The following is a 72,089-nucleotide window of genomic DNA, read 5'->3' as shown; positions in this document are numbered from 1 at the left end:
GCAAGGAGGGAAAAAAGCCCAGCAAGTGAAGAGGAACCAAGCAGGAAGGTGAGGAAGACAAAGAAAAGCTCAGATCCCACCACTTCTGGGGAGGGAACGGCTTTGGGGGCACATAAGAAGTCTTGCAGTTCCTTCGCCAGTGGCAAAAATGGAGGCAGAGGTGCAAAAAAGGCAGCAAAGGGCCCTGCAAACCGGGACGTCAGTCTCACGATGCAGAGTGCTGGGTCTGGAAAAGATCTTGCCCCGAGCAAGGCATCGAAAGCCGCGAAAAAGAAGACGACAACCTCAGTGACAGCAGGGATGGGACCTAAGCAAGTGGCCACTGAGGAGCCCCCTAAGCCACTTCCTAGGAGCCATCTGGCCATGCAGATGACTGAGTCCCTGAACGCCTTCTACCCACTGAGGAAGGGCAAACCCCAGCTGGCGCCAGTGAAGAAACAGCTCCCTCTGGCTCCCTCTGCTCCAGAATACCCATTCCCACTGCCAGAAACATGGGCAAGACCCCTGCCTTCCCTGCCAAGGATCCCCAAAATTTCAGCATCCCACTCAGGCCCTCAGCCACCCTCACAGCCACCATCAAAATCTTTGGCATCCTCCATTCCAATTGTAACCTACAGAGCCTGCCATCTTATCCCACCCATGCAAACCAAAGGCCTCCCCATCCCAGCTATACGAGCCTCCTGGGTGGAGACGGGCAGCCAGCACCTCCATGAAGACCAGCGCTCCCCTTCCTCATCCCCCCATGTCTGGGCAAAGTCACTAGAGGGTGGCCACCAACACCCAGACACCCTTGGTCATTGTGCGACGGCTTTGGGGTCACATAAGAAGCCTTGCAGTTCCCTCGTCAGTGGCAAAAAAGGTGGCGGAGGTGCCACCTTTTTTGATGACATCAGAGGCCAGTCTCAGGAGCCCCAAGCCAAGACAGACGTGCCCATCCCAAGACCCTCCCAAGGGAAACCATCCGAAGCACCTGACAAGCCTAAACTCAATACCAAGGCAAAGAGGGGTAAAAGCCCAGCAAGTGAAGGGAAACCAAGCAGGAAAGTGAGGAAAACAAATAAAAGCTCAGATCCCACCCTTCTGGGGAGGGAACAGCTTTAGGGGCACACACCACCCTTCTGAAAGCCCTTTTGAGGTTTGTTTCTCCCCTTCCCCTCTTTTTAGGATCGATTGACTGGGACCGCGTAGAGTTCTCCATGTATCGTCCCAAAATGTTTTCCCCAAGTAGTGCTTTTACCAATAGCAGGTAGAGCCCTTGGAAATAGGTTTCCTGCATAGTGAGATACAAGAAGATAGGAGCAGGCAGCAACTACCTGGATTTGAAATACGGGACCTGAAAAGGAGAAGCTAAGAGGCAAAATGCGGAAGAAGAAAAAACGCCAAGCCATGGAGTAAAAGCAACTGCAACCGCCGTGAAGAAAAAGCTGAACCACACGTTTTGAAGAAAAAGCTTTGAACAAGGCAAGGCAAAGACGTGCCTCTACGGCAGGCTCCGGAACAACAGGTAGACCTACATTCTAAGTCCGATACTATACGACTTAATTTTAAAAATGCATTGGACTGCAAAGAACTGGGAAACCGCCCGAGGGGAGCAGGAGAAATCAAGTGCCTGTGAGGTGTCACTTTTTGCCTTGGCATTCAGATTGAATGGGAAGAATGATGAATCGTTGTCATGAAAGCAGAAGCAAAACATTGAAGAGCTCCCTGAAAGCCTAGCCTAATGGAGGCAACTCCAACAATGGAAATAGGATCCCTTAAAGAGGACCACCACAATCGGTCATGGCCAGACAAGAGAAAATGTAGCAAAGCTTCCAGACTTCAGCATTCTTCCAAGGCCAGACGCGGCAGTGAGCGTTGGATACTTCTGCAGAAAGATGACTTCACCAACGAAGAGAAATGAGGAAGCGGCCTAAAGCATAGCAAGGTACCTGAAAGGGCACACAGCACATTCCACACTCAGATTGTCAGCAACCGAAGGCCCTAGTCATGTAGGCTCTTCAGAAGCTGACTGAGGAGCAACACCAATAAAGGCAAGTGGAATTCATGGAAGCCTGTTAAACTGTGGAGAAGAAGCTACCTGCTGGACAAAGGGAAAGCAAGAAACAGTGGCATTCCATTCCCCTCACGCAGAATATGTATCTATCAGAAGGCAGATTACTAGAAGATTCAGGCAAAAATGAAACATAAACTATTAAGGTGCTTGAAGACTGTCAGGAATGCCTTGGATTCTCACAAAGAGAAGGAAGAGTGGATGCATGTTTGGAGTGCACTGACAGGAAGCACCATTTCGCAAGTTATCTTAGGTGCTGCCTAGCACTGCCTGCTCTGCTCGCAGTCACTTTGCTAGGCAAAACAGAAAGTCCCACAGGCCCCTCCTCCCAACAACCAATTGAATAACTAACATTATACTGCCCTTTCATGAACCTGGTCCCTGTTGCCAGAGGCAGCGGCCTCACTCGGCTTGATGGTAGGGCTGGCTGTGCTTTGTAGACCTCTTCTTGTGGCCTCTCAGGGAGACTCACCTGGACCAGGTGATGCCTTGGTCTGACTGAATGCTTGTCTCAGCTTGCCAGCACAATGAGGTTATTCCCAGTGATGTCATTCAAGACAAGATTATCCTTGTGGCAACATCTGTGACATCACAATATGTTTGTATTTACCCTAAACCATCCCTGTGCCAATGGGGCAATAAGCCCTGCAGCTAGGCAACCATCAGCCTGACTCTCCTGGAACTGTGATGGTTCATGAAATAAGCTAAATCTGAAAAACCATCTAGAATAATACAAAAACCTGCTTCCAGTATTTAAAAAACAATCACTGCAAACTCCAGATGCTCCTTTGAAAGGTCTAATTTCACATTCATAAAGATCAAACAGGACCATTGAATCCATTGGTCTGAAGACTTCTTTTACTCCTGGCTGCTTGCATCAAGGTCTTTATGTCTCTGATCACACGGACCTCCATCAGTCATAGGTTTTAATTTTCAATGGCAACCTCTTCTATCCATATTCAAGTTTACGGTTTTAGTCTCAATTCCTAGTTGAAATAAATTTGATGATTGTTTGTCCACATTCAGTGTTTTTATTCTGGACTCTTCCCATCCCATTCTTCTGGGTTGTCTCTTTCACTGTCTCCATCCTTTCTAAATTTAGATTCAAAGTTTGCAAAGGCGTAACCTTTATTTCTTATATATATGGTTCCATACAACACTGATGACATATACATTACCAGGTCTGTTAATTTTTCTGTGCCTGGCAGAGGTGAGGAGGACAAACATTCAGAAACTGGTGTGAGGAGTCTCTCTATAGTGAGCTAGCTATAACCATACAAATGTTTATGTCTATCTCTACCATAGCACCAAAACTGGGAAACCTGCTCACCTGAAGAGTGGAGGAGGAGTAAGAATACTTTGGAGCTTGCCACTCAGTCTTAATTTGGTTTTGGAAACCTAGATGTATTAATTTAAGATCTGCCGAGAGACTGCAATACCATCTTCAGTCACTAGTAGGTGGCAGTGTTTCTTAACATTCAGGAGAGAGGAAGCTGCCCCCTGTGCTGCAATATTCATTCCTCAGGGAACCTCTCAGCAGCTTCAAGTGATGCTTCTCTTGCACGTCCCCCAAAAACTTCCTCACTGTGCCTCCCAGAAGAGCCAGCCTATGTGGCCTTGGGCAAGCTGCACAGTCTCAGGATGTCCCCAGAAGAAGGGACATCTGAGTACTCTCTACCTAGGAAACTCTGACAAGGATCACTGTAAATCAGGATTGACTTGACAGCACACAATTATTATTTAAGGATCTTCCTTACAGCACACTGTTTCCTTGTTTTAGTTTGTTTGTTCGTTTGTTTGTTTATTAAAGTATTTATTAAATTTGTACCCCGCCCATTTAGTCAACTGACTACTCTGGGCGGCTAACAACATATAAAATAAACTAATTAAAATATAGAACAAGCAATACAATAATAGACAAGGACTCAAGATGAGAAAACAAAATAAATCAAGAGGTGGCTGGAGGAAAGGCTTTCCTAAATAGCCAGGTTTTCAGTTGGCCTTTGAAAATGCCCAGCAAAGGGGCCATACAAATCTTTGAAGGGAGGCTATTCCAAAGGCGAGGAGCCACTGCTGAGAAGGCCCGGTTTCTTGGTTTTTTTTTCCTTCAGGGCCTCCCTCAGCGTTAGGCTCCTCAGTCTCACCTCCCGGCTAGACCAAGTGATACAAGTAGATTTGGGTCAGAGGAGGCGTTCCATCAGATATCGAGGCCCTAAACCATTTAGGGCATAGGTCGGAGAACAGGGGTAAATTATCCCAAATTGGGTAAAAGTGAAAATCCTGGGGGTAATGAGCAGAGTGCTACCCCCTCCCTCCCACCCACCCCCACCCTCTGGAGCCAAACCTCAAATTGTTAAGCCACCTCTCCCTGTTACTTCCTTGGTTGCAGCAGGGCACTCATAAATCTTCCATTCGTTTAGAGATCGGAAATAAACCTCCTTGATCAGTTACAGCTGTGGATTAGCCCTGGGCAATCAATCAATCCTGGGCTTCTGAATGACTGCTTCCTCCAGAAATGACTGCAAAGAAGCAGCGGGAGGGAAAGGATCAAGGAGCAAGCAAGGGAAGGAGGAAAGAAAGGTGCGAGAGACCGAGGACTTCATCAAGTTTATTTAAATGTACAAAATGGAGGGAGGAAATGGAGGGAGGGAGGGAGGATGGATGGATGGATGGATGGATGTGTGTGTGTGTGAGAGAGAGAGAGAGAGAGGGAGAAAGAGAGTGAGTGAGTGAGTGAGTGAGAGAGACTGACTGACTCAAAACTATGAAAAAGAACGGGCAAGAGAAAGAGAAACCTTGAATTAAGGCGCGGGGGGGGGGAAGGGTGGCTTTTTAAGGTGCTGTTTAGGTTTATCATTGCTTTCCTTCCAAAAGGTTCTTTAAGTCCTCCTCACTTTCTGCCATGCTTTTGCATAGTCAATGAAGCAGAAGTAGATGTTTTTTCTGGAACTCTCTGGCTTTCTCCTTAATCCAGTGCATGTTAGCAATTTGGTCTGTAGTTCCTCTGCCCCTTCGAAATCCAGCTTGTACTTCTGGGAGTTCTCGGTCCTCATACTGCTGAAGCCCAACTTGTAGGATTTTGAGCATAACCTTGCTAGCGTGTGAAATGAGTGCAATTGTTCGGTAGTTGGAGCATTCTTTGGCACTGCCCTTCTTTGGGATTGGGATGTAGACTGATCTTTTCCAGTCCTCTGGCCACTGCTGAGTTTTCCATTGATGATGATAAAAAAAGCACGCTGGTCCTTTGATATTGGGCTGTGGCACCAGGGTGGGTGACATGGCCTTTAGCTTGGTTTGTTCCTTTTTGCACACCACACATAGAATGATTAAAGAGGTAGGGAAACCCCCTCCCCAATTCTGCGTTGGGTGTCTCTAGCAAGCATGTCATTGCCAACACCACTCTGGTAGCCACTGATGATGATTAAATCCTCTGCAAGCTAGCAAAAATTTAATGCAACTTGCTGGGCACATTGGACACCTTACTACTTCCTATACCACACCATGGCTGGAGTGCAATATGTTCCAGCAAAAATAGTGCACATCTTTATCAAAGTTGGTGCATCCTGCTAGTTCGGTACACAGCCTGTGTAGATTCAATAATATTTTTAATTCAAATAATGTATGATTTCCTTCCCTTTGAATCAAGGTGGTAATGTCGGCATATATATATATTTTTTTGGGGGGGGGGGTAAAAGGTAAAAAAGTTCCCTGACCTCTGAAATAGTGCCTTAGCAAGAGTGGAAGTAGCCTTAGTAGAGAATGCTGGAAATAATTCTGACTTCCCTTTTCATTTAAAAAATAGTATTTTCAATGAAGAATCTTTTTACTAATAGGCCTTAGTGAAGAACGCTCCTGCTTTGGTCACCTTAAAATCAAAGCAAAGTGGCTTGATATCCTACAATAACTCACTAGAAGCCTCATGGACAGTGGTTAAACTGCAGTTCGTTTCGTTTAGTCGTTTAGTCGTGCCCGACTCTTCGTGACCCCATGGACCAGAGCAAGCCAGGCCCTTCTATCTTCCACTGCCTCCCGGAGCTGTGTCAGATTCATGTTGGTTGCCTCGATGACACTGTCCAACTGCAGTACTGCATCCAAAACTCTGCTCACAACTTGGGTTCAATTCCAAGTAGCAAGCTCGGGGTACACTCAGCCTTTCATCCTTCCGAGGTTGGTAAATTGAGTACCTAGCCTGCTGGGAGGAAGGGGGAGCAATGTGTAGCCTGCATAATTAAATTGTAAACCATACAGAGAGTGCTTTAAGTGTTATGGGCTGGGATATAACCAGCACACTTTGCTTTTTGCTTTACGATTCCTCAATTCTCCTTGTTTATGAAAAAGCATTAGAAAAGTGTTTTATTGATCTGAAAGCTACTCATTGAGACAGAAAACAAGTTACCAACCCTTAAGCTACCCTGTAGGATACAGTATATTCTAGTATGCAAATTAAACATTTCAGATCTCTGTGTTTCAAAAAGCCTTTGCAGCTTTAGTACTGTCAATGTGTACCAGTTTAGCATTTATCACAGAGATAAGCATCATTAAGTGTTAGAATCAACTCTGTATAAAATATTCATATACATTTTCAGATTTAGGGTAGTCAGTTATAATTTTTATAATGCAAATGTTCTGCAAAACCATTCATTTCCACAATCAAAATCCGCTTCATTAGTTGTAAATGTGCTCTCCAGATGTCCATGAAGGGTTAGTAATGTACATTAAGTTTTGCCCTTTCATTGATTAATGCTCGTGGAAATAACAAAGGGATAGGTTCTAACTGGAAAAGCTTTTTATAAATAAAAGTAGCAGTGTTAGGGTCTTGAGAAGTGTCCAGCACCAATTAATAGTGTAATGTTGCCCCTTTTAGATGTTTCTTTTCCTATTTGAGTAGCATAACATGACATTATTATCTCACTTGGCCCCCTCATGGATGAACATCTTTTTTCCCCTCTTTATTTTGGCTTGGACAATCATGCTAATTTTCTAATGTGGTTGCGTATTCCGTCCATGTTGATTTTAACAGGTACCCTTATACATCTGCAAGAAGTGCGTATGTGTGTACATGAAGGAGTAAGAGTGAAAGAGTATATTCACTGGGAGCGTTCTTCCAAAATCTTATGCATTTCTTAAGAATAGTTTCATCTCTACGAAGAACAATGGAGGACCTGTGATGTATTGACTAGATTGGTCCTATTATACCCCTCTGCATTAGCCCACGAAGGTGAAACTTGAAAGTAAAGGAATCCTCTGGAGAAAAACATTGAAGGCCATCTGCTCTGTTAGTCACTGCATCAAAAATCCCAGAGTACCTCAAAGCAGCTGTTCCTTGGTGCTACTTGGCTGTTTCCTTAGCAGAAGGGAGGCTGCTGAAGAAGAAACTTAAGCATAAAGCCAAAAGAAGTTATAAAGAGAACAAGCTAGTGAGGGGGAGGATCAAAGAATACCCTTGAGAGCATTTAGTGTGCACTGATAAAGACCTTGCAAAACAAATTCTGTATATCATTAAAGTAGTATAATAACTAGAGTTTTGTAATAATTGGATGAAACTTCTTTTTCCAGGAAGGAAAAGATCTTTCTCTTTAGATGCTCAATATCTTATTCGGTTATTTAAGACAAGGAACTCTGCAGTGTGTGTGGTTACTGCCATTATGAGTATTGGTGTTTAAATCTTTCCTGCCCGTAAGATCTTGTGAATTAAAAACTGTTTTAAAGCAACTGGACAAACTTTATTTGCCTTGTAGATAAATGTACCCCGCTCCATAATTCTGGTGATGGCATACTTTTTGAAGGTTATTTTTTGTAGGAATATTTCAATCCTAGAGGAAATAGTTCTGTTCCCCTTCGGTAGCAGCAGCGTTTGAAAGGTTGACCAGCCTGAGGTTAGAGACCTCTGTACTGCTGGTTTTTTTTTTAAAGATTGCTTCTCCTCTGGAAAGAGCCTGTCACTTATCATTAGACAACTCATTAAAGTACAGCTAATTGCATCTTTGCTTTAGCATTTAAAGTTTTAATGTATCAGGTCTTAATTACTTCACTAAAATCCTGTCTTGCACCAAGATATTCATTAACTAATTCTATTACAAGTAAAACTATCACCTTACCAGACTAGGAACCACACAGTCCAGAGGTCAAATGGGCCACTATATTAATGTATCTCAAATGTTCCTGTGTATTTTTGTTTTTGTCATGGAGGAACTGCTGGATAAGCTTTGTGGTTTAGGTTGAGAGTTCAATTCCCCACTGTGCCTTCTTGACAGTGTTTGGTCTCAATTATTCATTGGGTCCTTTCCAGATTAGCAGTTCGAAGAAGAAGAAGAAGAGGAGGAGGAGGAGGAGGAGGAGGAGGAGGAGGAGGAGGAGCTTGGGCACCTCAGATTCACTTAATGGCCAGAATCCTATTGGGTTTGTGCAGTAAAAAAACAACACTGCATAATTGGTGTGCATAATCATTCTGGCTGGCTGTCCCATGCTCAGTCACACTCAGGTCACACACTTGATTGCATACTTGATTGCCTGCCCAGGCATGTGGCAGACAGCCAGAAAAGCATGAAAAACTAGATGGTATTTTGCAATTAGATTCTGGCCAATTGGTAATCACTGGATATATCGTTTTAGTCATCACTGGATGTGATGCTGTGAGGCCCTCATTACTAGTACCGCGATCTTTGTGCTCCACTGTTCCACGGCCAAATCTAGTACTGGGGCTTCCTTGGTCCTGGTTGAATGCCTTGTATTTGTCCAGCAACATTTAATTGCCAGCGCATCTGCATTTGTGCTTCAAGAAAATGAGTAAATTAAGAGAGGGTGCCCGTAGGTTCAATTGCTCAAGCAGCCTCAACGTGTGGGCAGTAGCTGCAGTATTAAAATGAAACACTCGGAATGGCAGACCTCCAATGCAGTTAAGGAAGGTCACAGAAGATGTCTAGTAAAACTGGAACCTTAGTTCCATAAATCTGTCCAATCCATTTCAGTTGAAAGACCACTATATCTTCAGATTTCTTGGCCCCTGATGCGGTCATTGAAAATAATAACAAAGTTGTAAATGTGTTCTTGTATCTCTTGTGTTCTGAATTTTTCTTGACTGTGCCTTTTTTTAACAGGTAGAAAAATGTGTCTTTGAGTGTTTGCACTGGCTGTGAAAGAGATGACATGCAGAGGGTGGGGTGAACAGTGAGGACATGCAAATTCTTCTTGTATCTGGAATATGAGGCTGTGGTCCAACATTCTGGAGAAATCTGCAGAGACCTTAATTTGGCTATTTATGATAGTTTTACTGGAGTTATTCTTTCTCCCTTAGCTGACAGACAAGAACCAACTATATCCCTAGATGATTCTGTGCAATAACAGGGGACTGGTGCTTATCAAAAGCAAAAAGAGAGAGTGTTGAACGGCATATTGCAGTGGTTCCCAACTTTGGGCTGCCAGATGTTCGTAGACTGCAACTGCCAGAAATCTTGTCCAGCACAGCTAATGGTGAAGGCTTCTTGGACTTTAAGGCTTTTTAAATTTAAGAATATCTGGGGACTAAAGGATGGGAACTACTGGTATATTGCAATGTAAAATAGACCACATTAATACATTATGAAGGAGGTTTTTTTGTGTTTAAAATCTAAGCAAAGTTTTTAAAAAATTCCACCCTGTATCATCTGGTGATGTTTGGAACAGTGATGTTTTGATGTGGCTTGATTATCTTCATAGTCATCTCACCATAGTAAATTAAAGGTGAGAAAATGGTGGATTCCTTCCCTCCCTCCACTCATATACTGTTATGTAAGCATTATTTAAACTAGATTAATTATTATAGTGGGGATAATCTCACAATAATATATAGCCATTAATTTTACTTATATGAGTCCCAACATTCTCTCTGTCTTTTCTGATAAATAGAACAGAAACAGCTAACATGCCAATTTCTTGCCGTCATTAAATTATAAAAGCTTTGAAGTTGACAAGACATCTTTGTGTTTTGCCCAAGGTACATGTTTCTGTCTTTCCCCACCGCTTGTGCAAGTGGGAATCTACAGTATTAACCTCTTGCACATGCAGAAGTCCACATTATTTCTCATGTAACTCCAAACCAAGGCAAAAGCAGAGTGCTCCAGCTTTTATGGTCTTCTTTTGCCAACAGGATTCTGGTGACAATGAAGTTATTTACAGATGCAGTCTTCATGCAATTGCACCATAATGACAGTGTCTGGGGGGGAAGTAATTTTGATGAACAGCGCTGCTTGCATGACATTTCTAGGTTTGTATAGATATACTTCTAGTGATACTTCGCCTCAGCACATAAAACTGTACTCTTTTTAGCTCACTGTGTCTATCCTCGCCCTGGTAATTATAATTATTCCCATACTGCTGAGCGCAACAGCTGCAGAAAATTTTGCAGAGGCCATGGAGAATCAGGGTCTTTGAGGCATAGCTCCTTCATATAAACAGTGCAATTATTTTATTTGAGCTAGCTTGGGTGAGTCTTACAGCAATAGCTTTTAGCCCCACCAGAAATCTTTAGTAACAAAGAATTATTAGTTCATGGGAAACATGTGTGCATTGTAACCATACAAAGAATTCTGTCTTGGCCTAAGCCCTGACAGTATACTGTTAGATCCTGATTGATACAAAACATCTATGCTGTTTGGGTATGGGATTTAGAAAGATACTTAAATTAGATTTGTGGGATGAAAGATTTTTTTTTTTTGCATCAATAATAAATTCCCCATGTTCTCTCTCCCGCTTTCCCTAGTGGTGCATACAATCTCCAGTCTTAATCTTCCATGTGTTGAGTAAAAGTTAAGTCATTATTTTCAATCAGATCATGCCCTTGGGTTAAAAGCATAAAACCCACTGTTGTCCTTTTCAGGTTTATGTCTAAATAACCCTTGCAGCAGTGGTTCCCAGTGATCTTGGACCAAAACTCCCAGAAGCCTTCACCACTAGGTGTGCTGTCCAGGATTTCTGGGAATTATAGTCCAAAAACATCTGGAAGCCCAAGATTGGGAACCACTGCCTGATAGGATCCATTCTAATATCTCCTCCTAATTTGAAATGTATTGGAGTTAACGGTTCAAAATATTTAATTATAAATGAGTAGCTTTGAGAATTGTTGTTGAAGTTAAATTGTTCTTGCAACTAGTTTCCTTTACAGAGACACAACATAAGTCAGTTAAGGTCAGTACTGTAACATTGGCACAGACCTTTGCATCCCTTCTTATGATCTATTAGTTTACAGTGATGGCTTGCCAGCTCACTGCACTTTTCTTGATCTTCATCAAGAGTCTTCTACTTAAGTTGCCACCGAGACCTACCATGTCTCTCCCGAGCCCAGTCCACATTATTTGGTAACTTAGGATAACCTTAAAACACCCACTTTTTGCACACATGTCCTCCTGACAGAGAATGTGTGCATTGTGCTTTGTTTGAGAGCCACCTGGTCTTCTGTTGGTGGAATATTCTCTAAGGATTTAAAAACAGATGCTGCTTTGCCTCACTGACTTCCCACAAATCATGTGTTTCGTTACACATAAATACTGTCGGTATTATCTGGGAAATGTTAGCTTGGAGGGGAGCTCCTGTCGTATGAGGAGTCCAATTGTGACTTCCCAGGCTACCTTTTCTGCCTTTCCCAGTCATAATTAACACACATTCTAATATGACCAAATCTGAACCAATTTTTGGCATTTTGTTCTGTTCTGTTCTAACAAGGATTATGTGATTTTACAACATTTGTTTCATATATCCAATACTGAATTTATTCATTATTAAAATCACCTATAGTAATAAACTGCCCTTGGCCAAGATCAATAGTCCTTTTTTTAATTCAGTGATAATAAATCATGTTATTATTATTATAATGAAATTCTGTCTTGCAGGTTCGTTGAAGGACATTGGGGTGCAGAATAATGGCCAGATCAACCAGAAAAATAAGCAGTAGCTGAACATGCCCTAAAACAAGCTGGACATGACATTCTATTTCAAAATACTGAAGTACTGGTGAACACCAGCAAGCATCATGTTAGACTGCACAGAGAAACCATTGAAATCCATAAACACTAGCAGAACTTCAACAAAAAAGAGGAAAGTCTAAAACTTAACAAGGCCTGGCTCCCAGCACTGAAAAAATACAGCCTGCAAAAGGTCAACAAACTCTATCCAGCCACAAGGACCAGGGATCATTGCACAAAAAAGACCAGCTAACAACACCCATCAATCACAGTGACAGATAATCTCTCCCCCTTATCACAACAATACATCCACAACAAAAACACACTGATCACCATCATCACCCTATCTCCTGAAAAGGACAAAAGCTGTTCCCACAGCTATAAATACTCAACTATCCAACGAACAGCAACAGAGCATGGACAGAATTCCTAGTCCAGTCCTCTGAAGATGCTGGCCACAGAGACTGGCGAAACATCAGGAAGAACAACCTTCAGAACATGGCCAAAGAGCCCGAAAAAACCACAACAACCAAAACATTTACTGCTTTACTCTAAAGGGCTTGTCTACGCTCTATGGCCACCATCTAAACTCTAAGGATGTAGAACATTCTGGAGGCTTGTGCAAAATCACTGCTGTCCATCCAGTGGTTTAGGGATGTCTGGTCATATTTTCATGTTTGCTAGGTACTTTGTATAGTGTGTGGCTGTATAAACAATTTAGGTAATAACGTTTCCTTTCAAGCAAAATTCTGACGCACATATTTGCAGTTGCAAACACCCACAAACAAAAATGTTCCACATTCATAATACAGGCACAGCATACATTCTTCTAATATCCTTGGAGTTCACTTCCTTTTGACCTCTTGAAGCTGCATCACAGTTAGACAGCAACTTGAGACCTCAGAACTGCTCTCCTCTATTTTTAAACAGGGTCAAAGAGGAAATTTAGGTCACAGTAAATATAAGCAAAGCCTGTGCAGTATATACTGGTAGCATGTTTGTTCAGTTTTAAAACAGTGTTGCCTCATCCTTACCCCCTCCATGCTGTGCGAACCTTATGAAGCGGGATAGAAGGAGAAATGCAACTGTATACTATTGTTACCCAAGCAGACCCTCTGTGTATGAGCTTTTTTTTTTTTTTTTTTTTTTTTTTTTTTTGAAATTCAGACAAAAGCAAGCAAGGAATGGGGTTGTAGGCCTCCACAGAGCATTTAATAGTACATGACCTAGAGAGAGAGAGAGAGCGCAAGACTATCTGGAAGGGTAGAGTAGTTGACAGTGCTTGTAACTCCAACAGATCCCAAACCCAAAAGTAATTTAAGCATGGGGGGGGTTGTGTATTGAAATCAGTTCCTCATCATCATACAGTGTCTTTCAGAAGGAAGTGAACACATCTGGTTTTTATGAGGGGGGGAAACCAGCAATGGGTTATTATGTATGAAACCTGAACTTTTCCCACTCCTTAGAAGTACTTTCCTAGCTAAACCTGCAGGGTACTGCATCTTGACCACATCCTTCAGTTTTACTTGAGTCTAATGAGTTTGCATCTGGATGTACAAATTATGCCGTGCTAGCTGAAGAGAATAAAAAAAACTGGAGTTTGCTTTAAGCAAGTTTTTTTTAAAAATGTATCCATTAAAGTAGCACAATTCAATTTTTACTCTCTAGACTTGCATTTAAGGTGATTTTTCATATTCAATGGATTTAAGAGCCTCATGGTGCAGTGGTTAAATTGCAGTACTCCAGTCAAGCCTTCATTCACAATCTGAGCTTGATCCCAACAGGCTGGGGTAGCCATCTTAAGGTTGACTCAGCCTTTCTGAGGTCAGTAAATTGAGTACCCAGCTCACTAGAAGGCAAGTTGATGTTTCCATAATTGTAAACCATCCAGAGGTTTACAATTTACAATCCAGCTTTAAGCACTACGGGGCAGTATATAAACAACACACTTCACTTTGCTTTGTACATCTTTTTGGCAAATTGTTACAAGTTAAGAAGCTACAGTAGGCATTTGCTGTGGTATGCCAAATTGCATGATTCAGTATGTAATAACTAAAGCCAATAGTATTTTCCCCCACCCCCAACTTGCATTAATTCATCAGAAAGATCTACACCAATTGCATTGATTTTCATGAACTACCCTAGGATGCAGAAATCTGAACTTGGCTCCTGAGTTCCAGTCCTATCTACACCACTGTTTGTTTATGAATACATAAACTGATAATTGATAAAGGTCAATGTGTGGAAAAATTACTTTTCTGGACTTCAGCCTCTAGCACGCTGCTTTGGAAATTCTGAAAAATGAAGTAAGTCCAAAGGGTCACATTTCCAAGATCTAGCAGAGATAAATCTTAGATGGAGGTGCAAACCTCAGACCCCTAGCGGTAGGCATCCCCATAAACACTTAAAAAGCCTGGACTCAGCACTCTGCCTCTTTCTCTGTATCTGTCTTAAAAAACACAGTCTGTTCTTTCTTCCATTTCACAGCCTTATTGTTGGCTGGGGAAGAGGCGAAATATTATTTTGTCTTTTCCTGTATATAGCAGCATCCAGCTAGTTTGGCAGGGGAGGGGATCTCAAATGATTCTGAATTATAGAGGTGATTTAAAATTATAGTAATAAAGACTCTCTTGAGTCTATTTAGAGAGCTGTTTTGAGTTGAAAGTTTGTTTCAGATACATGGGAAAGTAAAAATAGCAAATGGCAGTTATAATAAACAATTATACTTTGGCATAACACACATACTTGCAGTGTACTTGGTTTATGTCTTGATATTCTTATAACTTTATCTTTTTGGATGCAAAATATATCCATACTCCTGGGTGTATGATTTTTATATTTTAGGTTCTTTCTTCTGTATGCTTCCATGGTTCCGTTCAGTGGTTTCCCATGACTATTATAATTAGTTGTAGTTGTGGTAGTAGTACTACTTGTCATCTTTGTAGTAACAGTGGTAGGAGCAAAAGATGCATCTTGGTGGAATACATGCTTTTCATTTGCAAGCCTCAAAGATTTGCAAAGGAGTGAACATCATCTTGAACCCCAACCATCCACTGCAAACACTGGTAATCTATTGATGAGTTCTGTGATCTTCTGTGGCACCCAACTGGCTGCAACAACACCTGTCTTCACACTGTAAGGGCGGTGAGACCTAACATTTGCACAGTTATTTTGTTCATTTGTTTTCCTGGAATGATAAGAATTGCTTCCAAAGGAGCTGGAATGGGAGTCTTTGGTGCAAACCTTCCAATGGGCTTTAAAATCTTATCTCTTACCAGCTGTCTTTCCTCCTTATTTTAGACTGTATTGAAATTCTGAGGCTTCAGGTAAAGCTTTGGTTCATAAGCACTGACTTCTTTTCATAACTGATACCAATTTGATATATATATATGAGTTTAATATATATAATATATATATGCGTTTATATATATAAAAATATTCAAATATGTGCCTTTTCTATGGAGTATGCTATTTTGTGAGAGTGTGGGCCTGAAAACTGATCAGTCAGTTGTTTCTTCCAATTGGTTTCACAGCTTGTAAGTAACTTATATTTCTTAGGCAACCTGGAAGGGATGTCAGATACTAGGTGTTAGGAGTGCTTTTTTAAAGCAACAATGGCATGTATGGAACACCAAATCTGAACATACTATAATGTATTTATTTTAATGTAATATGTACTTTAATTGGAATTACATGTTCATACGTAGTCAGGGCTTCACTGTGGATAAATCTCTGTTTTAAAGACAATACACCCAATGTGTAGGAGCTCTCATATCACACCATAGTCAGGCAGGCTGGTTTAGATGAATACAGATCATCTGTAGAAAGCATGATAGTTTTTTCATTAAGGTTGAAAATTAGCCTGTCCTTCCCCAAACAATGAGTCAAACTACACTGTCAGATTTTGCTGGCTTAAAAAGCCTTCTGCTTTGCTGCCAAAATTCAGTTGCAAACATGGAAACCACAGTCAAAGCAAGCCAATACTTGCTTTAGTGGGCTTGTAGTGGTGGGCTGACAACATTCAGTGGTTAATTGCTAGTGTGTATTTAAAGCAAGCAAAAAAATTGCTTTAAATTGGCTTTTCCGACTGTTGCCATCACATTTTTTGGTGGGGAGGACAAAATTCCCGTTTTAAAATCTGCAATAACAGTTTGCACTGTTCTTAACAGAAACAGGTGTGTTCTTCGGAAACCCATTGCCCAATATCCTATTCTTTAGCTCCACCAATGCAACAGAAGTGACGTCACCACTAGGAACAAACTGCTGCCAATTAAAGTGTTTCTGCTTTAATTTCAGGTTGCATGTAAGTGAGGAAAAGTCTCACTCACCAAAAATCAAAGCAGGACTTTAGTTAGTTGCAATCTGACATTGTTAGTGATGTCAAAACTTTTGCACCAATGGAGCTATAGGAATAAGATACCGACCATGGAAACACATTTTGGATGTTCAGCTTGGGACAGTTATGCATACGAATGTTAAATTATACTAAACTGAACTGAAATGTTGCTTATACTGGATACTAGGCACTCCACGGGATGTATTGTTTTGATAAAAACCTAACAAGACAAGTGCTCTTGGTTGGTTGTGACCCTGGGAGAGAAGGTCAAAGTTCATTTAATTTCCTGTATGTTTCTTAGACATTTCACATGAGAGCTGGGGAAACATGATATGTGCACATCCTGAATGACTAGCAAGAAATCTTAAAAGAATAAAAGTAAATGTTCTAAACTGAAGCTTAGTGTAAATATTTTCCATCCTCTTAACAATTTTTAAAAGGTCTGTAAATGGAGGATTTGCTATTGTCGCTCTAGTAGATTAGCTTGCTGCCACTCTTACTAGTTTCCAGCTGAAAGATCAGTCAATAATATGCAACAGTGTTTTTAAGAGTCTATCCTGCAATCCTGTATATTCATATATTGTTATTTTATAAAATATTCATATATTCTTGCTCCTTAATCACTTCCTTCTCCCATTCTTTCTGTCTGCATTTTGTTTGTGCAGCTTTAGTTGAAGAGTTCTATTTTTCACCACTGGACACCACTCACCCCAGTCAATAATGTGATTTGTCCACTACACTCATTGTCCTCTCAAAACCAAAAGATCTGGAAACAAACTAAGGACTGCTGCATACTAATAGTCATTTCAGATTAATCTGTTGTCTGTCGTTGCCCTGCCTCATTCACTGAATTTATGGTGACTTCACAAGACATTGTCCACCTTTGTTCTTTTGCTGTTTCCTCCATCTTAATAGGCTTAAGGGGGGAAAGTAACAATAGCTGTACAATGAGCTAAGAAATCCATTCAAAATCAATAGGATTGTATACAGTATGCTCATGTCTCACCAAGCAATGCATTCCTGCCATTGTGACTCAAAGAGTTTTAATCTCTAAGCAGAGATGGAATCCAGTCTGAAATGTGTATTGGATTTAGATTATCTAAATAATGGCTTGAGATTATCTGTGGAGATTACCAGCTACTTTCTTATTGAGCCCAAGAAAAGGATCTCAGTAGCTTGTGGAGAATTCAAGGCACTGAGTCCAGAACAGATCTTGGAAATGAATCTTCCAGCCACCAGCATCAGAGGCCATGCTGGCTGGGCAAGTCTGGAAGTTGTAGTCTAGAAAAGTAACGTGTCCAGGTTTTGGTCCAAGTAGGCTTTATTGAGACAGTCAGGACCACCCCTTATTATTTCTTGGACTCAGCTAGGTATTTGTTTCTCCATTCTTGGCCGGCCGGCCACAGTAAGCCACTTTGACAGTATCCTACTGTGTTAGATTTTCAAATTGCATGAGAGTTCAAAATATTCTTCAGATATTGACTGCTGCCCTAGAGCTACTACCACTTTTTGAACCTTTTCAGGATAGTGTCCCTCTTATCTATCACAACCAGTTGTCCAACAAACATGGGGAGGGGCTGGGATCAGCAATGAAGGTCATTGTTTTGTATCTCACCACCCAATTTAATGGTGTTGTTTTGCAACAGCTGGTTAATGCTGTGAAATTGCTAAAATTCAAAATTTGGAAATGGTTAGGGGATTCTGGAAGATGTTGCCCACTCGCAAAAGGACCATCTCCAAGCTCTGTTGAAACTCCATATTAATCTCCAGGATTGTTTCCTTGTCTCTAATTTCTATCAGAGTAGCAAGACCATAGTGGTACAAAGCAATATTAGAATGTTGTTCTAACACCAGAGAACAGATATGTTTGGCTGCCAAAACATAAAATTGTTCCAGTTCTTTCTTTCTTTCTTTCTTTCTTTCTTTCTTTCTTTCTTTCTTTCTTTCTTTCTTATGTTGTGCAGGCTTTCAAAGAGCCTTCCTGGAACAAGAAAGGAGTAAGAGGGCCTGAATGATCTGGAACAGAGTGTCCTTTTGTTATGCAATACTGGTATTCTCTACTTCTGCAGCTTGGTTACTGTGAAGTACATTTCTTAAGAAACCCTCTCCAACTGTGACTCTAGGATTTGCTGTTGACATGACAACCTGACAGAGAGGCAGTAGGTCAACAGTGAAAAGTGCCATGTGGAATATTGCCCATGGAGAACGCAAAGGCTATAAAATGGGATAAAATATCAGAAATTTTGTCAAAACTGGATGATAAGCAGGTACTAGAGACGTTGCAGCAACAAGGTGAACAATTTCCATATAACAGTCAGCGAAGTATTAGGTGGCTGAGGTAACTATCCCGAGGGACAAAAAGATTGTGTTCCATTCTGGGCTGGCGTCCAGTATTGCTGCCTGCCAATAAAACGTTATATACCCTAAGCAAAAGAACACTTCAGTTGTTAAAAACTGGAGACTGAACTGTTAGAAGATCTTTCCTTTTCAACTAAAGGGATACCTAGGAAAACAAAAGTATTGCCAAAGGCAAGGAAATATTAGCAGTATTTATTCCCATTCTGATTCCCACTTTCCCTGAAATCTCAACATTACCTGCAACATAAGCCTTTTTTAAAAAAATCCAAAAGTCTAATTTTCCAATCTGCAGAATTGTTATATTCTCTTGGCATGAAACTCTCTATCACTTTCAAGAAAACCCCTCCCCCCATTTATAATTCCATGTCCATTTTTGTTCACGTGGATTAGAATCCTTCCATAGAAATAAATGTGGTGGTCTACTGTAGCAATGTAAGATCCTGGAGATCAATAGCAACACAGTATTTATTAAATATTTATTTATTCATTATTGATCGATTGGTCTCCCTCTTACTATAGTCTTCTTCCTGAAAAGCATGTATTGCAGCCTACCCACGACCCTTGGTTCTCTGATGGATGAATATGTCTAGAATCTGCAGTTCCAGGGCAACCATTGGTCAAACAAGCAGCATACAGATAGTGCACCATAAAAGGCTGAAATTGTATTAGCATTCCAGGGATGTGCTTCTCCCCTCCACACCAATTACACTTGCAAATAAAATCCATGTTTACCTTCCAAGAAGCAATCACAAAACATAGCAAGCTAGTTTGCAAACTGCAGGAGGCATGGCTAATTTCTCCTGTGACAATGAACAGTCTTTCAACATTTAAGGAATTCCTTCTTCTAATGAGATACTATCTGTAATGTAGGCTGGCCCTTAATGGAAAATGAGTGTTCCTTCTGGAAGGGAGGAGTAAGACAAGCTCACTGCATCTGCTCCATTTCTCATCAGTGGATGGGGACAAATTGGTTCCTCCAGTTCCTTCCTATAACATTCTTCCTAGAAGGCAGGAGGCAGTCTCCCAGTGGCCATTGGTCTCCTGACCAACTAACTAGGCTACAGTGTATTGTTTTCTAAAGTGGATTGGCAAATCTTAGCTGTGCATGAGACATACTGCTCTTCAGTCACAGATCCTTGGAACTGCCTCTCATTCAACGCAAAGTCCATCAATAGTCCTAGGGATTAAAAAAAAACCCACAAGGGCCTGAATGGAGAAGGACTGGAGAAAAAAGTCAAAAGTTCAACTATTTTGTTTTTAAAAGCAGCAAATGGACCTTGGAATCATCCAAGGACATTAGAACAAGAAGCCGAGATAAATGTACAATGCTTCTCTGTAAGCCTTTATGACGTATTTATCTGATCATATTTGAATCCCACCCTGCCTCTGAGGAGCTCAGGATAATGTTCATGCAGTGATCTCATTGTATCCTTAAAACCACCCAGTGGTGAGGCTGGACAAGGGCTGAGCAGATTCCTATATACAAAACTAATGCTCTTAATACTGTACAGGTTCAGCATCATTCTGCACATGTTCTCCCCACCAGGCTACTTTTAATGGCCCCTGCTCTGCCCTACAGCTGCTCAAATTGTATTGCTGAAAAAGCTAGTGTATGTACAGTCTAGAACAGGTCTGGCTAACTTGTGACTCTCCAGATATTGTTCGACACATGATCTCCAGCCATCTGGACACTGTGGATAGAGGCAAATATTTGGGATGGGGGTAAGAAATGCCCATGTCTTACTATATAACTTACCACTCCAAAAGCAAAGAAAGATGACGAGGGAATAAAAATATTTATTTACACATTTCCATCTTTACAAATTTAGTCTTCACAATCAGTTGTCACAAGAAGAACCTAGATAATACATTTGTTTACTTTGTGCATTAGACTTCACGTGTTTTGGAATATGCAAAAAGTGGCCCAATCTTCTGCCGGTAACTATATCACATTCTTATTAAATATTATTTTATTTTGACAAAGCAAAATAAGAACAGTGTTAGGTTAATGTTGGCTAATACAGAAGTACACACACACATACACACACCTCATGTAGGTATTGTTCACTTTGCCCCAAACCAGATCTGCAGGAGATTTTTGATCTGTCACACTTTTTGTGTGGGACTGTAAGGAAGATTAAGCATATTTTAACTGCTTGTTCTCATGTGTTTTTCCTGCTATAAATCCTTGTATATCTATGCCTCTCCACTATTCTCTTTCACACACACTCTTCCTATTACCACTAGCACTTCAAACATATTAGTTTTGTGTAGCACTGCTGGTGGCAGTTACTGTTGTGGCAACTTAAATGCTTCCATGTTTTCTTTGGCAGAAGGTTTTGTGGACTGCAACTCACATTCATACAAAGTGTGGCTCTCAGATTCAATGTCTTCCTCCCATTAACTTAAAAGTTTGGTTAGTGAAAGTTTTATACAGAAGAGAAAATGTAGGTGAAGAAAGGTCTCCCTCTTAGACTCTGTTGGATTTCACAGAACCTCCAAGAATAGCTTTTAATAAAAACAAAACTGCAGAAGAAATTAAAAAAAACTGCAGATGATCTTTGTTATGGATCTCTGATATAACATGATTTTGCCCTGAGAATAAACACTACTTTTCAGTTAAAAGAAACTGGCTCGTTGTTGAAGTACACAGGCCCAGCTGATGCTAGGTATCTACAGATATTCTGAAGATAAGATGGGTTAGATAGGACAAAGAAGAGACCAAAGCCGGAACAAAGAATAGAATTTAAGTCAGGACAAAAGTAAATACAGAATATGTCAAACCAAACGCACAGTGCAATAGTGTAAGAATGCCAAAGTATGACAAGACCAGAACAATATGAATCCTGGATTTTTGAGCAGGAACATAAAATAAGGATTAGAGAATTGAACAATGTATATGGTTCACCTAAATAGCCAGCACCAACTATTTTATCAGAATCACTATGTACTGCTCAAGATGCATTGCTGGCTGGAATCTAGTGCATTTCCATTGCTCAATCAGGCTTGTGTCCAGGCATGAAACCAAGACATACCCCAGCACCTTGTCAATTGGTCACAATTAGCTACGGGAAGTTACACAAACCTTTAGTGAACACCAATAGGCTTCTAGCCAAGGATCAGTGATGCTAGCCTATGCTGCAAACATTCACAGAAGATTCCCCAATATTTATAATGTATTATTATGTGTTATAACAACAACGATGGCACCAGTTTGGCCATTAAAAAAAAGGCAATTACCTATATCAGGGGTTCCAAAATATCTTTTAAATTCTGACACATATTGTACAGATACCTAACCATGGTCCACATGTAAAGAACGGCCTCCACTGGAAGGCTCTGTGGCCTAGCTGAACCTTTGCGGCTCCCTTTCAGAGAGAAAGCTTCATCTACTAGCACTGGGGCAGAAACAGGAAGCTTTGGTTGAACCGAGGCCTAGCTCAGCAATGCCTTCCAGCTGAGGTCTTTCATCTATAGATGAGTGACATTTGGGAGGCTCTCAGGTAGAATGCCAAGAATGAATAATTATGGGGTGTGTAGTCCAAAAAAATCCAAAAATTCTATACTTATTTTCTATAGACTTTTTATCAGGCTAGAAACAGTAAAACAAACAACACAAAGGCTAAGAGATTAGTATGTGTTTTACTTAAATCAGAAATCTCATTGATTTCTATGTAACTTTCAGCTGAATCGGTGTACTTTGCACTGTAACCTTGAAGGTATAAAAGTGGTTGATCAATGTCATTTTAAAAGGATGAAATGATAACTCGGTTTCGATTGTTGTACAAGCAAGTGACCTTATAAGGATTTCAGGCTTTTGAATTAATTGCATGATAGTTATGGAAAAAAGTATGTAATCGTGTTTTATAGCTTGGTGCCCGCCTTAGCTCTGCAGTTAATTTCTCTTGCCTAGATTCTGAAATAATATATGTGATTTGCACTCTGGCCATTTATGGGTATATAGCTATTATATGGTACAGAAAGTATACATATATCTCAGCTCCAGCATTCCAGAGAAAGGAAATGCTTATACTATAAAAAGCTGCACAGCTGGTTTGGCACAACCTGTGTATGCACTGACCATTTAGTTGATGTTACAGATGGTAGTACACAAACAGAAAAACAGATTAACAGAAATGACAGTGAAAGATCGCTGATGAGACTGTAATAATCTTACATTTTGCCATTATAGACTTGCAATTCAATTAAAAATATGAACACATTGTGTGTATTTCCCATGAGACGGTAGAGCTAAATCAGTTAATTTTTGTCAGACCTTTGTTTTTCTCTGATTTGCATCCTAAATGGAATTCTATTCTTGTCTGCAACCTGGTAAATATGAACTGTTTGTTGCCTCTGAAATCTGGTGAAAGGGTGTATGAAGTGTCATAACTGACAGTGACCCACAGGCAGATCCAGTCTTGCGTATGTGCAACAGATGAAGATGCACAATTGTGTTTCTTTACAGCTGTACTGTGGTTTTCAGCAGGGTCCCTGTGGGTGTCTTTTGATGCATCTGAGAGTGCATCTTCCATGAAGAATGATAGTTACTGGTGGAGTTTAGAAAAGTCCCTGTATGGACTACAACAGCAAGGATCTCCATCTCTTAAGTCTAGTCATCATGCTGGCTGGGGGTTTCAGGAAACTGCTGCCCATGAAAGAACATTTCCAAATTCCCATTGAATTGAAGCCAAATTCAAGTACATGCAACTAGGCTGGCATATTTGATCCTCCTTCAGAAATAAAACGTGGAAGATTAGGGGACCTGGCTGAAAAGAAAAGCTTTGGTACAGGGTAGGCATCTCATCTACCTAATTTTCAAGGATTCCCATGTTTCTGCTCAACCCTCCAGAACCAGAGCCTACTCCATTCTGTTCACTCCTGCAAAATCCTGTTTAATGCTTCAGGGATATATGACAGGTGCCCTGGAAGTGAGGGGGTAATATTCGGACTAAGCAATAAGAACAATACAGTATGGGGCTTCCCCAAGTAATCTACTTGCCCTCTCAAAAAGGGATTTTCTTAGACATGCACACTAGAATCATAGAATTGAATTGGAAGGGGCCTATAAGGTCATGAGATCCAACCCCCTGCTCAATGCAAAAATACTTCAGCAACCAACCTTGCAAATTAAGCTCATGTTTGTTGTTGATATTGTTCTTCTTTCGCCTTTCTTAATATTGTCAGTTGTTGGAGGGTCAAGTCTAAACACATTAATAGCCAAGTCCTAAACATTTGACGATGAGAATCATTGATTTTTAGATTTCAGGAAGCAAATGAGCATCTATTGGCAATTGTTTAAATTGGTACCCAAAGATTTGAGAACAACTCTGGTTGCTGAAATTAGTATTGGGAGGAGGGTGACTTGATTTTGCTTCCATATTCTTTTACTGCCTTGCCTGAATGCTTGATATTTTGCAATTTTTGTACTGTACTCTCTATACTTTTGAAGTTGCTTGTTGAAGGAACTCCAGTTTCTGTAAGGTATTATTTTATTACTTGTACAGAAGTATATCTGGCTTATTAAAACCAATTGTTTCATCTCTTATAACATGCTTGTCCCAGTGTAGTATTGTAGTTTCATTTAATGAAACTGGAAGTGGCTGGAATTTATAAGAAGACTCAGACAATGGCTGAAAAATTATCTTTGCAACTCAGTTATTCCTGCATATATAATCCAGTGATGCCATCTTAAGGCAACGAGCTATGGCATGATGCATTGTTTCTTTAGATTCATGACAGAGTCTAAATATATCACAACTTGCTTGATAATTATTTTATGATAGTATCTACTGCAAATAACTTGGACTGCACATATGAACCCCTCAGTTTCAGACTGAAAGTTTAAGCCACAGATTCAGTTCTTGCTCATTGTCATTATCATCCAGAAGGTAACTGAGATACTCTTCAGAGACGCAGGGCTCGAATGGGCTGAGGCCTGGCTGGATTGTACCTCAGCCGGAGAAAGGCCGATGCTCGGCGACATGCTACCAGTAGAAACTAGAGCTTGTGCTGGCATTAGAGATGTTTCCTCTCTCCCCGACGTGGACACTGGGACGTCTCTAGATGATTCTTCCAGGATTGGGGATGGAAGAGTCACTTGTGATGGGTCAATCCGGGTTGATTTAGTAGTCTTTTCAGTCTTTTTTGATAATGTTTTGTCCTTTTTAGAAGATTCTGGATGTCGAGTCGTAGATTTCAGTGTCAATCCCGACTTCGACACTGACTTCAACTTCTCCTTGGTGTGTGGAGGAGTCATTGGAGTAGGAGCAGGCACAGGTGGAACTTGCCACTCAACTTCAGGGTCCCATGAGCGTGTAACCTCCATGGGAGCCGGATGGAGTAACTTCTCCCAAAGGTATGATCTAAGTCTTTGGAGGTAAAGCTTTAAGGCAGGTTTTGTCAGCTTCTTACACACGTCAAAGGAATGAGTTGGGTGTTGCTCTCCAAAACAAAAAAGGCATCAATCGTGCCCATTGGTTAGTGGAATTTTATTTGAGCAAACCACGGACCATTTGAACGGGCCTGGGGTGGCCATAAAGATCAGGTAGAATAGGCGGGAAAAATGGTTGAGAAGGGAAAGAAGGCAGAGGAAGACAAAACGTGGGTAGAAAAAACTGGAGAAGATTTACAGGGGAACACTGATGAAAGGAATAATAATAATAATCAAGAACAAAATAGGTTGCTTCAAATATGATTAGAATGCTACAATCTGAAATTGTTCTCTCTATCCGAAACAGGTCAGAATGACATGGCGGAACCTGCAGCGCCACCACGTCTCTACGTGGATTGTGTAGTAAATGTCTAAAGTTAACAAGACCAAAATGGCAGCTGGGGCTTTCCACATCTTGTACTAAGTTATTTACTGCTAAATGCTACCTTGGTACATTTTTGTAGTCTAGAATTCCCTTAGGAAAAGGTACAGATAGTTGCTAAACATCTGGTAGCCTCGCCTGGCATTGAACATTTACTGTGGGTCAGGGAGCCACACTTTCATCCTGAAGAAGAGCTGGAAGTATCAAGTGACATTCCATTCTTAAATGAAAGCAAATGATCTGAGCAGAAAATACCTTATCTGCAATGTTATTCAACCAACACAAATTACAGATGACACATACATTACTTCTATAACTAAGTAATAAACCTAAGCAATGGGAATTTGTGGGACATGTTCGGCATTGCAATAAAGGATTCCAATTAAAAAACTTAATTTTATCAGTCTTATTAGCACTGGCACCACTACTATGCTTATCAGCCAAAAATATGATTGTTCTTCCCCCAGTGATTTATAGTTTCAAACAAATTATGTTGTGTTCAGCTGAGTTTATTCCTTAATATTTCAGCCTTAGTTTTTATTTTTGAAATGCTGGACACACTAGCTTGTCAGACAAACATATACTTTGCTTACAACTCTTTATGGCATCTTAGTGGATTTGAAACGCAAAGGTCTCCTGAAAAGCTGACAGATGTTAAGCAGATGACTTCACTTTTGCTCTTACCATGATTTTGTAAGCTGCCCTGGGAAAGTATTTTACATTGAAGTGCAGGGCGTACGTAAATAAAAAATATAATTATATTCTGCATCACATGCGCAATAGCAACATCCAATGAATAATAATGGTATCATCATGTAGCTCAGTAGTGTGCAAAAACCCTCCAGTTATTGCTTTATTGCAAATCTCAGTATTCTTCATCACTGAGTATGCTTGCTTGGGCTACTGTGAGTTGTAGTCCAATAACTTGTTTTAGTAAAGTTTTTATCTAACATTTTAATATGTTTAATCAATTCTTTTTAAATATTTGTATAGTTTACTGTTTTCAGATTCCAAATATTTTTAATGATAAAAGTTGCCATGGGCTCTTTTTAAGGAGAAAGGCAGGGTAAAATATTTAAATATATAAACTTCACAAAATCATAGAACTGCAGAGCTGGAAGTGTCATTAAGTCCAGCCCCAAGGGAAGCAGAAGCTAAAGGATCCTTGACAGGCAGCCATTTAACCTCTTTAAAATCTTCCAATGAAGGTTTTTAACCTGACGTGGTAGCACTGCGGGTTAAACTGCAGAAGCCTCTGTGCTGTAAGGTCAGAAGACCAGCAGTCGTAAGATCGAATCCATGCAACGGAGTGAGCTCCCGTTGCTTTCCCAGCTCCTGCCAACCTAGCAGTTCAAAAGCATGTCAAAATGCAAGTAGATAAATAGGTACTACCACGGTGGAAGGTAATGGCGTTCCATGCCTAGTCGCGCTGGCCACATGACCATGGAAACTGTTTTCGGACAAACGCTGGCTCTATGGCTTGAAAACGGGGATGAGCACCGTGCCCTAGAGTCAGACACGACTAGACTAAATGTCAAGGGGAACCTTTACCTTTTTATGGAGCACCACTCTTTGCCCATCCCTGGTACAGCCTAATAGCCACTACCCAACTAGAGGTTAAATGGTGTAAAAGGGGGCATTTAGAAAGAAGGTGCATGTGAGAGAGAGAATGAAACAGAAACTGAGAAAGCTACAAGTGAGAAAAGTGAGTTAGAATGTATAAATAAAATAGAAGATATGTTGTGGAACTATAAACGACATATTCATATTGAGAAGCAAATGTTGTTGAATTTAATTATTACTCACTCCCAGGTGTGTATTTATGTATTCACCTCACTGATATTTTTATATCATGCCTTTTGTCTACTGAGTTCAAGGTAGTGCACCTGGCTCTTCTCTTGCAGACTTTCAGCGCCAGGTCACTCAATGGATATTGTGGCTCAGGGAGGACTCTTAATGCTCCATTCTAACCGCCACACCACTCTGGAACTCCACTGGTACAGGACTGCAACCTTCCCATATGGACAAGATCCAAACAAAATCTCCGTTTAACTGTGATTTTTAGTAAATCATGTCCCTCAATGCCAATACACAACAGGAAAACACTGAGCTCTCTGATATGGCTATTTGTGAGGACTACTGAGAGAGCAACTCTTGTAAAGGGAGTTGTACTTGAAATATGTTGCATAAGTGCTAACATTTTGCTACTGAACAACGTGCCCAATCTTTGGAGTGCTTTTAGAAATCATGTGGAAATAATCACTCCTCTACAAATCTGCCAAAAAATTGCAGGATCTTGTTGTAACCCAGCTCTTGTTTGCTGGGTAAGGAATAAAAAGCAATGGATAATGGTGGAATCAACCCTTCTAGTTTCTATCGTCTTCACCATGGACACTCCTAATTCTTTGCTAGAAGACAGAATTCCTTAAACTGGGGCGGGAATTCAGCATTTCAATCACAGGTGTCACGGTGGACAAGGAAAGACAGACAGACCCTTGCTATGTCACCATGTCCACCGCCCACCCGCAGACAATCAATGCCCTCCTTCCCCTTTCTTGACGGCATCTCAGGAGGAAGGCCGATGACAGGTTTCCAACCCCACTGTTAATACAGTACTGGGTTTACTTCTGCCTTCAGGAACCGCCCGAGAGATCCCTTTTCACGACTTCACCCGACCGAGGTGGCATAAGGACAGACCTCCCCGCCCTTCGATGTCCCCGCAGCAGGGTCTGCCTTCTGTTCGCCCTTGGTGTCAACCCAGGGCCCTAATTTGCGGCAAACCGTGACTGTGACTTTTGGCACGCGAGGGCGGCACATCCACCCATATAGCCAAGGCGCGGGAAAAGCGCGGGAAGGCGTTGGCGGGCTTCCTTCCCTCCTAGCCAACCACCCCAAGTGAAACCAGCCCGAGGCCCTTCGCCGCCGCCCGCGTGGGTCCGTCTCTGTGTCCCCCTTTCCTGGCTTCGTTCACCCCACCGTCCTCCTCTGCCCAGACGGCCAAGCAGTTCCTCGCGCGACCTCCCCACTTCGCAGCCCCACGGCGCGGCCTGCAACTGAGCCGTGCCAAGGCAGCCCCGACCTCCCCTCCCTTCGGAGCACCCCCTCCTCTCCCGACCAGTCCACCTCCTGCGCCGCCCTGGTCCGGCGCTCTCCTTCCAATCCGCACCGGCTGTCCCTTCGCCTTCCCTCCTTCTCTCTCCCTCTCTCCCCCCTCCACCCCCGCCCCACATCTCCACTTCCATCTGATCTTCCAGCGTCCCCGGGGGCAAAGTGTGGGAAGTGCGAGTTTCCGCTCGGTTCGTCTGTCCCCGGCCGCCGCCTCGCCCCCACCCCACCCCCATCTTCGCACTGCAAAACCCAGAGAGAAGCCCGGGCTGTGTGCGTTTGTGTGAGAGACACAGAGAGGCAGGAGGAGGGTCGCAATGAGCGAGAGCTGATCCGAGCGGAGGAAGGGGCTGCATTTCCCTTACTGCGGCGGCGAGGGCTGCAGGAGGGGCACGGGGGAGCACCGGGTCCGCGGTGCCAGCCTGCACCCACCCACCCGCCGGTTGCAGCGTCGCCCGCAGCGCCACAGGCTTTCGCCCTCCAGCAGTTTCCCTTTCGCTGGTTCGCGGCGGGGGCTCAGCGCCTGGTTCGCTCGAGAAACTGGGCGCCCGAGCCGGACGAGGAAAGCCGGTCTCGCTGCCGCCGAGTCGGGCAAGGGGATGCAGGAGAGACGGCGAGGGAGCCGGGGAAGCAGCCGGCAGCAGCTCGCCGGAGTGGGATGGAGAAGCCGCCGCCGCTGCAGCAGCTGCTCCCACGGCGGGGTCCGCGCAAAGTCCGCCTGATGCCGCTGCGCCTCCTGTGCTGCTTCTTGGCTCTGCTCCCGGCGGCGGCGGCGGCGGCGGAGCCCATTTGCCCGGAGCCATGTGACTGCCAGCAGCAGCAGCACCTCCTCTGCACCAACCGAGGGCTGCGGGCCGTGCCCAAGGCTCCGGAGCCGCAGGGGATCCTCACCTACAGCTTGGGCGGGAACTTCATCGCCAACATCTCCGCTTTCGACTTTCACCGCTTGGTGGCGCTGCAGCGCTTGGACTTGCAGTACAACCGGATCCGGATGCTTCACCCCAAGGCCTTCGAGCGCCTGGAGCGCCTGGAGGAACTGTACCTGGGCAACAATCTCCTGGCCACCTTGGCCCCCGGCACCCTCCGCCCCTTGGCCAAGCTGCGCATCCTCTATGTGAACGCCAATGAAATCGCTTCCCTGAATGCCGCTTCCTTGGCTGGGCTGGGCAGCCTGGTCAAGCTGCGGCTGGATGGGAACACGTTGGGCTCGCTGGGCGACGCCACTTTCTCAGGGCTGACCAATTTGCTCTACTTGCACCTGGAGGGCAACCGCATCCACTGGCTGAGCCGCGGCGCCTTCGCTGGCCTGGGGAAGCTCCGCTTCCTGGACCTCTCCGGGAACCAGCAGAGCTTGCTGCGCCATGCAGAGACCTTCCGGCCGATGCGCTTGCTCAGCACCCTTCTTCTTTCGGGCAATAACCTGCAACAGCTGGGCAAAGGCCTCTTCCAGCACCTCTCCAACCTGGCCAAGTTGTCCTTGAGTGGCAACCGCCTGGCATGGTTGGCCTCGGAAGCCTTTGTGGGTCTCGGGGCCCTCAAAGAATTGCGGTTGGAAGGAAATCTCCTGAGCCAACTACCCGCCAACCTGCTGCAGCCACTGCGGAACCTGGAAGTCTTGGACCTGAGTCACAATTTGCTCACGGCCCTCTCGATGGGTGCTTTTGGTCACTTGCACAAGCTGCGAGAGCTCAGCTTACAGGAAAACGTGCTGGCCACGGTCTCTGGAGACCTCTTTGCTTCGAGCCCAGGTCTTTATCGTCTGGAACTCGATGGGAATCCCTGGAGCTGTGATTGCCGCCTGCGAGGCTTGAAGCACTGGCTGGGCTCTTGGCATGCTCAGGGAAGGCTCCTCACGGTGTTTGTGCAGTGCCGCCAGCCCCCTGCCTTGGCTGGGAAATACCTTGATTATTTGGAGGATGCACAACTTCTTCCTCTTCCTAATGGGTCTTCTTGTGTGGAAGTCCTGGCCTCTCCTTCCCCCTCCTTTGGAGGCAACAGCAGCTTCAGCACACCAAGCCTAGAGCCTGAGGAACGGAGCTCCCTGCCTTCTGCCTCCACCATGGAGTTGGGGAGCTCACAGAAGATACTGGCACCAGCGCCCAAAATGGGCGGTCAGGGGGCTGACACAGGTTATATCACCTCAACGCCCAGCATGCGTGTCAGTGCTAGGCCATATTCTTTCCCTGCGGTGGCTTGGCCTAGGAGGGCAGGGAAACACCACCTGGTCTCTTCAGCGTCTGGCAGCCCTCCTCTGGTCACAGACCCTTGTGATTTTAACAAGTTGTTTCTGTACAACTTGTCGGTGGAAGCGGTGAGTGCTGATGCCGTGACTGTGCGCTGGGGAGTCCGACCACATCGTAGCCCTCGCTTGCTGGGCCCCGTGCGTTTCCGGATCCTTTTCGATCGCTTCGGAGCGGCCGTAAAGTTCCAGCGTTTTGTTTATCTCCCTGAATGGAGTGAGCCAGTAGCCACCTTGCAGGAGCTGCATCCTGATACCCCTTACCTGGTTTGTGTGGAGGGAATGATCGGGGGCCGCATCTGCCCCGTTGCACCACGGGACCATTGTGTAGGGCTGGTCACCTTGCCTGAGAAGAGTGCAGGTGGGGCTGCGGCTGTGGCAGGTGGGACCCAAAGCATGGACCAACAGCTTCTTACCCTGGTGCTGCTGGCAGTCAATGTGCTGCTCCTCTTCTTGGCTCTGGCGGCCTGGGCCTCCCGCCTGGTGCGGAAGAAGGTTCTAGGGTGCCGGCGACGGAAGGCAGCATCACCGGTACACGTGAGGCAGATGTATTCAACCCGCCGACCCCTGCGCTCCATGGGCACGGGCGTCTCAGCTGATTTTTCCGGCTTCCAGTCCCACCGGCCTCTCCGAAGCCCTGTCTGTGCCTTCAGCGAGGCTGACCTCATTGAGTTCCCTTGTGAACGCTTTGTGGACAGTGGCGCGGGAGGGAGCAGCAGTGCTCGCCGGGGAGAGGATCATTTGTTGCAGCGGTTTCCAGACTAGAGACGTAGCCTACATAACACTACGAGCTGAGGCGTTCCCTTATGTTGGAAGTCAGCAGGTGCGGGGGGGGGTATCATGATGGAGCAAGGCCTTCTGGGAAGAGTAGCTGCTGCTGGCTTTGTTCAGGACATTCACTGTGCAAAAATTGAAGCTCGTCAGGCAAGTGGGTGATGTCTCTAGAACAGAGGTGTGTTTTTTTAAACTCAAACAAAAATAAGACTTCCTTGAAATTACTGAAGGCTGTTTTAACTCCTGCCTTCTGCTCTGGGGACCAAACCAATTTACCGTGGGATTCTAATTTCTCTTCTCTCAAAGCACCCTTAGTCAAAACACTACTATTGTTTACTGTCACTGGGTGAGCAATGGTCCCTATCCAGGAAAATCTACCAGTAGTAGGAAGGTCTTTGTGGGCTGAGTTTTATAACTGCCCTGTCATCATCTGCTCCACTGATGTAATCTAGTAAAAAAAAATCTACTTTTAATAATCACTAGCCTGTGGATCTAATTCTAGCTAAGCTAATCATCCTCAGGAAATGAATTTACATAATGAGAATGAGACAATGACAACATTTAAGGAGCCCTGTATAAAAGTTCTCAACTAAACTGGTTTCTGTGCCTTTCAGGTTGCCTTTAACTCTGGTCTTGCACTGTTTATGTGCCATACAAATGAATAAATTAAAGATCATTCAGTTGGCCTTTACAGGGCTGCAGTGTGATGTAGCTGTTACTCCATGTGAACAGTTGTCCACACCAGCTTTTCATGGAGAACCAGTACCATAAGCCTTGCTTATTTGGTATGCCACCGTCTTAATAAATGGAGGCTATTCATGCCATTGCTGTGTCCACCAGGGATATACAGGCATTTTTGTGCTTTTACTGTTTATCTTTGGAATGATGGATAGAACAGGAGTCATGGCAACATGCTTCTTTGTGGAATACAACCACAGCAATACGCTGTGAAAGTCACTAGGCATGGGATTTTGTTTCACTAGAACTACCAGAACTGAACAAGAATTTTCCAGGCTAGAACACTGGTAGTTTTAGCTGAAATATCCAGGTTCTCAGAGGAGTTTCAGGATCCTCACCTGTTCCTTGCAAAGACTCTCTGTTCAGATGGCCATTAAAGCGTGGGTGTGGGTGAAGCATTCTAAGCTTCATGGGAACAGCAAAGCATTAGGGGACTGTAGTCTCTCTGTTCATTAAGCTCCTCCTCCTAAGGTTTGCTTCGCTGACCAAAGCTAAGTGCTGCTAATTGCTGAAAGTTCCAGGGTACATCTCAGACATCTGCCTGCCAGTTGCACACTTGAGATCCTCTCTGGCCACCTGTTAATTAGCTCCAAGTAGATGCGGCAAGTTATGCAAACCTCAGTGTGAACACCAATAGAATTCTGGCCACTGACCTTAATCATAATTTAATGAAGCCTTTATTTAGGATGAGCCAGGCTTGCCACTCTTTTGACAAGAATGTGAACACATATTACTACTCTGGCAGTGTAACTGTTCTTACATTTCTAATATCAAATGCTGACTTTGAAAACTCATCAATTCTTTTGAATGCTAGTTCTTGACTGAATTTTTTTTCTCCAAGAAGTGCCTTGAAAATGAATGTTAGGATGTAAGTGAATAGAAGATGATAGAATGGTGCTTTTTGTACTGATGAGGGTTTTGGAAAAATGAGATGCATGTGAGAAATGTGTGTTTAAGTATGCAAACAATGAGTACAACTCATGTTAGTTTTGCAACACTAAATTACTGATACCACTAAGAAAAAAAACCCTTTGTCCTAACCTATGTTTGTTATAACTTGTTTAGAATGAATCGTTTTTATAGTGATCTTGAATAAATACTTTTTGGTACTTTTAAAGCTTAATAATGCATGTTTTTCATATTTTCTTTCTTCCTTTATCGTGTCCTGCATATTTGGTTGGAAAGCAAACTGGTTAAGTTCATAATGAAGAGTGACTATAAAGAAGTCTGGTTAATGTGTAATGTTGATACATGGTTTTTGACATCCTAAAAATAACATTTAGAAAATAGTTTACCATTAAAAGCTATTTCATGCTGAGTCAATATCTTTTAGCTGGACCCAACCGTAACTCAACAACAACTAGAACTAGAAGATGTAAATCTTCATCGTACATAAAAAGAGGTTGAGTGTGTAATTTTAAAAAAATTATTTTATTCAGGAAATGTGTAAAATGCTTTTTAGACTATACAATATTCTCTCAAGGCAACACACAAGAATTATCAATTCAGTTTAAATTAAGACTCAATATTAAAACATACACTACAGTTCAATAAACAAAGAAGCATGGCCTTACATTTATTTATTTATTTATTTATTTATTTATTTATTTATTTATTTATTTATTTATTTATTTATTTATTTATTTATTTATTTATTTATTTATTTATTTATTTAAACTATTTTACCCTGCCTTTCTCCTTCAAAGAACCCAAGACCAGTTACATCATTAAGAAGACAATATTTGGATGCTAAAAACAGTAAATATACCAATATTAAAAAAGAATTAAACAAGTACAGTATTATATTGAAAATGGTAATTAAAATCAAGATTAAAAAAACATTTTTAAGCAACGGAGCAAAACAGTCCATTCAAAAACCCCTCCTCCAGACAGCTAGTTACTAAGGTAAAGCCTGCCTGAAGAGAAAGGTCTTTGCTTGCTTGTGGAAGGACAGCAAAGATGGGGGCAGCCTGGCTTCCGACTGGAGAGAGTTTCAGAGTCTGGGAACTACAACAGAGAAGGTCTTCTCCTATGTCCCTACCAAGTGTACCTGTGAAGGTGGTGGGGCGGAGAGAAAGGCCTCCCCTGATTATCTTAATTCCTAGGCAGACTCAAAGAGGGAGATCTGGTCTTTACATGTACAGTACATGTAATAGGGGCATTTAATATGTACATTTGTCAAAATCTCAACCACTACGTTTTGCATCAGCTAAAACCTCTGACCTGTCTTCAAAGGCAGCCCCATTAAAGCAATCTAGTCTGTAGCAATGCATGATTGAGACAAGATTTGCTGTACTCAAATACACTGTGCTTCAATGTATTTGTACTTCTAATTTGACTCTCAGAGGTCACACACATGCACTGTATTAAGCCAACATTTCTCATTGGTTCTTTTTATTTCTCATTGGCAAATAAATGGTATCATCAAATGATATTGCTATCATATAATTAGCTTGTAATTAGGGACATAATCCACTGAGAAGTTTTCTAAATGCAGATATAAATGGATAATGTAGAATTTTGTACCCGTGTTCCTCTCCCATTCATTTTAGTGGGACTTGATTTGCAAACCTCATGGATTTTGTGGGCACAGGCTCATGACACATGCATATGTATGTATAAAGAATGTAAGCTGGCTTTGAATCATACTTTTGGTTGCCATTCATAGATCTTGATTTTCAGGCATAAGAACTGTACCCAGAAATAATCCATTTTTGAGTAGCCTGGAAATAACTGATTAGTTGTCTTCCCATTAAGAATTTAATACACAAGAGTTCTGCATTCTTCAATAGGTCATGCTCTTCACATAGGTCCTACTTGCTCTGCCAAATGATTCTTGGCTTGAGCCTTGTGCTCAAGGATGGAACATAAAGAGAAGAGTTGCGTGCAACCTTTGCTGCCCCGTGCATGTCCTGTTTTTGTATCTAGCTTGTTTATTGCAAAGATCTTACAGTGGATCTCCATGCAACACTAACATGCCCATTTGAATCTCTTTTGCACTGTTAATGCTAAGTCTGAACACAGCACAATAGAGCGCAGAAAATAATTGAAGGTCACAATCCTATGTGTGCTTTGGTAGGCATAGGTTCCATTTAAAAGAGTGGAATTTAACGGTGTAAACAGTTATAGACTTATATATAACACATTGGGGAAAATGTGTTTTATCCCAATGGACAGAAGATCAGAAGATCTAATGGTAAGATTTCAGGTAGTTGGAGGTTTCTGTGAAGTCTGTTTGTTTAAAAAGAACTACAGTAAACTGCCTTTACACAACAATTTCTAAATTAAGCTGCTGAAATTAAGAAAGCCTGGGAGAGGAAGAAGGAGAAGGAGGGAGGTACTTTTATGTAAAAGGCCTGGAGTTCAGTTCAGATGCTAAAAAAAAATTCTTGAGCTGTTGGTAGCCCAACCAGGGTAGACTGAGTGAATCAGTGCTGAACAGCTCGTCAACACTTCTGTTAATCTCATTTGTCCATTGGATCTAGTCTGGTTTGCTGGCAGGATGCTGGCCTTGGATTAAGCTAGATGTTCGCAGGCACACTATTCTGCTAAGTGCATGTTGAGCTGTGTTTCAAGTTTGACTCCAGTTGGTGGACTTTGATTTTCTCATGCAAAACAAAGTAGATTGCAGAAGCCTGAATTTTACCCACCCCAATGTCGGGTTTTCCTTTATGTATTGGCTGATTGCAGTATAATGGATTTAATAAGTTCCTATGTGAAAAGGCTCTCTTGTTACTAAGGTCAACTGATCAAGACACTAAAGTGCCTGGTATATTTTTTTCCCCAGATACATCTATTAAGCAATTAGGATTTTTCAACCAACAGACACCCACCCACCCCGCCCCCGCACACTGATTGGCAATTTCGGAACTATAAGTGCTCTTGACAATAAAGCACGCCCATGTCTGGATGGCATTTGAATCCTTGATAGCAGATGCTGCCACTGCTCCAGATCAACAAAGGGAGGCGGGAGAGGCAGAAGTGGTGGGTGGGTGGGATGAGAGGAGAAAGAAAAGGAATGTCAGCGTAACAGGATGCAGTTCTCTCAAACATGGGAAAAGTTTTCTTCCCCTCCCATGAGCATAGCAACAAGCTGAGTCTCACAACAGATGCGTACAACATGCAAAATTCCATTCTATCTGTGTAACTTGGGAAGCAGACACTGCTGCCATAATTTTCACAATATTTCAAAGAGTATATTCGTGATGGCCAGGGCAAGAGCATTGCTTATTATATGATATACAGTTGTAGTATTGAATGGCACAAGGTTCTTGAGGCATACTAATTAAACAGACAAGAGTGTTGTTTCCTTTTATTTCTGCTTTACAGAGCTGAGTGTTTGTCCCATAGTCAAAACAGTGCCATGCACACTGAAGAAGAAAGGAAGTAACAGGCAATTCTGAGTAATCCCAAATTTGTAGGGATAGTTAATATCTTAGAAAAATAATAACTAAGGACTTGAGAAAGCATGTTCAGTGGTTTACGAAATTCTCAGTGTTCGCAAGGGAAAACCAGGAAATAAGGCCAATGATGGGGGAATGGAATGGTGTATTTTGAAATCTGGCTGGCAGATGCATAAAATATTCCAAAGGCAGCTCGTGGACTGAGTGGGGATTGCATTGCCCCAAAATTTCAGTGGAAGCATGCCTCATTCTGGTCAAGAGCTGCATGGTAGGTAGGGAGGAAAGAAGGAAAGAAGGAAGGAAAATCTTCATAATATCATCATTACGATAGCTCTTAATTTGATACACTGAAGCCTTCAAGCAAAATTACTCCACTGGATACTCATAGGGCACACTGGCAAGCTACTGACACAATGATCTGGTTAATCCATGATTATAAGTGGGAGCTGCCCTGCAGCAGCAGAAGGGAGCAGATCTACTCTCTTCGGACTTCAGAATTTATCACAAAGTTGTAAACTGCTTAGGGATGTCTACCTCCTAGTGACTGAAGATGGTACTGCAGATTTCAAACATAGGATCACATTTAGTTACATTAATTAATTTAAAAAGAATGCTTTTTAAATGCCAACCAATCCTGAACTGTACATCTCTAGGAACTCCTTAGTGTGCCACGCCCAATTTCAGGTGTGCAGATCATGTGGCTTTGAAAGCCAGACATGGGTCTTTTATTATCAATATATGCGAAGAAAACATGGGTCTTTTATTATCAATATATGCGAAGAAAACTACTCCTGAGTATTGAACCCAAACGGATCTTTATGCACATACATGCACGCATTTTGCCTCTTTGTTTCACACAGTGCAAATTCTATGAGCATTTACAAAAGAGAAGTGTTCACCTAACAGCAATGACATTGATACCGTCCCCTGCTCTTGGAAGCTGTTTCTTCAGTGCTTCCTAGCTCCTTGCTAACCCAGGATACATCAGAACAAGGGCAGGAAGCACTGCTTCCTGATTATGCACTTACATTGAGATCACATGATGACTGCTATGCCATAATGCTTCCTATTCTCACTCTGACATCCTCAGCACAGGAAAGACTGTTGGAGAACCTTGGAAGCAGCTGGAACCATGTCTACACAACCAGCTTGGGGGAACATAGGAATAGACAGCAGCAGGCATGGAGCATGAAATGTTTCATTAAGTATCCCCCACCGCAACCCTACAGAAATCCCCCTGGTTCTCCAAAAAAATAAGTAAACAGATCCTTGATATTTTTTGTTCAGATCTCAACTGTTATGCATATTTTAAGAAAAGCAACTGAGATTAACAGCAGCTTAATCAGGATGGGTGGGGGTAATTTTAGGCTTGATCTGAGCGGGTGCCACCATTAAATCAGGGATGGGCAAGGTGTGGCCTTTGGATGTCACTTGCCTTCCCAGATTCTTTTTGTGGCTCAGGGCCTTCTCCCAAATCCCTCTTTCTGTCCAGAGAGCAAGAGAGGAATTATAGTAGGACTCCGCTATTTGCGAGAACAATATCCACTGATTCACTGGTCCGTTACCTTAAAATACTAAAAAAAACCCCTCAGAAGTACACATTTGTATATATTTCCAGGATGTATTTACCAGAATGAACCACGAGAGGGAACCAGAAACTATACAGTGTATCGAGTTTGATGCTTCCACGTTTTTCAGCATCCGCAGGAGGGTTTGGAACCGATCTGCCACGAATATGTACTGTGATCCTACTGTATAGCATTACAACTCCTGGGAGCTGTGATTCGCCTTATAGTAGGGCACAATTTCAATTGCCAGTTCCATTTTTAAAATTGTTGCATTTATCTGTGGTCTGTGGGTCCCCAGAGGGCCATCAGGAAAAGGAAAACGAGGTCCAAGAGCTAGCAAAGTTACCCATTCCTGCATTAAACAAAGCAGGGCAACTACCTCAGGCAGCAGATTTGCAGTGTCATGCACAGACAAGAAATGGTTGATTATTTAATTTATTATTCTATTTTTATTGCCAGGGGAATTGCTTGTGACATTTGCTGTGTCAGATGCCAAAATAATATCTGGTCTGGGGTACTATGTGCCTTTACTGTAAGATGGAGGTAGCACATGCTTTTATGGAGTAGACAAGTGACGGCGAACCTATGGCACGTGTGCCACAGCTGGCATGCAGAGCCCTCTCTGTGGGCATGTGAGCCATAAGTCGCTGGATCACTACCCCCCGCAGCCAAACTTGAGGAGGAGGCTGCAGCCACAGTGCTATCGCTCCGACAGGTGGCGGGCCAGGATCAGGTGGAGCTGGTGGTGGTGGGCCGGCCGAGCTATAGGTAGTGGCGGGGTCAGGCATGACTGGAGGCGGATCCGGAGTGGGGTCTGGTGGCACCTCCATGCCTGGGATTCCCACTTCCACTGCCACTTCCGCTGCCGCTGCTGCCCGCCGCCCGCTGGGTTGTTGGTGTTTTTGTTTTGTTTGTTTGCAGTTGGGGCACTCGGGCTCAAAAAGGTTCGCCATCACTGGACTAGAGAATGGTGTAACGAGTTCGGCTAAAAGTGGGACAGCAAAATTATCCTGAGCTGGCCCTGGGTTTGGATTTGTCAGCCCTCTCTCTTAGAGAGGTGTGGATTCGTATTTCTGGACCAATTTCCAAAAACATTAATCTGTACCCTTGATACTCTGCTGTGCTATGTGTTTGACACTTCCATAAGTGTGGAAGCAATGTGGAGAAGGAGCATGATGATTCTGCTCTCCAGAGAGACAGGCATCTGCTGTGTACAAGGGTGTGATTCCATATATTGTGTATAAACTGAAAACTCAGTGGGATTTCCTGGCTCCATGTGCAGATCATTTCATTCGGCGTCTTGCTAAGTTGTTGTTGCCAGAGCTGACTTGCCTCCCTGATTCATAAGGTTACGCTTCTTCTGGAGTAAAATTCTTGGCTGGTGACACAGGGCACATGAACTTTCAGCAGCGTTTCCCCAGACAAGATGAATCCAGGCTGTTTGGTGAGCAATGTGCTATCCTTGCTTGTAAACACACTGAGGAATGAGTAAAACAGACTGTTTTGGAGAAGGACCAGCTGTAGCTTTCACTTAATGTTTATTAGACATTTATCAAGCAAATTAGACTAATGAAGGCACAGCTGTTTTGTCTTTCAAATTAAACTTTTGCATTTCAAGTAGCCATTAAAAACACAAACTGGGCCAAATTAACCCCTGATGTGAAATCTAGGTTCCCATTTCAGACCACTTTCCCTGGTTTGACTAAAAGCCACCATCTAATTTCTGTCTATTTTTAGAGGGCTCCATATTGACTTTTAGTCAAAGTCACCTCGTATGTATCATCATTGTGCCATTCTCCTGTGAGGGTCTTTATGGATGAGCAGGAGTATACATATTAGGGCCAAAAAAAATTCACAGCAATATTATGATGTATACACAATAGTTTCATTAGTTAACCAATAAATTAGTTCAAAGCAATTCTTTGTATGATGGATTAGAATAAAAACAGATAAAAACACTTGAAACTATTTTTTGAAACATTTACAAATAGATGAAAGACATTTAGAAAACATTAAAGCATTTTAAAACAGAACACAAACATTGTCTAAAATTCAGTTTTAAAAGTAATCCAAGTCTTTTCAATGGTACAATTTTAATTGCTCTTTGGAAGCTCAGCAGAAATTAAGGTTCTATTGCTTCACTTGTGAGGGTTTTTCTCAACCAGGGTGCTGTTACTGAAGTCCTGTCTCATGTACCCACCAAAGTAGCCTTTTGATCAAGATCGCACACCCTGGGAACACAAAGAAGGAAGCAGTCTTTCATATATTTTGGACCCAATCCATTTAGGATTTTATAGATGAAAAACAATTGCTCGTCCTGAGCTTGCAATCAAACTGGAAACCAATGCAGTTGGTTCAAGACTGGTGATATATGATATCTAAAGCATATGTCAGATAACAGTCTGAACACTTTTCAAGGGTAGTCCCAAATAGAGCTAAAAAGCAAACCAACCCAGGACAACATCAAAATGATACATGATGTATTTGGAAGTAGAGATGCCAAAACCTGAGGCCGGAGGCAGGTCACTGAGATGGCACAGGGGAGGGTCCCTGTAATGTTGTAGTGCTGGGTCCTTGTCATGTCCCAAACTGGAGCCAGCGTAAGCAAGGACTGGGGCAGTAGCAAGCACAGCGTGGCCTTTGTGCTGAGGCAGTGGGTGCCAGCTTGAAATGGAGGCCTTTAAGACATGTCACAGACAAAAAATCTTTTTGTGTACTACTAATAGCCATGGATTTGTCTCCCTGGTTAAAAACCTCAAATATAGACCCGCACAGAAGCCTAGACATTCCTTGAGACTCCACTTGATGCAGAGATCTGGTGAATTGGAACCTCTGTTGTTAAAGACCTAGAGAACCTGGAGGATACTTTCATATAGTCTGTATATGAATAGACCAGAACACAATACTGTACACTTTACGGCCTAAAAACAAATTTCATGTCTACATTTTAATACACGAATAATATTTGGATAATATCTTTTTTATATTTTATAACAGGCTCAAAGGATACCCTTGGGAGTCTGTTTATGGGTAACTAGACAGGGGCATCTATTAGGGACTAAAATCAAATTCTACCTCAGACTTCTTCTGTGCTAATACTACCTCAGGATTGGGAAACTGTTGGGCCAAATGCTACCAGGTGGTGAGTCCCATCCACTGAAAACTCTTTCCCCTGATGCCATCAAGCAGAAGAGCAAGTCCCATTGAAGGCAGTGGGCCTTGCTTTGGAGTAAATGATCAGATCCAGGACAAATGTACACAGATCCGATATCCATAATGTCAATAATGCCACACGGTTCTCTAGAGATAGAGAGATGGGACGGGGGGAAAAGCATTTGCCTGGTCTAGGTTGATTAGTAGTTTCAGGAGAGTTTCGGCAGGTTGTCTGTAGAAATGGGCACAAATATGAAAAATGGAGTTTCGTGATGGTTTGTGGTTAGCTATAAATCATGAACCACTATGTTTTTGTTTTCTTGGTTCATGCCTCGGGAGACACTGTACTTGCTCCTGTTGTGCCAACAGTGCTGTCATACTGCCACTATTGCACACCTGCTGCCACCACCTCACACTTTGCTTTGCTTTGGTAAAATAGGACCCCTGAACTGGGTTGCAAACTGAACCACAAACCAGCCTGATTCTTCAGTTTTTCTGGTTCTTAGTTTGGTTTGTGCCCATCTCTAGCTGTCTGCCTAATTTTAGGCCCAAATGCTAGATTTCAATAGCAGTGCAATTTATGCAGTGCCCGTGAGGGAACATGATAGTCATTGTAAGGTGAAAGCTCTGTCACTGGCTTTAGCTAGGCTAAAACGGCATGAAATGGATTTATTCCAGTCAGAAGCAGGAGTAACGTTAACATACAGAAGAACGACAGCAAAGCACCAGACTTGTTGAACCAAACATATGACTAAGCAAAATGGTTATTTTTTGCATCGCAGAGGATATGACCTCATTATTATTGGTGATACTGTTTGAGAATTAATTAGTCTCTGGAAAGAATTCATATCTGATTGGGCTAAATTTATTTTACTTTGGATGTATCACATGGAAATGAGGTTAACAAAAGGAAACATCTGCCTTTTGTCTCTGTGTACAAACATTCGTGCAGTTAAAAAGCACATAAGCTTTGAATCACTGCTTATTATGAATTGGACTTGATTCTTTGAGGTAGGGCTGAGATCCATATAGAGGGAAAGCATTTGGTGATAATATTCCATTTAGTCAGTTCCAGTTTTTCCTCTGGACGATTCTGTCGCAGCTTGGGGGCGGGGGGTTATAGAAGCAGAAGAACAACATAATCGAAACCAGCTTGAAATTGAAGATAAGTGTTAGGAAGAGGGAACCACATATGTGAAACTTTAATTTATGCCTTTTGTGGTGGGGGTTGGTCATTCTAACTACATAGCTATCCTTCTGGAAGAATACTTAAAACTGAGTGGGAGAATAATCTGTATTTCATCCCTATTTTGGCATCCTCAAGAGTCTCCACAAGGACATCTACTCCAAAAGAGAGCTTGGAAGTAACCAGATATGAGTAACTCGTTGCTTATAAATAATCCCTTTTCTAGTACAGTAACAGTGGCATAATTGACATTATGATTATAACTGAATTAGGTATAAATAATGTATCTTCTTCCAATGTGTAATTGTAGCTTTTAGCTCCTTTCATAGCTACGGGACTGGCCTCACGAAGTGGTTAAAACAGCAACACCACTTTCGTGCTGGCTTCTGCTCTCCCTTACGTTGCTTCCTCATCTACTGTTGTGGGAGCTGAGACAGTGGCAAGGCAGACAGGAAGAGACTGTGTTATCTTGTAGCCAGCAATTTTAGATTTGTTTTTCCCCCAGAAATAAAAATTAACTATCTTAGTTATTTTTGACAAATGATGAAGCAAGGAGATACCCTTTAAAATATAACTACAACTACTTATGAAGCTTTGAAATAATTGTAAGCAATAACATTTAAGAGCAGCTTTCCAAGTATTGTTTCATCAGCTCTGTACGTGTGTGTTTGCAGATGTACTCTTGTGTACATCTGCTTTTCTGCCACTCTTTTTTCTTTACAACACATGCAATGTTATATACCAAATTCCTTAGACTGAGGCTAGAAATAGACATTAAAAGTAGACCCTGATTGGAAGAGGAAATTTCTTAACTAATATGGCCATCTGAGTGTGACAATCTGACTCTCTCACCTCTGGGATTATGCAGATTGGCTTGTTTTGTTTGGTGATTGGTCTTTAGGTATTAAGTATGGGGTCCTTTTGGTTCAAAATTGGGAAAGGAGTACGACAAGGCTGTATATTGTCCCCCTGCTTATTTAACTTATATGCATAATAAATCATGCAAAAGATTGGACTGGAGGAATCCCAAACCGCAATTAAGATTGCCGGAAGAAATAGCAACAATCTCAGATATGCAGATGATACCACTCTGATGGCAGAAAGTGAGGAGGAATTAAAGAACCTTGTAATGAGGGTGAAAGAGAAGAGTGCGAAAAACGGTCTGAAGCTCAACATCAAAAAAACTAAGATCATGGCCACTGGCCCCATCATCTCCTGGCAAATAGAAGGGGAAGATATGGAGGCAGCGACAGATTTTACTTTCTTGGGCTCCATGATCACTGCAGATGGAGACAGCAGCCACGAAATTAAAAGACGCCTGCTTCTTGGGAGGAAAGCGATGACAAACCTTGACAGCATCTTAAAAAGCAGAGATATCACCTTGCCGACAAAAGTCCAAATAGTCAAAGCTATGGTTTTTTCCTGTAGTGATGTATGGAAGTGAGAGCTGGACCATAAAGAATGGACGCTTTTGAATTATGGTGCTGGAGGAGACTCTTGAGAGTCCCCTGGACTGCAAGGAGGACAAATCTATCCATTTTGAAGGAAATCAGACCTGAGTGCTCACTGGAAGGACAGCTCCTGAAGCTGAGGCTGCAATACTTTGGCCATCTCATGAGAAGAGAAGACTCCCTGGAAAAAGATCCTGATGTTGGGAAAGTGTGAGGGCAAGAGGAGAAGGGGACGACAGAGGATGAGACGGTTGGACAGTGTCACCGAAGCTACCAACATGCATTTGATCCAACTCTGGGAGGCAGTGGAAGACAGGAGGGCCTGGCGTGCGCTGGTCCATGGGGTCATGAAGAGTCGGACACGACTAAACGACTAAACAACAAATGTGGTCCTTTGATGTTTGATTTTGGAAGCACAAAAGACTGCTTTAGTTACCTTTTAGTAGCAATAATGTGCTTCCTGTGCTAATTATGGGCTACTATCCCTAATGTCTGCTTATGTTATGATTCAGAAAGTGAGGAAGATAATACATATATGCATTGCCAAATAGAACTTCTGAATAATCAGATAGATCTGAAAATATGGTAATAGCTCAGCCAGGCATATGACAGAAGCATGGGACCATCTCCATCCAAAATCTCAGGTGAGGAGACTCCACACTCAGTCCTCATGTTGTTTCCAGCCAACCCATTTCACCCTAATTACTTTGGCTACTTCTTTACCACTCCTCATCTCTATTCCTTGTCACCTCTCCCTCTCCAGAGAATATTTACAAAATGGACTTAAAGAAGTTATGAATGGCTGGTTTTTAAACTGTCCTCACTCTGATGAGACAGGAATGTTGCTTTGGTGGTAGATTCTAGAAGAGTCATCATCACTGCTCTTCCCCATCTGATCGCCAGGCCAGCGGTGAAACCATTTTCTTTTTGTGTGAAAAATGCAGTTCTACCACAAAGTGACTGTTGCTGTGTTGGGACTGTTCAAGAAAAAATATCTGTACGTATTGAATTCATTATATCTATTATCTTGCTCTCAGAAGTGGAAAAGTTACTTTTTTGAACTAACGATTCCCAGAGTCCCTAGCTAGCATGATCACTTGCTACAGATTCTGGAACTGTGGCCCAAAACTCCCAGTTTCCCCTCAATTTCAATGTTTTCCCCATATTTTATTTTCTCAGCCTTTGCCTATTATTTCAAGGTCTTCAAATATTTCAAGTTCATGCTAGTTATCACAGATTAGTACCTATGACCTCATTCTTTTTCTGTGTGTATATAGCATGGTATGTGGATTTCCATCCTTTTAAATGTAAGCTTCTAGGTGGTTACAATGACTAACCATATTAGGAAAATAGTCTAGACTCTTGCAGCATATACAAGTATGATTTTAAGTATATGTAAATAGACAGAAGCTATGTCATACCACTGACTGATCTAAGTTAGTAACTTCTATACCAGTGATGGGCACCTCTAGTCCTCTATATGTTGTTGGACTATAACTCTAGTGAGCTCCAACCAGCATGGCCAATCATAAGAGATGATGGGTGATGCAGTCCAAAAACATCTGTCAGACCAATATTGCCCACTCCTGGACTAAATTGATTATCAGCAGCTCTTTAGGATTTCATCCAGGAGCCCTCAAAAGTCCTACTTGTAAATACAGAGGATTAAACTTGCCCCTGTCTCCATGTTCTGCCACTCAGCTATGGTCCTTTCCCAATCTTTTTCATCCCAGTACATGCTTAGAGTGAAAATATTGTATGAGTACCTGGATGGAAAGTCTCTAAACCCACAGTTAGAGGCCAATAGCATGTTTGTGCATCAGGAATCAGCAGTGTGTCAGAGCTTGATTGCCTGAGTAATCACACTTACAAATGAGGCTCATGTTTACCTTCTGATGACCAATCACATTACAAACCAAGCAAATTTGCAAGATAAGGAGGTAAGAAAAGGGCACACCATGACAAACAGGCATCTTTCAACACTGGAAAAAATCCCCACAATACTTCTAATGACATCCCGACTGCATTGTTGTCTAGCTGGATCCTGATTTAAATAACATCTTGGTTTGTAACAGTGGTTCATGTTGAAGGTGGTCCTCTGTTTTTATTTCTACACAGCTGTGATCTGCAACTGGTGGCATGACAATGGCCTGCTGTATTTTTGAACAACTCTGTACCAAGATTTGTGACACATTTCTGCAGTTGTCAGACCTAAGTCCCTGGTGTGTCTCACATAACAGCTTCTTTCTGTCTTGGTTGCCCAGTGTGTATTTAGTTACACTGAATCCGTTGGTGAATAATAATCTTCTGTGTGTGGAGGCCTGGAAAGAGGGGCAGTATAAAGGTGGAGGGGAGGAGGGAGACAGGAAGCTCCCTCAAAAGCATCTCCAAGTGAATTAGTTTTCTCCAGCAATCCAACATGTACACTTGTGCTTCATTTTTTAAAAGCTTTGCTGCTGTGAGAAATCATGTTCAAACATAAACCATTTGAGGTTAGGTTGATAGTTGCCACTTTAACCTAACTGCAGTTTGATGCTCTATTCAAACCAGATGTTTATTTTCGGTCAGGGGTATTTTCTGTTGTCTAGGGACTGGTAAGGGGTGGGGGAAGGGAGGGGAGGAGAAACTCAAAGGGTTATGAAGCAAGCATTTTTTTTGTACTGTGGTAGATTAGAACAAATTATAGAGAGCCATGCCTCAGATTTGAAATGCTGAGGCGTTTATGATCTCAGGCCCCAACAATTAAAAGGAAACAAAAACACACGGATTGAAAGAATACGCAGTGCAAACCGTTACACAGAAAGAAAGCACTGAGGTCCACCACAGCTGGTTTTCATTTAGCCCTAGAAGTTTAATAGAATAAGCCTGAACATCTCTTCTACTTCAGAAGATCATCTGCCTGGTAGGGGAAATTCTACTCCTTCTTTCTGCCCTCCTCCAGGTTATATAGGGGGACTGTTATCGCTGCATTTTATGTCATAAAAGGTATTACTGTGATATATTTCAGCAGGATCTGAAATATATATATAGAAGAATGTGCTTATAACTCCAGAAGACTGGGCATTCAGCATATAACAAGAGTGGGAAACCTATTATCCTCCAAAAGTTGCTGGACAACAGTTCCTATCAGTGTCAGCCAGCATGAACAATGGTCAGAACCAGTGGGAATGGTGTCATAGTGCAACACCATTTGCAGGATCACCGATTCATAAATCCTAGCATATAAGAAACCAAAGGATTAGGTTCAAAAAGCCATATGAGGGTGATCTCTTTATTAAATTAACTGAAGGGACACCAAAAAAGTGTGCAGGCTACTGAGGTCATTGAGATCAACTACACAACTGGTGACTTCAAGAGTTACAAAATAAAGGCAAAGAGAAGAGAAGAGAAAGGGAGGTTCAATTCAATCTTAAGTCCATGCCTGCTTCTGGGGAGGAAAGCGATGACAAATCTAGACAGCATCTTAAAAAGCAGAGACATCACCTTGCCGACAAAGGTCCGCATAGTCAAAGCTATGGTTTTTCCTGTAGTGATGCATGGAAGTGAGAGCTGGACCATAAGGAAAGCTGACCGCCGAAGAATTGATGCTTTTGAATTGTGGTGCTGGAGGAGACTCTTGAGAGTCCCCTGGACTGCAAAGAGAACAAACCTCTCAGTTCTGAAGCAAATCAACCCTGAGTGCTCACTGGAAGGACAGATCCTGAAGCTGAGTCTCCAATACTTTGGCCATCTCATGAGAAAACTCCCTGGAAAAGACGCTGATGTTGGGAAAGTGTGAAGGCAGGAGGAGAAGGTGACGACAGAGGATGAGATGGATGGACAGTGTCATCGAAGCAACCAACATGAATTTGACGCAATGGAGGGCCTGGCGTGCTCTGGTCCATGGGGTCAGAGGAGTTGGACACGACTAAACAACTAAAAAACAACAAGTCATTATACCATCTTGAGGTGTGATGGAAGACAAAGTCTGTACAGACAATCAAGTGGCCATTGTCAGGTGATTTATTCAGTGGTGTTAGATTTTACCCAGAACAACCAGGGGAAACCATTGGCTGCTGAAAGCTGGCACTAAAGGTTTGCTCCTCCATCATAGATAATATAACCTCCCACAATAAACTCAGAGTAAAGGAACCGACTATTTGTAACGTGGGTTCAATAGAAAACTATTTTTACGCCCATGTTTGCCAAGATATGTGATGGGAGTTTCGCTTCTTCACCAAAACCATTATTTTCAGAATTGCAAAGTAGCAAACCGTGACCGTAGGTAGGGCTGCCTGCAGACTTTGGGATAGTTTCAATTATTTCTGGCCTGTGGCAACTGCAAGCTTTCCATTGGGAAGAAGGAAATGGGAGAAAGCAAGAAGGGCAAGGATTTTACCTTGAGAGGGCAAGAAGGAGTGGTGGGGGCTAAGCATTAAAGATGGTGACAGAGAAAAAGAGAGAATATTATGGAAGGGGGAGAAAAGGGGATTGGAGAAAGCAAAAAGAAGGGGATCACAAAGAGTGAAAAGGGAGTGTATCTATTTATGATCTTGGCAAAGCCTAGTAATGGCTTCAGTCGTGTCAACCACTGGTGTGGGGGGTCATCCTCCTCACAAAAAATAAAGTTCTCCACTCAGCAATGATCTATGGTTCAAGGGGGTAGTACTTGACCTTGAAATGGGAAGGAAGAAGACATTTGCCACCTGTGTCCCCACCCAATTACAGCAGGAGAACAATGTTCAAACAAACCTGTATTTTTACTTTCCTGATAAAATATCTGGACAAAATAAATAAATAAATAAAATGGAATGGAATGGAAATAGAATGGCATAGAATGGAATGGAACAATTTGCCCTAGTTTCACAAAGTATTCTTAATTTCAGTGTAATTTAGAATCAGGACAGGAAATGCATAACTACACAACTGCCATAACTACACAGTAGGACTTTGGTCAACATGACTTAAAACTCATCGGAGAGTGTGTCTTTCCATAGTTTTGCAATGTGAATTTGGACACTTTCTGCATTAATGTATTGTACAAACTGGTACCAAAGAGCTAAGAAAGAATCTGTTTCAGTCCTCATTCATTATGCAAGAGCTTTCTTAGAGAGAAAATCAGATGATTGCAAGTTAGATGAGGCAGAGCTTTATTTCAGTAGCAACAAAGCTGCTGTTGTTTTTTGTAGTCTGATGCTCAATGTCATGCTTCCACACAACATTGTCTCCATGAAATGTAGGCTATGACAGATTTGGACAAAGTCCAAGCTACTAATTATTTCACAGCGTACGATATGTCACAAATGGATCACATCCCTGCTTGTATGGAGTTGGATTTAGACTTAGTTGTACCTCAAAAAGACCACTGAAATCAATGGGACTTAAATGTGTTATGGCTTCAGCTGGCTTGATTCCAGTAGGAGTATTCTAAGGATTAGTATATTTGGTTCCCACAACCACCCCTATTATCAGGCAGCAGATAATGGAGGGAAGCAGTTGCAGCCCCCCTGCTCTTCCTCCTGCCCCCCTGACCTATATCCCCCCCCTTGGAGGACAGAGAATTCTGTGTTATGCAACCAGTTCTATATCTACCAAAATGGCTGCTGCCCTGGGAAACAACATGACTGGGGCCAGCCCTGTTGGACCTAACTCCTACAATTAGAGACGAACTGGTTTGTCTCAGTTTGTCCAGGCGACAGCACAGGTGCTGCTGCTCCCCTTCCGTGCCTCCTCAGCTGATCAGCCACTCACCAGGCCCAGCATGCCTGCTTTTCCCACCTCCTTGGCTAATCTCGCAGTCACAAGGAAGAGTACAGACTTCTCTGCCCCACCTATTTGTCTGAGTGGAAGATCAGCCAAGAGGGCAGGGTAGAAGAGCCTGGGCTGTGGCTGGGACTCGAAGATCAGTTGAAGAGGTACAGGAAGGGTAACATACTGGGACTGCTGAGTGGCTGATTGAGCCAGAGGATGTGGGGAAGGCGAGCAGCGGCATTTGTGCTGCTGCCTTTACAAACTGGGTCAAACTGATGTGAACTGGTTAGTGCCTATTTCTACACGCAATGTGTATATGTACGCTGCTGCTTATCTTTATGCCTCTGTGAAATAATATGATGAAAAATGAAATGATATTTGTGATATTTTCATGAAATCATAACTTGCAAGCAAGTGTACATGCAGATAATGGCTGGAATCTTCTTGTTTAACAGTCACCCTAGAGAAGGCCCTTTGAATCAGTGGGGATTTGGTGATTCTTCTGCAAGTTCTATTGATTCAAATGGGCCTACTCTAGTTGTGACTTACTATACTAAAGTAAGTAGAACTTAAAGAGGAGTTGACTCACTGAATCCCCTCTCATTTAATGAGTCTAGTGTGACTTGTTATGCTAAGCAACAGGATTTCATCCAGTGTATGAATGAGATACAATATACACTGGTGCCCCGCATAGCGACGATAATCTGTTCCAGAAAAATCGTCGCTATCCGGATTCGTCGCTATGCGAAAAGAAAAGGCCCATAGGAATGCATTAAATCCTGTTTAATGCGTTCCTATGGGCTTAAAACTCACCGTTATGCGAAAATCCTCCATACGGCTGCCATTTTCGCTGCCTGGTATGTGAGGAATGGGCGGCCATTTTGGAACTGCCGATCAGCTGTTTTTAAAACATCGATATGCGAAAATCGGTAAGCGAAACAGCTTACTGATCATCACAAAGTGATTTTTTGCCATTAAAAAGATCGCAATGCGATGGCAAAAAACAAATCGCTATGTGGATTCTTCATTAAACGGGGTGCTCGTTAAGTGAGGCACCACTGCATGTTTTAATTATCATAATCTCTAAGAACTGCGGACTGAAAGAGCCCCTATGGATCAAGTCCAGCTACTATCAAGGAGGTACAGAATCTCCCAATTAGTAAAGGTAAAGGTAAAGGTTCCCCTTGACATTTAGTTCAGTCGTGTCCAACTCTAGGGCGCGCTGCTCACCCCTGTTTCCAAGCCATAAAGCCAGCGTTTATCTGAAGACAGTTTCCATGGTCACGTGGCCAGCGCGACTAGATACGGAACACTGTTGCCTTCCCACTGAGGTGGTACCTACTTATCTACTCGCATTTACATGCTTTCGAACTGCTAGGTTGGCAGGAGCTGGGACAAGCGATGGGAGCTCACTCGATCGCGTGGATTCGATCTTACAACTGCTGGTCTTCTGACCCTGCAGCACAGAGGCTTTTGTGGTTTAACCCACAGCGCCACCACCTCCCAACTAGAGATGGGCACAAATCTATTTGGCCCAGTTCAGCAAAATTTGTTGTGTTCCCTTCACCTACCCACAGGCCAGTTGCCTCACTCACAATTTAGGGCATGCCACACAGGTCCTCCTTCTCTGGTGGTGCTCCAGTCCAAGCAGGAGCTTGGGCTACCCTTCCCGACTCCTCCAGCCACTCATCGGCTGCGTAGTGAGAATCCTTGACCCACCTCCTTGTCTTAGTGATTGGCTGCTGGAGGAGGTCTGGAAGAGAAGCTCAGGTTCCTGCTCAGACTGGAGCACCATCAGAGAAGGAGGACCTGGGCAGTGTATGTTGAATTGTGAATGGAGCAGCCGGCCAGGGGTGGTCTGTGGAGGGAACATGCGGCACCTCCTGTGGTGTTGTGCCAACTAATTTTGCTGGGCTGAATCGATTCACGCCCATTTCTACTTCCAGCCTCTGGCTCCACAGACAGATACCTAAAGTACTGTGCAGTTATTTGATTTAGTTAGCTGCGGGATTTATCTTGTCCTTGAGATTTGACCTGGGTAAATCTGTGCCAAATCTCTAATAGAAAACATCAACTAAAATAGAAACCATTTCGACAGTTTTATTTCCAAATAAATTTATACTTGAATCTTATGTTGATGGATTTCTATCTACCAAGGCAGCTGGCTAAAATACAGAATTTGAATACTGAAATATTCACTACTAGACAGTTACTACATATTTAGCCTGCCTTGCACCTACCAGATCAGGTGCACATGTTGTCAATTCTAGATAACAGCAGTTTTTTAAAATGAGCTGTGATGTTAGTTACTTGATTGTCGCCCCATAAACCTTCAGAGTTCTGTTCTTTATTTAACACAGCACCTATTACAATAGTAAAGAAACCCACCATGTTGCTTGCAGTACTGCTCTCTGGTGGTGCTTAAAAATAGTTGTAGCCTGCTATGCCAATCCATGTGTTTTACATAGTCTCTCCATTCAAAATATCTTCTTTTAGTTTGTTGTAAAGGAAGGCAGTGCCACCTTCTGGGCATGGGATTTACTGCAGAGTTGAATAAATGTCATTCACAGTCAACCAGTTCTTAGAAATTATCTGAAGCTAGTTTGAAGGGGGTCATGAGTACGGGAAAGGCTTCTATCCACAACAACTCTATTTTAAACACTAGCTGATTTTCTCAGATATCACTTTTAAAACTTAGAAGTATGAAAAACACAAAGTTTAAAAAATGGTTTTGAATGGGTACATACACATGGGTAATTCAGACTTCTAAAACAACCTAGCCCATTTTTCCCACCAGGACTCAGTGCATAGGATGCAATTGCCATCAGGGAGGAAAATACCCTAAAAATGGTTAAAAATGTGTTAAATTGACTCCCTGCCACCTTTGCGGTGCTTTAAAGCAACTCACTCATCATTTCTTTTCATGGAACTGGCAGGACACAAGCTGGAACTTATACCATGTTTCCCGGAAATTAGGGTCTTATATTAATTTTTGCTCCAAAAAACACATTAGGGCTTATTTTCATGGGATGTTTTAATTTTTTATGTACAACAACCAACATTTATTCAGATACAATCATGTCATCTTCTGGTTGCTGCACAATGGTTGAGGATGGGGCTTCACTTAAATAGGGCTTATTTTGGGGGTAGGGCTTGTATTACAAGCATCCTGAAAAATCATACTAGGACTTATTTTCAGGTTAGGTCTTATTTTCGGGGAAACAGGGTAGTAAGTTCTGCCTTGCAGAGCATAAGATATTTCACAAGATTCCCTGAAGTTCAAGACTTATTAAAGTTGTCACAGTTTGATGAAAGCAAAGCATATTGAAGAACACAGATCAGCTTTGTTCTGGAATGCAGCTAATTAACTTGCAAAGGTTTGAGAGTTCAATGGAACTTTCTTTGATCAAGAAACCAATTCCAGGAGAAGTTATATAGGAAAACTCAAAAATAAATTGGAAGACTATGTTTTACACCTTCCTTGCTTACGCTTTGAATGATAGGCCTCTACTGGCTTGCAAACCACTCTCTCCAACCTAGAAAAGTTCTTTTGAATAAGAACAGGCCCCAGAGAAGAGATGCAGATTTAAGAACTTACACTACATCCTATCTCACCCCAGGCAGGACCATTACAAAATAATAATGCTTTCCACAATATTAGGATTCCCTTGCTCATTTTATTTATTTATTTAATCAAATTTATATATGAATTTTATATACCATCAAAAAAAATCCAAGAAGTCAACAGTACATATCCATTATAATACAACACATTATCAGAAGACTAATAATCAGTCTTTAAAACATTGGTTAAAAAAAGAACTGCAACGCAATAGTGCAGAGGAAGTATGAGGAAGATACTTTGAGCAAGTGAAAAAATCTCAGCTGTGGTGGTGACTGCTTAATATACAGGCCACAAGGGAGTCCCATAAAGTTAATATGTTTTTTAGTAGTCATGACACCTGGCAATGTTAGTACATCTTCCATAGTTGAATGCAGCATCTGGTGAGTGATTCATGGCATAAAGTGGTCCCTCAAGTAGCCTGGTAGTTGTTTAATACCCTGTGTATTAATGCCATCCATTATACATCCTTTCACAGTCTTTGGAAGCTTCTACATAACATTTTAAATTTATATTCTGGAGTAATTCATATTCTGTGATCAATGGAGCTTATTCATAGGTAAACGTGAAAAGGTTTGCATTGTAAAATATTAATTGCATATTTCTTGAAGATTTCCTTAATAAATGCAAGGTTAGAATGTAGACTCTGGTGAGTTTTCTCTCCTGCTTTTTTCAAATCTCTTTTACTCTTGGTGAAAGAGAAAAAAAACATATTTAATATTTTCAATCCTCTTCAAGAAGTTCTCCATGTTTGCATTACCATCCATCTTGCTTCCTCTCTGAATTTTAATTATGTGCTAAAGCAATCACTGGAAAGAGGTCATGGGAAGTTCAGCAACATTTTACATCCCTCTTTGTTTCGTGATTTTCAAACTGTCCACACAACTAAGCCTGCAATATATCACAATCAATGTCTACACTAGCTGCTGTTAAAGCTGGAACCAGCAGAAGTCATAGGAAACAAATGCTTCCTCAACATGTTTTGTGTGTGTGTGTGTGTGTGTGTGTGTGTGTGTGTGTGTGTGTGTGTGTGAGAGAGAGAGAGAGAGAGAGAGAGAGAGAGAGAGAATATCTTCACCTATGAGCAGTAGCGAGTCTGTTAAATCATGGATAGGGCATGTGTGGCTCTGCCTAGGTTGTTGGGCTGCATTTCCCATTAACCCTAGACATAACTGAACATTATGAAAAAGGATAGGAGTTTAACATCACCTAGAGCAGTGGTTCCCCATCTTGGGTAACCCAAGTGTTCTTGGATTTCAACTCTCAGAAACCTTCACCACTAGCTCTTCTGACCTGGGTTTCTGGACGTTGTAGCCCAAGAATACCTTGGTTGGGAACCATTGATCTGGGACAGCCATTTTCAGCCTTTTTTGGCCACAAACTCAATATGAAAGAAATATAGGCTGATTCAGGATAGTATAAGTTGCATAACAAACTTTATAAGGTGTGTGCGAAGAATTGTTTTCCTTCAAATGTACCATGCCCTCCCTAGAGGGTTATATGGCCCCTGTTGAGAATGGCCAATTTAGAGGACTATACATTTTCTGTCTTTGGCTCACTCCATCATTTTCTACACTCAACAATTCTAGAGATTTTGCTAAACCATTTTAAAAATTGTCCAGCTGATAACTCTCTTGTGAACTGAGCAGTGTTTCTTCCCAAAGTCTCTCCTCTGGCTTGGTATCCAAAATGAAATCAACATTGAGCAGGTTTGGCTCCAGGTCTTATGCATGATGCCAGCAATTCCACCTCCACCAGTGCTCTATGATCACACCCCTAGTGATGAGCCTGTTCAGTTTTCAGCACACAGGTAAGCTTAATCAATTGTGGTGGTGCTGGATATTCCCAGTTTGAACATTATGCTGGTCATCATATATGTTAATATCAACCTCCAGTGCTGAGTTACAATGGCTTCATCATTAAAGTGGGGTTTCCGAGAAACAAGATGGATGTATCTGTATACCTGAGGGAACACCAAGGTTTTACAGGGTTTTTTAAAAGTGTAGTATGGGGGAGGGGAAGCCTGACAAATGCTTCTTTTGAAGTCTGCTGATTACCTGTTTCTGTGGGAAAGTAATGAAAGCCTAGGAATGATGGGATTGGACATGTTATGGAGCGTCCTAAAAGAAGACCAGGCTAGCTGGCTGGAACACTGAACAAAAGTGCTTGATAGAGCAAGAACCTGCGGCAGGTTCACCTTGTCAGATTTTGACTACAGCTGAATCTTTTCCTGCTTTCCAAACCTTATGGGTTTTTACATTTCCCACCCTCCCAATACTCCTATTGATAGCTGTTATGGTGATAAAATGTCTTGTTGCTGAAAGACATTCTTTTACAGTGCTCTACAAGAAATTTGTCCCTTTAAGCAAAATGCTAGAACCCCACTGGAATATTCTTCCAAAGCTGAGAAAATGATACTATTAGGTGTGGCCCTTCTAAATACGAGGTAAATTAAGCATAACATTTAAAAATGCTATTGAAGTTTTCCTCATGTTCAGATTTTCCATAAAGCCAGCATGCAGCTGGAATTGTAATTTAGGTTTTTATTTCTGACTGGCAGATTCAATTGGTTAATTATTGTGTTTTTCCTCTGTTTTATTTTTCTCAGTAACTCTTGGATTCATTTGTTGCTATTCTCCCCCCCTACTGCCTCTTACCCCACAGTGTTTGATGTATGAATCATAGGAGTAATAAGCTATGTGACTGGCGATTATAATGATTTCGCTCCCCTCCGCCCTCCAATAGCTGGGCATTTATATTTATACCATTATTAATACAGCTGTGGCAAAATGGACTGTCAAAATCTAGAATCAACATGGCAGATTAGTAGCTGCAATAACTGTTCTTTAAAATTTCTCTTGTGTGCAGTTCTGGGCTAATGCCATTTACACGTTTAAAAATATATGGAGGTCTACCACAAAGAAGTCATATTTAATAACATGTAGTTTGGTCCTGATAAAGATGAACATGAAGGAAAGAGAGCTGATGGTCAATGACTCTCAAAGACAAGGGCATGACAAAAAGGTAAGGCAGCCAATAAAGTTTCTAATGGGAATCTTATCAGAAGAACAGAGCTCGGGAGAAAAAACACATCTTGCTATTTAGGGTCATGGCGAAGAAGTGTATGCTCAGGTGGAAGAGAAGGAGACAACAGTGGCAGGAGTGTAGCGGTGAGACAGTATGGATTTTTTAAAAAATGGATCAAAATAGATAATAGCCAATATCCTATTACTTTCATATAACAGACAAATCACAGAACTGATCTGTCTGGATTGCTGCTAGTTATAGAGTTGCTGCTTGTATTTCTTGTCGCACGGTATGTCACATGAATGTTGCACACTGAGAAATACAAACTTATGCTCCCATTTGCTGCTGAGATTTGTACTGTTTGATTTATTCCAGCTTACATAGGTAACAAGCTTCTGCCCAATGATTTGCAAAATCATGTTATTTTATAGTTTGAACTAACCAGCCACGAGGTTAGTTCACTTTCAAGAGGCTGTGTAGGTAATGTGCATATATGTGTAGACAGACTCGTGTCATGAGCCCCATTTACCTTTAAGGTGACCTTCCACTGCCCCATTACTAAAGTGGTCTCACAGGGTATCACTTGACTGTATTAAAATACATGAGGGAAGAGGTTTTGACTTGAAGGAACATGACTTGAAGGAACATAAGGAAAAACTTCATAACTGTTAGAACAGTATGGTAATGGAACCAATTGCCTTGGGAGGTAGTGAGTGCTCCAATGCTGGAGGCATTCAAGATGGGATAGGACAACCATCCATTAGATCTGCTTTGGTTTGGATTCCTGCATTGAGCAGGTGATTGGACTCAATGGCCTTTCCCTTAGAACACCTGCTGAGGGTCAGCGCTGGCCCAGTGGGTGCAACTTCATGGAGTGTGGCCTATCTCATAACTCCAGCCCCAGCAACCTTTGTGGCTGTCTGTGACAGACAGGCCAGAAACCACACCTGTCCATCACAATGGAACACTGATTTAGCAACCAATGGTTGAGCAGGAAGGCGGAACTAAGGAAATATAAGAACAGAATGGAGGACAGTTAAAGTTCAGTTAGAGTTAGGATTTCAGTTAGACAGGAGTTAGGGGCTTCGGTTACTGATGAGATAGGACAGTTAGTCAGGAATTAGGGAAAGAGTTAGGTAGTTGGAAGAAATTGTTTTGGAAAGAAGCACTTGGAAAGAAACGCATGAGAGAACTGAATGCAATTGTTATAAAGTGATTGAAACTAAATACAAAGTAACCAGCATATTTCTAAGTTAAATGAAGTGTCATGAATACCAAAGACAATACCATCTATGATTTCCTTGATTCTTAAGTATGTTAATCTATTAATAATATTATATTTGACACGATTGATTCTGTGGTCCTAATTGGTAATTGAGGAAGGATTTCCTCCTGGTGGCAGCGGATGTGGAGATAAGAGAAATTGTCATACCCAAAGGCAAATCTGTTTTGTTGGGGAGAACATGTAGAGGAGCTGGGGTGTGTGCGACACTGTTCTTTTTGAAAGAGTTGTCTCCTTCTGCCTCCCCACTTCTCCCCTGGGGATGCTCTCTTCCTCCCTGGGTGGTGGCAAACAGCCTTTCCCAGATAGCAGCCTCGGTTGGTGCCTCTCTAGATGTTGGCTGAGGAAAGATATGCGGGGCCTGATTCATTCTGGACCACCACAAGGCAGGCATTGCAGCATGCCAGCCATGGGGCATCCTTCACCATGGTGACATTATCTCATAGAGACCCTCTGCCCTGTTTGGCACTATGATGACTCACTGCCTGCTGTTGGCATGGGAAACTGTGTGCTGCTGCTGGTGGTCTGGGAGGATGAAGGCAATGACTGGGGACAGGGGTGGGAGTGTTTGAGAAACCTGCCCTGCCATTTATGGTTCTGATGACTGGGAGATGTCTGGATCCTCTGGAACCAGTAACTCAGATGCCTCCAGGAAGAGGAGCAGCAGTCCTTTGGGCACTAGAGGAAGCCCATCTGCAAGGCAACTGAAGGAAGAACGGTGGCGGCGGCTGGTCTAGTCAGGGCCTTTTTCCTCTTAGAGACTCCGCTGACCTTCATTTCCACCTGCTCTATATGTCTCCTGCTGCCTCCTAAACCACACTTCAAATAAAGGGGAGGGGAAAGAAAAACTAAGTGGGACAATATAGGAGAGATTGTAATAATGAAATTTATTTTTAAAAGGAGAAACAGGATGGTGGGGGAGGAACTGAATGGTTCTTTTATATATGATATATAATATATAAAAATATAAATATATATATTTTAAGAATAATGATTGGGGGAAGGAGCAGGAAAACTAAATGACTTAATAGACAGTCAGTCCCACCACACATACACACACAAATATTCTGGAATTAAAGGGGTGAAAGGGTAAAAAACACTCACCCACCCATCACAGGGGTCATCCACCCTTCCAAATGCATGCCTCAAAAAAAAAAATCCTTCAATTAAAATGCACCTGACTAACCCCCCCCCCTGCCCAGTGTCCCACTAATGACAATAATAGGAAATAAAGTATTTAAAATTCAGCATGTGCTTCTTGAACACACGGTAGTACTGGCTGGAGCACACAGGGATCAGAAAGCAAGCAAACAAGCAGTACCACCCCCACAACCATGGTGGAATTGAAGTCAGGGGAAAGGGTAAAATACATGCATGCACACACGCACGCATGCACATGCGCGCGCGCACACACACACACACACACACACACACACACACACACACACACACACACACAGAGAGAGAGAGAGAGAGAGAGAGAGAGAGAGAGAGAGAGATCGTCCACCCTACCCTATCTCTTCTTAGGCATCCTTCAGTCTCAAGAGACTATGGTAACATGCTCTGCATCAAGGACTTGGAACATCGTCTAGTGTGTCTGAAAAGGCCAATTCAAGAGTGACAATCCATTCCACACTGAAGACAAATACAATCTGTCCCCTGTCCAGCTCCCTGATTTTGCTGCTTCCAGGACTATCTCTTTGCCTCGGCCTGCTGGACAAGGGTCTCTTCAAATTGGGAGAGGTCATGATGCACCGCCTGCCTCCAGGCTGAATGCTCAGATGTCAGGGTTTCCCATCTGTTGAGGTCCATTCCTAAGGCCTTCAGATCCTGCTTGCAGATATCCTTGTATCGCAGCTGTGGTCTCCCTCTGGGGCGATTTCCCCAAACTAATTCTCCATACAGGAGATGTTTTGGAATCCGACCATCAGCCATTCTCACAACATACCCGAGCCAATGTAGACGTTGCTGTTTCAGTAATGTATACATGCTGAAAATTCCAGCTCGATCTAGGACTACTCTATTTGTAACTTTGTCCTGCCAGGTGATACAAAAAATGCATCGGAGACAACACGTATGGAACGTGTTCAGCTTCCTCTCCTGCCGCTCTCTAAACCTCAAAAATAACTAGCCTCTACTGAACTGAAATGCCCCCAGCTAAAGAAAGTCCTCCCCAAATTCCCAGTATTTCAAGTAATAATGAAAGAAATGTAGAAGAAATGCTTTGCTGCCACTGTGAAAAAAACTTCTGGCTGCCTAAGAACACAAACAACACAGTAGCACCAAGTGCCTCAGCCAAGACTCAGAGCAGAAGTGGGAAATGGCTACAGGGGAAATGGTTCTAAACCTAAAGCCTCTAAAAAAGGAACTTCCCCATAGCCCTTTCTGCAGGATGTTTGGCTGCTTGCCCTGTCAATCCAAGAGCCTCTAGGTCCCTCCCAGGGTTGCCTAGAGGTTTGATGGGCGGCAGCAGGCTGCATATGGCGCAGGACACCCAAAAAGGGGTAGACGAATCAACAAATAAAAAAATGGGTAAACATTTGTCACTGTAATTTTTGTGCTCTCTGTATTGAATGAATACAAAGTGATGAATTTGTGATGAATCAGTGATTTCTGATGAATGTCACAATTCTTTTTTTATTTGTTCCCATCTCTAATGACAACCTCTCCATCCTCTTCCCCCAAATGCTGCACAGAGGACCAGGAACCCTGGTGAATGGGGCAGTCTGTTGTGCCGGGGGAAACGGGCTCTCTCAAAGTTAGACAGACGTGGTAATACTTCTCTTATTCCTCATGGTGCTCATTCCATGACCAGTGGCCACGTGGGTTGGTGAATTCTGAAAGCTATAGGTCAAAACGTGACTCTTCCAAGCTCTGATACAGCTGCAGAAAAGGAAATCACTCTTTAAAGCCTCTGTGACTATGATCCTTGCTTTCTCTCTTCATCAAAGCAGTCACGGGTATTACAAAGACATGCCATTGTCATGTTCAGGACTGTTGTTCTATCTTAATAAGCTGACACCAAGCAGCTCCAAACACCAGTGTCAGGCTTTGCAAATATTTGTCTAACTTTTACTGGAAAGAAAATGATTAAGAGATTTGAATTGTTTATGCAATCACAGTATGTTCCAATAAAAACAAAGAGTTTACAGAAGAAACCCCATGATACCACCAAAGAATTTACAGAAGAATCCACACAACACTGGCAGGCTTTATTAAATAAAGCCCTTTAACTGTGCCTTCAGGGAACATATTGGGTCAGATCCAGACTTAGCCCTGTGCAACATGGTTGATGGAAGTACACTTCCCTGTACCCTTTTCCCCATAGCAGCTTGAGCTCTGTGAAAATGCTACATAGAAGATCTTGCTGGATGGGACCATCTGACTGCCAGGGGTTGGGAGGATCACCCAACATGTACTTGTGGAAGATTTTGGATGTAGCCCATTATAAACAAAGCAGCAGAGGCATGTTTACTGGTGCTGCAAAAAGAGCAAATAAAATCTATCTCCCTAATTCCCTCTTTCTCTCCTTCTCCTCTATTTTCCCCTCTGTTGCCTAAATTGTATCCAGACCAAGTTGCAATTAGTTACCATTTAAATCAACGGGACCTGAGTCATGATTAACCTACTCTGTTCATGTAATTGGAACAGAAAATTCCACTACATTTAACTTGATTCAGTGTCTGAAATCCTGTGGGCATAATTTTATGCCACAAGATTTCAGCCTACTAGAATAATGCTATTACTTTATGCCACAGGATTTCATCCAACTAGGATGATGTCATTAATTTATGCCACAGGATTTCACCCAACTAGGATGATGTCATTATTTTAATACCACAGGATTTCACCCAACTAGGATGATGCCATTAGCCTTAAATGTTAATCCCCCACCTTCAGGTTCTGAGGCTTCCCAGGGCTACCCTTTGAGCTGGGGAAGATGTTGGAATCATTGGACCTGGGGGGTGGAGGGGAAAAAAGCCTTCAATACTCAAAAATCACTGCTGGGTTGGCAATTCTGGCTATTAAATGCTCCCAACCTAGTCTTGAGGCTCTGAAAGGCTTCCCCAGGTTGAAAGGGAACCCCCAGAAGTCTCAGAACCTAAATGGGAAAGGAAGCTTTCAATAAAATAAAATAAATTTCACACGGTAATTGGGATATCTTAAGTAGTGTGGTGCAAAGTTATGTCAATAGGCTTTCAGCCACTATGTATCTTCTCCAAAGTAATCCTCATTAAGTTCAGTGGGACATAGTTCCAAGGAAATCTGTTTAGATTAAATACTTCTGCATATTGTAGCTATAAAAGCCCCCCAAATTGTAGCATACCTGAGCAGATTTCTAAAATATATCTTACATGGTCTACATATTTTTCCCAATCACTTTATATGATACGAGAGTGGTTATATTACAGTGGTTCCCAATCTTGGGTAACCCAGCTGTTCTTGGACTGCAACTCCCAGAAACCCTGGCCACCACAGCTGGTAGTAAAGACTTCCAGAAATTGCTGCTCAAGAACACCTGGGTTACTGAAAGTTGGGAGCCCTTGTTATAGAAGACAAAGTAAGAGAAGAGTTTTCTTATCTTTCATAATGATGGACAGAATCTTACTGGTCTTTGCATAACTTGCTATGGTTAATGGAGACTAATTGATGAGTTACTGCTGCACATGATAGTTATGCAGTTGGGCTCATGGCTAGACATATGACAAGACATGCCCTAACACATTGTCAATTAGCTGCAATTAGCCATGGCTTGTTATACAAAACATATGCAAACACCAGTGAGGTTCTGGCTATAGTGTTTCTTTTCTTGTAAGTCTAATGTTAAGGTCACAAAATCATAAACTGAGCTGGAAGGGACCTATAAGGCCATTGAGTAATGTCCATTGAACTATATTAAAGTATTAAATGAACTAGTCTAAGTAAAAATGCAAGAAGTTGGGAGTGGGTTGATTCCATCATTTTCTCTGTTCTCCTCATATGAAGAATAGCAGTCTAAAGTGGAAAGCCTTATTTGTGTGTGAAAGCTCACCACTGGAATGAGTACCTGGAGAAAATCATGATGAGGCCCTCCAAAACAGAGCAGAGACTCAAAAGAGATAGGTAAATTATTTTTCTCACATGTTTATTTAAATGTATTCATATAATGCCTGAATAGGTCTTTAGTACATTAGCAGTAACATACACTGGTACTTATTGCATGTTACTATTTGTATAGTAATATGACTGTGTGAAATGGCTTCAGGATTGACCAATGGAATATAAGGGCATGGTTCTGAGTTTGATCTTTGTGTGTACATTGCTGAAGTTGTTCAGCATTAGACGCCTCGAGGGCAACATTGCTTGAAGATATTGGACTGTTTTTCTCATCAAGTGTCCTCTATTGGTTGTATTCTCAGAAATACAAGTAAGCATGATATATGTGTGTCTTCTGTTGCTTTCAGGCCCAGATGCCTTCTGTGTGAATCTTATATCCATGTTTCACGGCTGTGCAGTTGTCTGGCTTTTATGAGCTATAGGTGTAAAGGCTCTTGGGATCCGTATGCATCTGGCCTGTGCTTTGCTGAGCCAGAAGGTCAGGTGCGTGTTTGGATAAGAAACCCATGGGGGGTAGATAAAGAAAGAAGACTAAATGGTTAATAAAGAAATGGCCGATGGGTCTGCTATGAAGCTTTATAAGGTAATGCTAACATTGCCTGGGACCTGATAAAAACACTGAAATAAAATGGGGCATGGATTTTGATTCCTAGAAGGAACATTTCAATTCCTGGATCTTGTTATCTGTTGACATGGGCCATCACAAAGAATGCTGAAAGGGAAGCAAGAAAGCACCAATACCCATGTTCCTTTTGCTCCAATATTTATTGCATTGCAGGGCTGTTTTGTGTGGCAGCCTCCCACAGTCACGAAATCTACAGACATTTTGGTATCCCAGCTCCTATCTGCCCCAGCTTGCACAGCCAATGATTTGAGATTATAGGAATTGTAGACAAAAACATCTGGAAGTGATAGATGGGCATAGTATAAAGTGCCAAAATAGCTGCTTTAATCCTATTCATTTTATGTATCTTAGGTTTTGAAGCCTGACATTCCATTGTCCCTTTAAAATTCCTGCACTTTAATTTTCTGCAAATTACTCTTCCTGTCACATGATTCATGTTAGGAGGAGATATTTAGTCAGCCAAAACTTCCTGAGAGTAAGCCTGTTAATGATTAGTGGAATAAGAATGTCCACCAACCTTTACTTAAAGCTTATGTAAATTTTGTCACAAACTGTTAATGAAGAAATGGAGGCTGATTTCATAGAGGACCAAACTATATGTTATAGTTAGGTTGTCATTAGAAAAGAGAGATCCTTAACTGATGGAAACATCTGATTGTCATAAGAAGAACTATTCATACCTTTCATAGTTTGGAAAGAAGGAAAGTTGGCTTCCCAAAGAGTAGCAGCTTTCTTATGCAGAAGCGGCTTTTAAAAATAAAATTTGGGCAGAAAACCTAATAAACCTCCTGCTCCTTCCAGACCAAGTTAGAAGTGGGATTTTGGAATCTATCTAGAACAGCAATTAAATTTTTAAAAGTTAGAATACAAGCATAAATAAACAAAAATCATTAGCTCCAAACTGCAAGAGAACACCTTTGAACTAAGTACCTAGAACTTAAACACGGACAGGATGAAATATGGTATGGGTGGACCTTATAGAAAGAGGAATTATAAGTGTCCATTACTTTATGGTTCTTTACAAAGGTAGAAAAATCTGGTAAATGTAATCATTTGACTTCTATCCATCCCTCTTTGTCTTGCCTGTCATAGTAGTAAATCATAATATCAGTGCTCAGGAAGAAAAAAAAGGCTAATATACATCCCATAATCTTTCATCCTTTCACTGGAGTCCAGGAGAAGACATAGACAGGAAGGAACATCTTGCATCTTTAAAGGCTGATGTGCCCTTTTGCTCTGTCTACTAATTGTTCTTTGGGGACAAATATTTGAATGTAAAGAGCCTGCTCTTGGTGCCAATCAATACATTTAATGAGAAATCTCAGTGCAAGGGGTGAAATATATGCCAAATTTTGTTCAGCCAGGAGGTGGCATTTCCCTCTGGGGGTTTCCCAGAATCCATTTCAGCTAGATAGACTTGACAAAACGATCAGCAGTGATGGCCCCCCAGTGAAGAGCATTAACCAATGAAATCTCCATTCCCTGTATAAAATTTGACAGAAGCATATGAGACTGTGGAAAGAAAATTTCCACAGTCATTTTAGTGCCAATAGGAGAAGAACTTAGGGTATGTCCCTAGGCTGATCCTCAAAGCAGTATAATTAATGACTCTGGAGAGCTTGAGAAAGTGAGAAAGCTCTTTGAAAGGGTATTCTAAAGTTCTAAAAGGGGCATTATATATATATAATATATATATACCCCGCCACATGAAATTTCAAATCCATTTCAATATTTTCCACTTAGTAACCCTAGCCTCTGTTCAAAGCAAGGAGCCTTAAAATATCAGTCATTCCAGCTGTCTGGGAAATTTATCACTCTGATCTGCTAATGCTGTAACTAGGCCTGGGGGTTTGGAGGGGAAACAGAATCCCTGGATGAGTGTATGGAAGAAACAGAGAATAAGGAGCAATTATTTATCTGCCACAAAGTGCTTTCCTTGAGCTATTTTTCACTTGTTTGAAATAAACAGAATGCATCGTGTTTCTGGCATCCTTCTGAGGAGCTTCTAAGCAGCCTGAGGTATTAGATTTTGATTCTAGAAGCACTAGTCAGCATGGCCAGGAGCAAGGGATCCAGAAAGTTGTAGGCCGAAATATCTAGTGGACCAAAGTTTCTTCAGCTTTGCCCTATGTCTCCCATTGCTGGGATACTAAATCAACCCAGAGGTCTTTGTACAAGTTGTGAGCTCTTTGCATAAGTTGTAAGTCTGACTTTGACTACATCTTGCTTCTACCTCCAGTAACACACATTTGTGCAGAATACAGTGGTGCCTCGCTTAACGAGTGCACCGTATAGCGATGTTTCCGTATAGCGATCCCTTTTTCGGGATCGCTATACGGAAACATACCCGATCTTCGCAATGGTGAAAACCCGCATTGCGAAGATCGGGTATTGCGGCGGCCATTTTGGAGCCGCCGAACAGCTGATCGGCGGTTCCAAAATGGCCGCCGGAAGCCCGGAAATGGCTGCCGGCAGCCGTTTTCGCGCCCTGCCCTCGCTTAGCGAAGGCGCGAAAATGGCTGCCGGCACCTGGAATCCTCGCTGAACGGGTAAGTAACGAAGGTATTGGAATGCATTAAACGAAGTTTAATGCGTTCCAATACCTTTCCCCTACCCGTTTAGCGATGATTCCGTATAGCGAGGGTTAATCCGGAACGGATTAACCTCGCTATACGGGGCACCACTGTATGTTATTATGGAGTTTGGTAAAAATGTTAAGATTCTTAATTTTCGTACAAATAAAAATCCCCTAACAATATTCCCATGGATCCCTAAGAGCAATGGCACCCTTTCAGTGCTAGTCCTTCGGTAAGTTGCATTGAGAACCATGTTGCCTCTGGTAGTGGATATACCTCTGTAGTAGAAATGGGCATGAACAGGGGAAATCGTGGTTCATGATGGTTCATGGTTTATCGTTATTCATGAACCATGAACTTTCCGACAAAATGAATCATTTTGTTATTCCCTCTTCTGGGGCAGTGGTGGTAGAAGGTCCCCCACACGAGTTAGACACCAAACTCGCTGTGAGTTTTCAGATGATTCTCTTCCCCATCTTCTCCGCGTTTGGAAAGGATTGGATTTGGGACCCCAAGTTATAGCTCCTTGAAGCTCTTTGTTGTTGTTGTTTAGTCGTTAAGTTGTGTCTGACTCTTCATGACCCCATGGACCACAGCATGTCAGGCCCTCCTGTCTTCCACTGCCTCCCAGAGTTTGGTCAAATTCATGTTGGTTGCTTCGATGACACTGTCCAACCATCTCATCCTTTGTCGTCCCCTTCTCCTCCTGCCTTCACACTTTCCCAACATCAGGGTCTTTTCCAGGGAGCCTTCTCTTCTCATGAGATGGCCAAAGTACTGGAGCCTCAGCTTCAGGATCTGTCCTTCCAGTGAGCACTCAGGGTTGATTTCCTTCAGAATGGAGAGGTTTGTACTCTTTGCAGTCCAGGGGACTCTCAAGAGCCTCATCCATCACCACAATTCAAAAGCATCAATTCTTTGGCGGTCAGCCTTCTTTATGGTCCAGCTCTCACTTCCATATATCGCTACTGGAAAAACCATAGCTTTAACTATGCGGATCTTTGTCGGCAAGATGATGTCTCTGCTTTTTAAGATGCTGTCTAAGTTTGTCATCGCTTTCCTCCCAAGAAGCAGACGTCTTTTAATTTCATGGCTGCTGTCCCCATCTGCATGGAGCCCAAGAAAGTAAAATCTGTCACTGCCTCCATATCTTCCCCTTCTATTTGCCAGGAGGTGATGGGACCAGTCGCCATGATCTTGTTTTTTTTTTTTTTTTTTTTTTTTTTGTGAAGCTCTTTAGCAACATAACATTTAGAACAACAATGGATCTTGTAGTGCCTCACAGACTTATTTTTAAGGGTTAGGGGCTACACCCAATGGGGTATTTCTAGTGGTGGAACTGTGAGCGGGTGATCTTTCCTCCAGAGTGCAACCCTCAGGTACCTCAAAAAGGTGTGTGTGTGTGTGTGTGTGTGTGTGTGTGTGTGTGTGTGTGTGTGTGTGTGTGTAAATATCTTCACCTATGAGCAGTAGCGAGTCTGTTAAATCATGGATGGAGGATGTGTGGCTCTGTTTAGGTTATCGGGCTGCGTTTCCCACTAACCCTAGACATAACTGAACATTATGAAAAATGATAGGGGAGAGAGAGAGAGAGAGACATCTTGGTGGAAAATGTCCCTTTTCCTGACCTCTTATTAAAATAGGTAAAACTGAATAATAGTTCACCTCCTCATTTGCTTTCTGGCAAATCACAAAGGCTACTTTCCAGTGAAATGATTGCTAGATTAGCAGAGACTGTATGGCCTGTGGGATCACAAAGAGCATGCTTGCTCCTGCACTGGATAAGTGACATGAACTGCAGCGTCAGAGGTTGGGAGTTTGATTGTGCCTTCTTGTATAGGAAGCACCACAGTCCAGGGGCTGGACTCAATGATCCACAGGGTCTAAAATTATAATTTCTGACAACTTAGGTGTTAAAGGAGCATCGTGGCTCAGTGCTTAAATCGAAGTACTGGGCTCTGAGTGTGATCCTGGGCTCAGGGAGCTGGCTTGAGGTTGACTTCCAAGGCTAGTAAATTGAGAAACCAACTTGTGGGGGATGAGGCTTAGGTAGCCTGCATAATTAAACTGTAAACAACCCAGAGAGAGCTCTAAGCACTATGGGGCAGTATATAAGCAGCACACTTTGCTTTTAGGTGACAGGAGCATTCCCCTTGGTTCTGTATTTTCTCTTGTAATCTGGTTGTACATCCTTGGTATCTAAAGATGGGAACATTTCAAAATGTTACAGTTAGATGCATGCAAGTAAATGTGCTGTTTGCCTCTTCACAGACTGCTCCAATATTTATGATTAGACGGAATGCTTTGTAATAAAACAACAGAAGTGTGAGATAACAAATAGGTGGGTAATAAGCTTACCCACCTACACAGTTATCAAGTAATTACTACAGGCAAAAAAAAAAAGATTAATAGCCTAATTGTTCTCCTATTCGAAGGCTTTTAGGGTAAGCTTACAGGTGAAGAGCTATTCCTCAGCAACTGAAAGATCAAGTGATGGCTAGCACATTTCAAACATCACTGAGAGATCAAATATCACAGACGGAGCTCTTTTTTTACCACTAAAGATGATTGGTTTTTATTATTTATTATAGGTATGGTATGGAGCTGGTAATGCTTAGTGGGTTAACCTGCCTGGCTTAAAAGCCAGAGGTTGGGAGTTCAACTTCCAACTGTGCCTCTCAGGAGGGAGACTAGCTGAGATCACCGAGCGTGTGTGTCTAGCTGTTGGTTTAAGTACCTGCCACTGTGTGGCCTCAGGTGAGCGGCAGAGTCCCAGAGCACTGCTGGAAGGAGGGGCTGGTAAACCACTTCATACACAGAAAACCCTGGGAGGGTCCGCATAAATTAGAATTGACGTGATGGGACACAGTTAGGCATTTATTTATTTATTTATTACTTTACAGAAATCATGTGTGTGGGGGGGAGGGAAACAAGAATGAAAGAAAAGAACAAAATATACAAAAATTAGCACAACAATGAAACTGTGTACATACATCAGTAAAAAGTAGCTGAATACCCAGATAAGTGTATGAGTGAAATTACTGTACATATGCCACTTATTCAAATATTGAAAGCACTGTGAGTTCCCCAGTCAGTGGAGTAATAGGAGGTGGGCATTTATCTTTATAAAAGCAGAAGCAGATGAGTTGGCAGCTTCTCAGTTACAAACTGAGCTTCCTTAACAGTTAAAGGACATTTGCTTTTTCTTGCCAGGTCTTGATGGGAGATGATCACGAGATTCATTTGGAACTTGATTGCCGAGACATGAAAACTTTGGACAAATGCTAGCAAACTTAGAGAGGAAAAAGGAACCAAAAGGAGGAAAAAGAAGAAAGAAGCCAACTATTGTGGCATTTTAAAGATTCACAGATTTATTTCTGTGAGTTTTTGTAGATCAAACGTCCGAAGAAGTGATTTCTTGATCAACAAAAGCTCATAACTGAAATAAGTCTGTTAAGTCTTCAAAGTGCTTTCTCCCCACTGGTTTTCCCTTTCTTTTCTTTTCCCCCCTTTAATTTTGTCGACATGCTGAGACAGACTAAGACATTTCTTTATCTGCTGGACCAGCTCCTCCAAAGCCAGAAACCAAACCTGAAAAGGCAGCTCCTAAGAAGAGTGAGAAGATACTCAAGGGAAAGAAGGGGGAAACAGCTGCAAACAAGGATGGAAACACCCTGCAGAAAATGGAGATCCCCAAACAGACCAGGCACAGAAATATGAAGTTGCTGGGAATGCCAAGTGATTTGTGTGAATTTTTGTTAACTGTGTGCTTTCAGCGACTGTGCAGTTTATTATCAAGTTTTATAACAATGGAGAATTTTGCTTTACTTCTTAAAAACAGCTACTGTATGTGGTTAGCACACAGAATGCTTCATTGTGTGTTTGGGAAAGGAGGGAGAAATGTCATTGACTGTGGCTTACAACTTGAGCTTTTAAAAGTCTTCCTTGTGCAAGAGGTGGTCTTCATGGACATGAAAAAGGAGGATTCGCTGATATTGGTTTTTTTTAAAATATACTGGTTTCTGAAATGTTTCAGCAAACACAACTCAGTATGCAAATGATAGTGTTGGATCCCCCTATCAGGAAAAAGGTGGCCTATAAAACAAACAAGCAAGCAAGCAATGTATTCTTGAAGGCTTTCACAGCCAGGATCTGATGATTGTTGTAGGTTTTTCGGGCTGTTTGGCCATGTTTTGGAGGTTTTTCTTTCTAATGTTTTGCCAGTCTCTGTGGCCAGCATCTTAAGAGGACAGGAGCTAGAACTCTGTGTTCTGGTGTAATGTGTGGGATAGTTGAGTATTTGTAACTGTGGAATCAGGACCAGTGATCACTGCACACAAAAGACTAGCTAAGGACACCCATCAATCACAGTGACAGATCATCTCCCCATTTGTCACAACAATATACTCATAACAAAATACACCCTAATCACAATAATCACCCAATCTCCTTAAAAAAACGCTGATCCCACAGCTACAAATACTCAACGGTCTCACACACTACACCAGAACACAGACAGAGTTCTAGCTCCTGTCCTCTGAAGATGCCGACCGCAGAGACTGGCGAAACTTTAGGAAGAAAAACTTCCAAACAGCCCAAAATACCTACAACAACCAAACCACCAATGTCCCCAATGACTTCTAAACTTACAGCAATTCACCGTTTATGCTGTGCTAGCATAACTAGGTAAGATAATTTGAGCCATTGTCTATTTCTAATCTAAAACATCTAGCTACCAAAAGAATACAGAGAAGCCATTTTCATTCAGCAGTAGTTACCTACCCATGAGGAAGGTATATGGTGTCTTGTCACCTTAGACATCTGAAATACCTTTCTTTCTTTCTTTCTTTCTTTCTTTCTTTCTTTCTTTCTTTCTTTCTTTCTTTCTTTCTTTCTTTCTTTCTTTCTTTCTTTCAAGTAATTTACACATTCACCTGCAACTGATTAGGTGCTGAATAATCAAGTCTTCTGGATGTGGGAGAATCAGTCCCATATAGAGAAATATGCTTAGAGTAAATATATATAACGTTGAATGTATTAGGCTGAGATCCAGGATGCGCCGTCTGTAGATAGAAAGGCTCTGTTCATGAGAGACATCTTCCCTTCTCCTGTACCACAGGATCCCACAATCAGATGACTGTTCAACCCTCTGTGTCGTATTTGCAAGGGGCTCATTTTGGAGAGGAGAGTGGCGGGAATGGGAAAATATGCTTCAGACAGCCCAGATGTATTTGGATCCTACCTAATTTACTCTGAAATAGCTTTGATTAACATTTGCTGCATTCCAAGGCATTCTGTTTTCAGCACAAAGAACTTTACTTTACTTTACTTTAATTAGATTTATACCCACCCCTCTAAACCAGGTCTACTCGGGGCAGCTATGTATTTCAAAGAATATGTATTCCAACCACTTCCACCCTATTAAGCCAACCTCTATAATCACCCACCAATACAAGAGGGGATTCCTTAAGTGTTGATTGTGTATGACTTTTACAGAAAGAACTTTGCTAACTTCTGATAATTTGCAAAATTGCTTACTTGGTTTTGTGATTGGTCTTCAGGAGATAAGCATACAGTCTGATTTCTCATAAATGAAAGACTGCTTGAATCACAACTCTTGAACACTAACTTGATTTCAGCTCCAGTAACTAGTTATCTGTAATGTATAGCTTTGCTGTATGGCTGAAATCCTATGCAAATATTCCTGGAAGTAACTCCTGCTGAAATCAGTGGTTTTTCTGAGTAGATATGTATCAGACTGCATTACAAAAATATGATTCTGCATAAGTTTTTACTAAGAGGTAAGGGCACTATATTCTGCTGAAGTTAGAAATGAACATTAGAGATAGCCCATAACTACCTCGTTTCCCTGAAAATACCTAACCTGAAAATAAGCCCTAGTATGATTTTTCAGGATGCTCGTAATATATGCCCTACCCCCCCCAAAAAGCCCCAGTTAAGTGAAAACCCACCCTCCACCATTGTGCAGCAACTAGAAGAAGATGACATGACTATATTT

The 72,089-nt window shown here is 42.2% G+C and overlaps 1 protein-coding gene across 1 annotated transcript; it reads left to right on the top strand.

Moving 5' to 3' along the window:
- The first annotated feature begins 28,310 nt into the window (after nt 1-28,310).
- On the top strand, nt 28,311-33,476 carry TRIL (TLR4 interactor with leucine rich repeats). Its single transcript, XM_020780480.3, has one exon. It carries the CDS (start codon nt 29,258-29,260, stop codon nt 31,601-31,603), a length of 2,346 nt encoding a protein of 781 aa, XP_020636139.3. The 5' UTR covers nt 28,311-29,257; the 3' UTR covers nt 31,604-33,476.
- The last annotated feature ends 38,613 nt before the right edge of the window (nt 33,477-72,089 follow it).

This window comes from Pogona vitticeps, chromosome 6 (assembly GCF_051106095.1).
Source record: "Pogona vitticeps strain Pit_001003342236 chromosome 6, PviZW2.1, whole genome shotgun sequence".
NCBI classification, from domain to species: domain Eukaryota; kingdom Metazoa; phylum Chordata; class Lepidosauria; order Squamata; family Agamidae; genus Pogona; species Pogona vitticeps.
This window is presented reverse-complemented; position numbering and strand designations above follow the sequence as displayed.

Excerpts from the sequence above, each read along its gene's own strand:
- TRIL (XM_020780480.3), top strand. The coding sequence starts at position 29,258 with ATGGAGAAGCCGCCGCCGCTGCAGCAGCTGCTCCCACGGCGGGGTCCG.